General features: G+C 37.2%; 1 protein-coding gene and 2 long non-coding RNA genes across 3 annotated transcripts; all 3 read left to right on the top strand.

Moving 5' to 3' along the window:
* Positions 1 to 18,369: 18,369 nt before the first annotated feature.
* On the top strand, positions 18,370 to 21,658 carry LOC119783823 (myelin-associated glycoprotein-like). Its single transcript, XM_038285514.1, has 8 exons — positions 18,370 to 18,479; positions 19,837 to 19,926; positions 20,011 to 20,406; positions 20,493 to 20,789; positions 20,927 to 21,026; positions 21,128 to 21,163; positions 21,273 to 21,305; positions 21,388 to 21,658. The coding sequence occupies exons 2-8, from the start codon at positions 19,881 to 19,883 to the stop codon at positions 21,407 to 21,409; spliced, it is 930 nt and encodes a 309-aa protein (XP_038141442.1). The 5' UTR covers positions 18,370 to 18,479; positions 19,837 to 19,880; the 3' UTR covers positions 21,410 to 21,658.
* Positions 21,659 to 40,915: 19,257 nt separating this feature from the next.
* On the top strand, positions 40,916 to 50,493 carry LOC119783800. The gene is made up of 4 exons (XR_005280861.1): positions 40,916 to 41,069; positions 49,717 to 49,768; positions 49,871 to 50,248; positions 50,331 to 50,493. It is a non-coding gene; the product is annotated as an uncharacterized LOC119783800 (long non-coding RNA).
* A 61-nt stretch (positions 50,494 to 50,554) lies between these two features.
* Positions 50,555 to 55,444, top strand: LOC119783799. Its single transcript, XR_005280860.1, has 5 exons — positions 50,555 to 50,618; positions 50,703 to 50,996; positions 54,141 to 54,521; positions 54,766 to 55,051; positions 55,157 to 55,444. It is a non-coding gene; the product is annotated as an uncharacterized LOC119783799 (long non-coding RNA).
* Positions 55,445 to 72,089: the final 16,645 nt, after the last annotated feature.

Below are 72,089 nucleotides of genomic sequence, written 5' to 3'. Positions count from 1 at the left end.
TTTCGATATAAAAAAAAGTATTTCCTCTTCTGACTGTAGATAAATATCTATTTACATAGTTTCTGTTCTTCTTTATTTTTTCCAGAAAGTCTATTTGGTGTTAATTTTCCAAGTAAAGAACTTCTTAAGACTTTCTGTTAACCTTATTTTTAAATGAAAAAGAATATCTTTCATCCGTGAATCATATTGGTTGTTCCTCAGGCAAAACCGTAGTCTGTTGATTTGCAACATTAACAAAAGTATTGTTCCCTTTGTCCTCCGAAAAATTTGTATGATTAGAGGTCCATATTTAACATTGAACAAGCTTTAAATAGTTGAAGGTTGGGTATTTTTTTATTATACAATATTTTATTCAAATCACTAGCCCCAATATGCAAACTGGTGGAAAGAAAGTCAGCAAATTTTGCTTCCCACCTCCAAATAGGTACTAATTTTAAACTAAAACAAATCGTTAATAATCTATTTGAGCAGTTTAAGGCACACTTGTACACTAATCCTGGTGTCTAATATTGATATGGCACACCTGTGAGGTTGGATGGATTATCTCAGCAAAGGGATAAGTGCTCACTAGCACAAATTTAGACTGGTTTGTGAGCAGTATTTTAGGGAAATGGTGAGATTGGGAATGTGGAAAAAGTTTTAGATCTTTGAGTTCATCTCATAAAAAATGGGACTAAAACCAAAAATGTTGCATATATGTTTTTGTTGAGTCTATATCAGTTGTTCATCTATGTATGTTATCAAATCATGAGCCTTACATTTACTTACAGCTTTAACTAATTTTAAGCTTTTTAAGCTTGTTTCAAGTGTTTCATAACATCTTTCAAACTTTATGTAGATTACCAATTTATCATACTAAACATGTTTAAAAAAAATCTAAATTTTTCAAAAAGCATTGGGTGTAAAATAAATGTTTCAAACTGTTCAGCTGAGGATTATTTACATAATGTATGGAGGACATCAGTCTTTTAAGCAGCTGTTACAGGTTCTTTTTTTGGATTCTAGTTCATAAACTGCATCTTTTTTTGTTAGAAATATTTGCATCTAAAATGTACTTTGGAGAACTAAATTATTCAGATTAGCAATTAAAAAAAAGACTTCCTTAAGATAACTTAGCCAGGAAACGAAGTAAAATTACAACACAGCTGCACATTTATTACTCAGTTCTAATTATGGATAATTATTGTTATTAATGGTTAATTATCCAACATGAATCAAAATTCATTTGCCACATCCAGACCTGTTTACTATGAAATTGATAATATTAGAATATTATTTAATATAACCGGTCTGAGAAAACAGAGGATATTAAGGACCAAAAAATGTAACACATAAAGCATGAATCCTAATCCAAAGTGTGTAGTACTCTCACTGGTTCATGTGTTAAAATATATCTCATAACAAATGGACAGGCAGGTTCACAGGTCTATCATATGGCAGTATAACTCTGAACTATTGCATTATTGCTGATGAAGAGTCTCAGTCATCCAGTTCATAGTTGTTTAAAAAACAATCCATAGGACTTGGTTTCCAAGATTTGAAGATGTTTCGCTTCCCCTCCAAGAAGCTTTCTCAATTCAAATGTCAAAAGATAAAAGATAAAATTGTCGTGTTCGCAAATTAAAACCAAACGTAACAAAAACAAGCCACATTAATCAATAACAGTTTGGCCCCTTTGAAAAGAGAATTACTTTTAAAATGTATCTTAAATAGACTGGTAGGATGAGAATAAATATCTTATGCAAAGGAAATTTGAAGTCAACTGCATACTGAATTAAAAATATGCACACTTTAAGAAACCTTATTTAAATGTGTCAAAGGCCTCAAAACAGGCATATAAAGAGCAATCCTCTCTGATTGATCAGCTAAAAGTGTAAAGGATGATCATGTTTACAGCTCAGCCAGCCAGCTTTTAATGTCGAAATTGGTCTTTTTACAATAAGAAGCATTTCACAGTCAAACAGCTAAAAATGCTCATGGGAGAGTGCAAAATAAAAAGAATAAAAAAAAAATAACACTCACACACAAGACTAAGCTCTATCAAAATAACACATTCTAAGGTTAAACTGTAGAAATTAAGACAAACCGCTTGTGAGATTAAAAGATCCTGCGCAGTTATAAATTTGAAAATGCATTTTTAGGTAATAGAAAATAGAAAAAAAAAACATGATTAAAAAAAAAAACTCTCCAAGAGGTGATACAATACAATAGTTATTATTTTGGAATTGTTGCTCAGATTCCATATAATTTGATCAGAACAGGGCAAACAAATACTTAGTCAGATAAAAAACAGACAAAGAAGATTCATTGTGTTTGTGAGAATAAATGTTTAAAGAAATTGTGACAGATAACGGAAAGTACAACATCATGAATACGTGATTTTAGATTGGGTATTTCAGTAAATGTGTTGTTTATATCTATGACTGAATAACATCAGAAAAGCAGAACTGCAAGAAGAACTGAAACTCTATCGCATCATCCTTGCGCTGAACTTAATAACACCAGCTCTAATAATACACATGCCATTTCTAGGGGAAAGGGGTTGGTTAAATGTGGGGGAAGTACAGTGTGGCATTAGTGTGAAAGGCTGTTCAAACTTGTTGAAGATAAGAAAAAGTATAGGGAAGCAAGTCACTACCAAAAAAGGAGAAACTTTATGAGGACCAGGGTAAGAAGCCCTGTCTGAAAGGCCACTCACAACTACTTCATTGTTTTTCTTTTCTTTCCTCTTATCTTATTATTTTTTCTAATCTGAGAAATAAAGATGGGTGGTCTCAAAACCAAAAAAATTAGGATCAACAAAAATGCACTTATTGACACAGTCAGTTGTTCCAAAGCTCTGCAGCGAAATCCTCACCTAAAACAAACACAGGGTTTCACAATACTTACAACATGATATGCTTATTTACAAAATAAATTTGAAACTACCGGTTTTAATTTAAGGGCCCTAAATAACACATACATATTTACATATTATATTAGTGAACAGGTATAAAACTAGAAAGATTTTAGGGCATAGTACCCGAGTTGTAGACTTTTCTGTTTTCCTTTAGACGCCAAACTACTGCAAACAGGAAGCCTGGGTTCGTGTCCCACCTGGTGGGAATGAGATGCCAGTGTGGGTCCTTAGGCAAGACCCTTCACCTGCTTTGGAGAGTGGCGGCCTAGTGGTTAGGAGAAGGGCATTGTGCTTGGAATTTCAAACTTCACTCCCACAGATTGTCACTCTGGGTCCCTGAGCCAGACCCTTAACAACACTGCTCCTGCACAATGGCAGAGTGCTGCCATTGTGCAGGAGCAGTGAGTTAATTTCCTTGCTCTGTACTTGTGACAGTGTAACGCTGAAAAAAAAAACAATGTTCCTTCAAATCGGTATGTTGTATGAAACACAATAATAACATAGCAAATGTTAATTTAATCAGATTATACCAAATCTTAATTTAACCTGTGCAACCAGTAGCATGTTTGTTAAGAACACCTATTGTGTTTACTGGTAGAAGTCTTAAAGTGGAAAATTGTAGCAGGAAACTAAAAGAAAGACATTATTAGTATGAAAACTTAGATTGGGTTCTTCAATAAACCTGTTGTTAGTAGCTGCGGCCTCAGAAAAGTAAACCTGAAAATATATGTTCATTAGGCCCAAAAAGGAAGAATTTTGGCTAGTCCCCCCTAAAATGAACATGGTATGTTTTCATAAGACATTGATCTTAGACATATGTGACACTGCAACAGAATCACATCCATAACACTGACAAAAACACTGCGCATCTGCAGACACTACTTCATCTTCACCTGCTGGCAGGTGCGCTTCTCTCCTATGAGATTTCACCTAAATGTAACACATTGATAAACTACCATTCAAACATTGAACTAGATTCCCCAGTAATGTTATCGTGATTAGAAACAGTTCTTGGCAGTCATTTAGGTATTTATTAGCGTGTGGTAATATGTTTTTTTTTTTTTGTGATATTTTAAATTCTTTTTTCCTTCTCAAAAAGAAGTTGTTAAACGAAACGACATTCATCATATTTAGACCATTTTGGATGTCTAGAAATGAATTTTAGATCTCTATATTCATATTGTTTCTGATCACAATTTGTATCATTTTGATCAGAAAGAAGCATTCCATATATCAGGAATACATATTCAGTCAGGCCGATAAATTTCCTAACGGCCACTTAAAATGCATACATTTCTAGGTAGATACAACTTAGATCTTACTAGAACAATTTTTTTTCTTTCATTTTCTGAAATTCAGTTTCTGCAGGCAAAATGTAATTTAGAAAAGCTGTTATTACAGTTCCGTCTAGGAGTGTGATTTTTACCAGGAAAAATCCTATATTAGTGATCTACAAATTGAACAACAGAGAGGAGTATGCTTTTTAACAATGTTAAAGCACATTTCATATTGACCTAAACATTAACTCGAGCAGCAATCTTCTCCTATGCCATCTTCCTCTCCTTTGCAGCTGTAGCGCTGTTGCTCTGCTTTTAAACCCTTTCTCTAATTTTTCTTCTTTTTTTTTGCACTCTCTAATGAAAGTGCAGAAAAGATAAGTACCTATGTCACACCACTTCCAGTACTTCCTGTTGCCTTTTGTTATAGTGACTCATCAAATCGGTGCTCCATTATTAATAGCCTTTCCTTTCTGTTACGCACATGCACTTACTTATTATGGTTTTAACTATGTTTCCCCCCATCTTTGTCCAGAGTAGCTTAGTTTAGTTGGGTTTTCCTAGAGTCAAGAGTTTTAAACTCAAATATGTTTGACTTGGAGCTGAAAGATTTGTGTTAATAAAGTTTTATATTTTCAATGGAATTTGCGGTGACTTTATTCCATATATGTGCAGAGTTATCTGTTAATATGCATTGTCAAACTTCATAAATGTTGTCATTAAAATTAATTAAATGTGCTCTAAAATGCATTTGATTTTATAAGTATGCTGCAGTATGCTGCAATAAGTATGCTCCCTGGTGAGGACATGGCACACTGCTATATTATTAAGCCTTGCTTCGACATTCCAATTCCTTACATCTATTTTTTATGGCCTAAGCCAGACCCTTACCCTAACCATTACCAACACATAAATAACCCTAAACTGAACTGAATTTACAACTTAATCCTAAACCTAACCCCAGTTCAAAGAAGTCCCAACAATATAGGATATTTAAAAAAACATTCAAACTATACATATATATATTCATATATGCAACATTTTGAAAAATGAAAAGTACAATACTAATACAGTACTATAAAATTATGATATCAACACATCCAGACTGTTGAGCTGGCATGATTGTGGATGGATGGATGGATGGATGGATGGATGGATTGATGGATGGATGGATGGATGGATGGATGGATGGATGGATGGATGGATGGATGGATGGATGGATGGATGGATGGATGGATGGATGGATGGATGGATGGATGGATGGATGGAGCTTATTAAAGCCTATTAAAAGCTGTTTCAGCTTGCAATCAGACATGATATCCCCTCTGTTCTGGAGCTGTCTGTCATTCTCTATGAAGCATACCTGTTGAGAGTTGAGCCTCCATGATTTAAGGCAAACAGCCAGAGGGTAGGACTCTGACTGGCTAAAACGTATAAATCTGATTTTCTTCACCTTTGCATCCATCCGCACTTCCATTAAATGCTTAAAGTTCTTTTACCCTATAAGAAGGCACGATCAGCATTGACTGGTGGTAGGCCTTCATCTTTTACTTCTCTTCTCTACATTGTACTTATTTTCTGCTTTTCTCCACACCTGTAAGCTCTCAGTTGAGCTCAGATCAGGGTCAACCAGTTAATTCTGCATATACATGGAATAAATTCACCACAACTTCTGTTTAAAAATATAAGAGTTTATTAACAAAAATCATTCAGCTCCAAGTCAAACATATTTCAGTTTAAAACTCTTAACTAAAACTACAAAAACCTGAAAGGGGAAACATGGTTAAAAACGCTATTACAGGTTAAGATGGATCTTATGTTTGAAAACCAAAGTTTTCAAACATAAGATCCATCTGGAATAATTTGGGATGTGATCAAATTAGCTTTTCAATAATTTAGAAAAATTGGAATGTTTCAGACCAATTCACAATGCAAATCCATGAGGTGAATAAAACATTATTTTGCCATATAATGTTTTATTAAATTATTTGGTTAAGTGGGAACCAATACTCTTTAGTTCAGGGGTGGGCAATTCCAGCTCCTGAGGGCCGGTATCCTGCAACTTTCAGAAACACCCTTGGTCCAAGACACCAGATTCGGGTGTGTCTTTTGTCTCCTCAGTATTCAGTCAGTTCCTCCAGAGTCCTCTCAATTATCTAATTACATGATTCAGGTGTGTTGAACCGAATGCACATCTAAAAGTTGCAGGATACTGGCCCTCAGGAACTGGAATTGCCCACCCCTGCTTTTAGTTAATGATTCTTTACCCTCTTTGAAATAGCCAGCAGCAAATAGACATGAGGATTCCATTAAATGACTCTCTGTCATACTTGGTAATCGAAATGTAATGAGCATATGAGGAACACATGAACACTAATGTCATATCGAACCCTTATTGAAATAAAGCTTGTCCAAGCTTCAACAACAGCTAAAAACATATGTAAAACTCTGCAGTGAGAATTCTGACTCGTACAAATAGGATGACTCACATATTTGCAAATCTAAAATAATTTCATTGGCTGCCAGTGTCTTATAGGATCACGTTTAAAATTTGAGTTTTGTCTTTCAGAGCCTTACATGGTACGGCTCCTCGTTACATCAGTGATCTGATCTAGTCTTACACCCCTAGGTGGGCTCTGTGGATCAGAATCTTTCGAAGGTTCCACACACTGGTTTTCATTACAGAGTTCTTTCCTGCTGTAGCTCCCAGGCTTTGGAATGATCTTCCACCCGCATTGCGCTCTATTGATTCTGTTATCGTCTTCAAGAGCTTACTTAAGACCCATTTATTTGTACAGGCTTTTAATTATCTACCTTTTGGGCTGCTATGATTTCTTATTGTCTTGGCTTTTTAGATTGTATGTTTTCTGATCTTTTTAAATTGTGTTGTAAACAGAGGTGTCAAGTAACGAAGTACAAATACTTCGTTACTGTTCTTAAGTACACTTTTTAGGTATCTATACTTCACTCCATTACTTATTTTACCTCCAACTTCTGACTTCTCATTACATTTTCACAAAAGCATCTGTACTTTCTATTCCTTAAATTTTTAAAACAAATGTTACTTGTTACTCTTCGCTTCGGTTTAATGCAGAGGTCACAGCTTAGCGTACAGCGGTCCGGTGTTATGCCGAAAAGTGCATCCCTGCCGAGATGTGCACTCCCAGTACAGGTGTTATGAACAACATTAAATCCAAAAATTTTGTCCAAGGTACGGCTGATTTATTTGTTGTAGTCTCTTGTTATTCACACACAACAATAAACAGTGATGCCGATGTGAGTTTTGAAACTGCAAAGCTTTGTCTTAAGCGGAAAATTATACACACATCTACACAGCACAGCTTTCACAGACCAACGTGATGCATTCACTAGAGTCAGATAGCTATAGTTAGACATTTCACACTTACAAGGAAAGTGACATAAAAGGAAAAGAACTTAACTCATACAATAATGTATTTATTCAGAAACAGTGTTGAAACATAATTGTATTTCTGTTATTTTTTTATTATGCACATCTGCTAGCTTTTTATTCTAAAAAATCTATAATATTACAGCAGCATATTATCAAAGTTTTTCAAAAGCCTGTTTAAAAGCTCCAAATGGGGCTTCAGATCAGACAGTGACAATTTCCATTGTTTTACAGGGCAGAATTGGCATTTTCTGACCCTTGTCCTTTAGATATACCTTGTCCTTTGGATATACCAGGAATACAGTCATACCAGTCTAATTTTATTTCAGTGTTAAATTTTGTTTTAAGTAACAGATTATAATAAAAAATGTCTCCGGACCCTTACTGATTGATGATTTTCTTTATTTGTACACAACTGATTTTTAACTGGTTACCCCTGGTTTAATGTTTATATATATTTATTTCACGCCATGTGCTCCATCCAATGCAGATCATTGGTGCCAGCCAGTGAAAACTAGTGTGATTGGATGAGTCATATAACACAAACACACATTGATTAACTAAAGGAAATCATCAGAGGCAAGCAGGTGTTCTTCAAACTGCAAATGTGAATTATCTATGCCATGCTACAGTGTTGGATTCAGAATAATATGTCAAAGTGTCTGAAAGGTCGGACACAGGCAAGAGCATATCAGGAGATGGAGACTGTAAAGGAAGAAAATATTCTAACATAGTTAACTTTGGAAAAAGATTGGCTTCTGATTCTTCCCTTCCCCAGGTCCACTCGGCGAGCTGCGTTTGGTAATAAAACCAACATTGCGTGTTGACGTCACAGAATTACAGAGTTTAATCCAATATAAGACAATGCATACACTTTAGAAATAAGACAATGCACAAACCTACACCAGAAACTGCAGAACAACAGAGACATACATTCCATTACCTGACATAGGAGGAAAGAAAGCAAAGAGTACAGAGACATCTTTGGAGAGTTGCAAGGGCAAATCTGATCTTTTTCTTCTATTTAGAAAGCTTTATCCTCTTGTATCTAATCCATTCAAAAAGGGGCTGGCCCTCGGTCCTCCAACCAAACGCCATCTCTGACACTGCTAGGGCTTCCCCTTATCCCCTTATTTACTGCAAACATCTGGGGTCATTTGCTTCTTTGTTTTAACAAGAAAAGGCGGAAAGCTTGTCCTGGCATCTAGAATTCCTAAAGTCATAAAACACAAGATAAGCTCTCACAGACAGCTTGTGGAATGCGGGGGGCCTCACCATCCCTAGTTGTTTATTCTGGAAGACTTTTGACCTTCTGTAAATCAAGCAGAAATCTCTCCTGCAGGCTTAACTGTTATTCACCCCCCAGGAGATACTCATTCTATGGGCTGGTGGTCTAAATACTTACCCATTAGTAGTTTTAAATCATTAACACAGCCTTGTTCAAAATTAAGAAATATGTTCAAGTGAGAGTGTTTACACATGCCATAAGATTAACTGTAATAAAGTCTAAAAAATAATCATTTTTCTTTAACAGTCCCCGTTTTGAGGTCTGAGACATACAGACCTCACAAATAAAATGATTAAGCCTTCTAATAGAGGAACCAAAAAATTATTTAGTATACTAAAAAACTAAAACATTAGCCCAATTTTATAACAGTCCCCTTTTTTAAACAGCACCTCCTAGGTCCCCTGCCAGGCCATGTGTCTAAAGCTGAACTCCATAATCTAAACTTATCAAATGTATCTTGCGCTGTCCAACAATTTAATACTCACCTGATGAACCACAAAATTTTAACCAGTAAAAACTAAACTCAAAATACATTTCACTTATCAAATATGAAAAATCATAAAACTCAGTTATCTGAAAGAGAAGCAAACACACAATAGGAATATCAGCCCAGAATATGAAATAAAAAATAAAAAATAAAAGTAAGATATCTCAAAATTACTAAAAAATGCTCAGCAGACTTAAAAGACAATATTCACCACAAAAACTACAATTTGTCAATAAAAAACAATAACAACATCAAGAAATACATCATAAACACATAAAAATTACAAAATAGCATAAACACATAAAAATTACAAAATAGTTTTTTTTTTTTTTTTTTTCACAATTCAATAATAAGAAGTTAGAGTTCGTCTCTATGCTCCTTCGATAGTCTTTCAAAAATGAATATGAATTCTTCGTCAGGAAACGATCCAAAAATACGCGCAAAAAGAAACGAATGTTCTTGAAGAGTTCGCAAAAACGAAAACACGCAATAAAAAGAAGATAAGTTAATGATGATCTTGTAGCTGGATCCTTCACGTGTTCCTCCTCGGTTGTAAACCTCAGGTTTTCCACCTGAGTGTCCGCTGCTCACTGAAAATTGGAGTATTATGCCAATTTAACAGTGAGTTTAAGGAGAGGGTGCAATCTCCTTTTCTCAATGGAAGGACACCGGAACAGGATTATTGTGCCTGTCTGGGCCTTTTAAGCCTTGTAATTCAGGAAAATGAAGTGGTTTTGGCAGACTTCTGCCCGGAAATGCAGATCCACCTCCGCGCTGTGATGGCCCTCAGACACTCCTCGACCGCAGGTTGAGACTGTAGATTCTCCTGTATGCCCTGCAGCGTGCGTTGTGGCTCCTCAGCTGACTCCAATGGAACCACGTGTCTCCTTCTCTCTTGTAGACGGACAGCCTGAGATGTACTCTCCACGACTCGGTATGGTCTGGCGAAGCGAGGTTCAGACCACTTTCTTTTGATGACCATCAGGCGCACCCAGTCGATTCCCCGAACTGATCCCGAGCCTGGACGTTCCTGTGACGTCTGGTATTTTGTAAATTCTGCTGCCAGGACCTGTAACTCATTGAAGAAATCTTTATGAGATAAATGTGCAAGCTTACCTTTCCATCCTGGGATGCGGGTAGCAGGTCCTGGAAACATCCGTCCTGTCTGGAGCTCATATGGAGAGAACCCTGTTGATTGGTTAATGATTGATCCTACACTTTATGACAGCTTCACTGTCTTCCTTTTGTATTATAAATCTGCTACTTTGGAGTTGTATTTTATCAATCCTTTGACCCTCTTTTTATATAAGGCCTACATGAGAAATGAAAGTTTCCTATCATGTTAAACCCAAAACTTAACTGTATTTTAGAAGCAGTTCCATAACTGTTAATTTGTAAATTTCCAATTTAGACCAATTTAATTTCAATCATCATATTTTCTATTTTTTAAAGCCTTAAAGAATGATCAGCCTGCTTTACATGAGTCACTAAATATCAAAAATGACCTACTTTATTCCAATCTTATTTTAAATCCCAAAAATTTCAACCATTTTTACCTTTGATCCATTTATTCATTTGAAAACCTATTTATAAAATATTTAATTGAATAATGTATTACCCTTTTTATATTGTTTATCAATTATCAATGCCTTTTCAGTTTTGGAGAGAGATTCAATACAGCTAAATTTATTAAATGATGTAAATCTTTAGTTTAGACCTTCCTGGATGTCTTAGTTAAACAACTTATTTTAAAACATATGAATAGAGATACAACAATCCAATGATCACCTTCCTTAGTTTAAGAACACTATTTTATGTAAATTATTTGATAGTCAATATTTTGTTTAGTATATTCAATTTATACATTTTACTTATTTCATATCCAAATAGTTAGCTCATCTTTAATGCTGGTAATACACCGTAAAACATTTAATGTATTTTGATTTAACTTCAATAACCTCTTTTTCCGAAAAGTAAAATGCAGAGATCCAAACTAAAAATTTGCCTATCAGATCAATTCCATTCATGTCCCCCTGTTTCTATAACAGAACAAATGTTCTGTCATAGAATACAATAAAAACCCTATACAACTCATTGAGATGAAATCCGCTATCACCACTAACTTTAGCCTCATGTAACACAGTTGGATGCAATTCAAACACGGTGTCCCAGATGCTGTTACAATCTGCACACCTCAAGCAAAGAATTTAATGTTTGATTAAATTTATGAAATCAACACAGAACTTGGTGTCATTTGCTCAGTAAGTCAGTCTATAGACACCCATCAATCCACTTTAACACCTTAATTTCAAATTCCATTTAAATTTAAATTTAGTTTTACTGAATGGTAGCCACTGTACTATGTAAATAAAATTTAGATCATCTTCCCTAGTAGATGAAGCGTAACACACAATGCAATTCAGCTATAGTTAAAAAAAATGTAATTGCAATCATTAGTCCCTGCCCATTCTTTTCAGGCAGGAAGGGAAAAAAAACACATTAGCATTTTGTGAGACAAACAGAGTGAATCATGGAGGAATGCAGTGTCGTAACAGTTGGTGCACACCAACCCCTAACTGCATCGTAAAACCTCTGACCCCAGGAGATGGGGTTGTCCTCAGCACCTAGAATTACACTGCAGGGCTGCAGGACGTGAAGAAAACAGGGCGCCTCAGTGCTATATCTAAAATAAGAAGAGAACAATGGCATCACACACTACAAAAATTTAAAGAAAAGAACTTATTCACCACTACCAAGTTGTGTTGGCAACCATTTCGTCTCCAACCTGCAGACTGAAGGGAACCCCAGGAGTGGGCCTTGGCGCCCAGGTCACATGATCAGAGGTGAGAATCCAGGATCAAACATGAGAACACACAACAGGACCACCGCTGAGCGACTTGCCATGCCCCAATTCTGTATCTGCTGAATCAGAACGTGTCTAGAGAAGCAGTCATTCCAGCAGTGCAGAAACATCTGGATACAGTCCCGCTTTGATGAACTTTGGTCAGCCTTTCGTGGTCGACAGAGCAGGACATAGAAACCAGCAGACCAGTCATCTACTGAAGCCCCCGTCCGGGTTTGTCTATGATCTTTGTGGTCCCGACTCACTGCTGATTTCCAGCCATAGAAGACTCCCACAGATAACGCCTGAGTCCCTTTTGTTTTCAGCCAGGCATGAAAAGCAACAGTCAAAGGAGACATCTGTTGCCAGGTAACAGTTCACCTTCACTGACCTTCGTAATCGCTCAACAGCGTTTGGCTTTCATACAGCAGTCCAGCAGAAGATGGGCACAGTTCAGCATCATCATGTCTTTGTTCAGCAACAACAGCGGCCTGATGCGGTAATCAAGAAGATCCCTTCAAATACATCTTCCCATGATCTCTGAGCTCAAAAGACCCTTCCCCCAAGATTGCCATCAAGTCAGAAGGAAGGAGAACTGCCAGAGAAAAAATAATACAAAGTAATTAAAAAGCAAAACTTATATTTGCCACATTTTGTTACTTTCACTACTATAAATAAAATTTATCTTGTGATGCCTCCTCCCGTGTGGCGCTAGATTTGTTGTTGTTATAGCACAAACGGCCAACTGCCCCAAATCCTGAACTGCAAAAAGAATAGATAGAAATTTGTTAAAATAGTCCACGATCGGATGTGCCAGAATTAAGAAAATAATGACACTTACTGTTCAAAATCAATAAACGTCAATACCTCGATGACATTCACTCTGCTTGTGCCAAATATCAACTACAAATTCTAAAATCACAACCTCACAAACTCATTAAAGAATTAGAACAAACTCTAGAATGTCCAAGTACTGATACTTATAAAAGTTGTGATGGAATTGCCCTTGGTCAAATAATTATGAATTGCATATTGTTCTACTAAATACCAAACATCCTTATCATTGTCCCACGCTTCAAGACAAAGTCCTATTTCAAAATTTCAGAAATCCTTTACATTTTATCTGAATTTCATAGCAGTTTTAACCAAAATTTTCCTCAAAATTAACAATTTACACCCAACTGTATATAATCAAAGTCAGCAGTGATTCAGAAATCTATCAACAATTTTAAATGTAAATAGACATGGCATAGATGTTATTTGAAGCCGTTCAATTTGAGATGATCAAATCTAATTTAGTAGAAGCTTCTATATCACATACACCATATTGTAGTAAAGCAGGAAGGCCATATGACTCTACATTAAAGAAATCCATAATTCACTATTGTTGAATCGAAAAAAATCTAAATTATTGATTAACTAATTTACCATTAACCATATCCAAAAATTTACCAGGAATTAGGGTCTACTTCTGCTTCTCCCCCTGTTGATATAATAAAATTACCATTTTGAAAACAATTTGGAATCTATGTCACTTTTATATAATAATTTGCTGAAAAACCAAAATATCATAAGATGTTCCACCATTTCTCCAAATCTTCCATCTAGTATTCAAACTAGACTGAGATTATGTAAATTTCAAAGTTCCATCTGTAATGTCTTATCTTTATAACATCCCCCTGTGTTTTCTTATTTCCAAAAGAAAAACAATTTAGAGGTGGAAAAACAAAAATGGAAGAACTTACCCCCATTATGCTAAAATTTCAACATGTCCAATCAGTCACCCATATGAAATATAAACCAAGTTTATTTAGTTAGAATTTAGGTTAGTTTGTTAGTGTTGTTAGTCAAAGTGGATAACACAATTTCCTAATAACTACATCTATCTGCTTTAAGCCAAGGCTGAATTCTCGTTTCATATTAATTTCACTGCACAAGCAGAAGATTCAGCTTCAACCAGATTGTGACACCAAAATATGAAATCGTCATTACCTTAAAATTGTCCCTTAAAGCAGTAATAAAAACATATTTATGAAACAAAACCTTCAGTGTACCTAAATAGTTTAAAATAAGAAAAATATCACACAGCTACACACTAAACTGAGGTCATGTTTACATAGAGCATCCTAAAACCCATCAAAGGCCATCAGCCTACACATTCACTCTCATTCACACTCAAGCACTCATCAACACCCCATTGTAAGAAAGATGCAGGATGTTACCCCAGATTTCAAACCAAAATTCATCCTGTAAAAGTCTTAAACACAAATATTATAACACCATGGTTGAAAAAAATAATAAAAAGACATTATTATCCAATAGTTCTAATATTGTTCAGTTTTGAGTGAACCTTTTTAAAAACTCCAAATTATACACACAACCGTATTTCATGATAGCCCACTGTTATTAAATGGCTACCTATACCCCCTGTAGGAAAACCCAAAAACCGTTCATGTGGTCATGTAATATGCGAAATGGGCTGCACACGAAGATCGTCCTACAAGAAACAAAGTCATTCATTAGCGTTTCAACATGTCCCACATTAACAGTGTAGAAAACACTGTTACGCAGAAAAACATCCATATGTTCTCATTTTTGTTCTCTTACAATCAGTGAGGGTGTTCCATCCTGTCAGGAAACCTAGAAATTTAAGTGATTGTCAATGTTACAGTATTATAATAAACAATTGGATCATTCCAGTGCTCAAGCCTGGAACTGATGCAACACATTTCACCCGCTGAGAAAGTAAAAACATTTGTAAATCTGTTATTTTGTACTTTTCATTTCAACACAAAACACAGTCCTAAAGCAATTCACATCAAAATCCAAGAATCCTGAAAGCGTGAGCTGGAAATAGCACAGAACTGAAGCACTCCCAAAATGCAAATAAGGGGGGTCAATCAGTCCCCCCGCTGTGAAACAAAACTTGCATCCAAAACGGGGACACCGCTGTCCCACAGAAGCACATTTTAACAGAAAGTTAGTAATACAACATCCAGCAAAAATATTTAACAATATTTCAGAACACAATCTTGAAACACAAATCACTTCCGCACAATCTCAGCACAATTCAGACACAGACAGACGAATAGACAGCAGCGCGTGGTGGGACATAGGCTACAGTATAACGGGGGAAGACAGACACACAGCCACAAACACAAAGAAACATACAAAACACAGAAACACAGACAACGTTGTAGTTCAGTCAAGAAAAGACAGAAAAAAAAAGAAAAGAAAACGTCAGGAGCCGGCTAAAAGAATGTATGACGCATCTTTTAATTGTCCAATTTCAATTTTACAAATCCCTTTTATTCTCATTTCAACTTCTCAGTCCTACACTTCAGAGCTGGGTCAAGCTCGAGGCGAAAATAAGCCTCAATTTAGTTTATTCGATCACTCAATCCGCCCAGTGACAAAAGGTTTTTTCTTTTTCAGCTGGGGAGAGCGATTGAACCTGTATTAAATCAAATAATTTATTTTAGTCCTTTATACTATAAGCAACCCGCTTAAGGGTGCCAAAGAAAGGTGATCCAACCTGCTATTAGTCCTTTATTTTCCACGAGTGATACAACTCGGTCCAATTAACCTGCTATTAGTCCTTTTCCATGAGTGATACAACTCGATCCAATTAACCCAAATAATTATAAGTCCACTGGAGATGAGTCGAAATCTCCGGCTGATACAAGCCAAAACTAACCAATACACAAATTTCCAAAATACTTTTTTAGAGGCCCAGGCATTGCTCCTCAGGGTAAAAAGAATATACATTTTTTAAAACCCAGCTTAAGTTAGAGTTAACGTAAAGGCTCTGTTTTGAACTAGCCACAGTTCCCTGTAATGTGTATTTATTCAAATCCTTAAACAACTGACTCTTTTAGGAGGGATCCTATCTACCTCTGCAGCATCTGAATTCTGTGAGGCCGCACACAGCAAATCAGCCCCGGTCCGACCACACGGCGCTTCAGACAACTGAAAAATAATCAAATACTGTCTTACCACACCGAAGCGTCGGGCCGAAACGGATCAATCAGGACCAAACAGCCGCGCGCCGAGACTCCAGAACCGGCACGAGCCCCCAATTGTAAAGGAAGAAAATATTCTAACATAGTTAACTTTGGAAAAAGATTGGCTTCTGATTCTTCCCTTCCCCAGGTCCACTCGGCGAGCTGCGTTTGGTAATAAAACCAACATTGCGTGTTGACGTCACAGAATTACAGAGTTTAATCCAATATAAGACAATGCATACACTTTAGAAATAAGACAATGCACAAACCTACACCAGAAACTGCAGAACAACAGAGACATACATTCCATTACCTGACATAGGAGGAAAGAAAGCAAAGAGTACAGAGACATCTTTGGAGAGTTGCAAGGGCAAATCTGATCTTTTTCTTCTATTTAGAAAGCTTTATCCTCTTGTATCTAATCCATTCAAAAAGGGGCTGGCCCTCGGTCCTCCAACCAAACGCCATCTCTGACACTGCTAGGGCTTCCCCTTATCCCCTTATTTACTGCAAACATCTGGGGTCATTTGCTTCTTTGTTTTAACAAGAAAAGGCGGAAAGCTTGTCCTGGCATCTAGAATTCCTAAAGTCATAAAACACAAGATAAGCTCTCACAGACAGCTTGTGGAATGCGGGGAGCCTCACCATCCCTGGTTGTTTATTCTGGAAGACTTTTGACCTTCTGTAAATCAAGCAGAAATCTCTCCTGCAGGCTTAACTGTTATTCACCCCCCAGGAGATACTCATTCTATGGGCTGGTGGTCTAAATACTTACCCATTAGTAGTTTTAAATCATTAACACAGCCTTGTTCAAAATTAAGAAATATGTTCAAGTGAGAGCGTTTACACATGCCATAAGATTAACTGTAATAAAGTCTAAAAAATAATCATTTTTCTTTAACAAGACCAACAAGACCTCCCTCATCCTTCGCTCTATCTCAAAGAACTTTTCAAAATATTTGAAAAATTGAGCTTTCAATTCATATAGTGGCATCTGACTGTTTTTTTTTTTTTTTTAAGGTTACTTTATACTTTTATACTTTTAGTAGTTTTTGGAGCACATAATTTTTCACTTTTACTTGAGTAAGGAGGTCAAGTTGATACTTCAACTTTTACCAGTGTTTTTAAACTGCAGTATCTATACTTCTACTTAAGTCAAAACTGTGTGTACTTTTGAAACCACTGGTTGTAAAGCACTTTTTGGCTTTGGTCTGTGAAAGGTGCTATATAAATAAAGCTTACTTACTTACTTACTTAAACAGCAGTTAAACATGAGGTTCAAAGCAGTGAGGAATGCTCTGATCTTTATATTGGAGAAACCAAACAACCTCTCCACAGACACAGAACACACACAGAAGAGCGATCAATTTGAATTTTTTCTAAACAAAAACACTGCCTTATTGGGCTATTGTATATAGCCTCAAACTTAACTCTGTTCCTGACATTTTTAATTGAAAAAGCTTTCTGGATGGGAACCGAAATGTCTTTGTTTTTTAATTGTTTTTTTAACTTTTTTGGAATTACTTACTTATAGCAACTCACAGAGTAAAACAATCCAGACCACCTCCTTTAAATCCAATGTCTCAAATGGAAAGAAAGTCGAGGCCCCATCTCACAAGAAGCATTTTTAAAAGAAATCCCTTTCTGTAAAGTTACTTATAAAGACAGTCTTGTAGGAGAGTATTTCAATTAGTTAGATCAGTAATCATGTCACAAGAGACAAACATTCTTATTTGTTATTGTTCTTATGTTTTTAGGCCCTGCTGCTTTGGTGTTTTTCATGCTTTGCACAAAGTGATGTGCAAAGTGTTCCGTTCCGCTTTACTGTACCTACTTTTCTATGTTAAAAGTAGTGAAGGATCTAGATCATTTTCACACTGTGTAAACATATTTCAGTATAAGGCCTTATACATACTTAGTAGCACAAACAGAGAATACAGTGGACATGGTGTTTGAACCCTAGTACACAGAAACAAGGAAAAGCTGAGGTCACCTACAAATCTTGGCAATTACAAGATTCTTGGCAATAACATCTTTTTCCTATTCAGATAAAACGAGCTCAGTGCACATAACACAGATTTCCACAGTAGAAAGACATAAACATGTAGAAACATCCCAAAGCTTTGTGTCAAGTATGCAAAAACATCTGTTTCATTTACTGCACAGCAAAGAGTGAACTGAAACCATTCTCCCCCTCTGTATATAAACAGTGTCATTGTGATTTTTTACTTTTTCATTTGCATCTCTGACCAGCAAAGCAGCATTATTATCAGGTAAGACAAAAGAAATCATGCTATATCAAATTAAAGAATGTTATACCAGATGATCATACCATCAAACCTGGTAGAGTAGTGTAAATTCAAGAGTGTTTTTTTTTAAGCATGGCTATTGAAATCTTCTAGTATATATTTTTTTATGCTTGTATTTATTAATTTTGTATACTTCAGTGTACGTTTTATTTGTTTGTTAGTCTTCAGCCTAAACTTATTTAAGGTCTTTTTTTTTTAACCAAAAATAATTGAAATATAAGAGATACCCTTGTTGACAAAACTGTAAAGTACCAATGATCTAATATGAAGTTTTGATTGACTTTACATTATTGTAAAAGGTAATTATAATATATTTATTTTTATCAATATGAAAAATAATATTTCCTTTTTCCTTTTTTGTTTCAGAACAAATACTTTCTAGTTTACCATCACTTTGTTGTTTGTACATTGTGTTTTGTTTTGGGGGAATATTGCAGGCTAATTAAAACTTCATAAATAATAACTAAATTTCCTTCAATTTTAACATGAAATTTCAAGAAGTTATCAAAGATTTTTGCCCTGATATTTTACCAACTAACAACTTCTCATTTCACTTTGTTCATTCCTTCAAGAAGAGAGAAACATTTTTTTAATCAATATTAAAAAAAAATCATTGGTGTCATAAGGCTTTTACATGCATTCTGTGACATTCTGAGAGCTCCGTCCATACTAATGTTAATATATTTTTTTCTGAACTATTTGGTAAAAATACATTGCAGACTTGTCAGTGTCCACTCAGGACCTCTAGTATAAATCTACTTATGCAGAACCATTCTTCAATTATCTGGAATAAACTTAAAGACTAAATGTGCTAAAACACAGAGTAAGTTTAACCAAAGGTTAAAAGACATAATTTGTTCATAGTTGGTTTTCATTGTTACATTTTGCAATGTTAACTAAAGCATCATTGTTTTTGGTTTGAAGTCCACCTTGTCTTTACATGCCTCTATTATGCCAGTGTGTCATACTTTTTATCCATGTTTTCAATTTCTTGTTCTCTGCTCATGTACAGCATTTTTTCTTGCTCTTGATGTGCTTTTCAAAAAATACACTTACCGTCCCTAGATATTGCGGAATATTTTTCTCACATTAAGAAACATAATTTAAGGATTACCTGAGCTGTGTTACCTGAGGATTACCTGAGCTTTTTGTTGGCATGGTTTAGTGTAAAACCATGGTCCTTCTTTTCCATAGAAAAGACTGAAGAAATATATCTAAGTAACAGTTTTATTTTTTATATGATGAATGATGATCCACTGATGTTACATTTGATTTGTGTTAATTGTACTAAAAAATTCTTTTGTATGTGTTTTTTACCTAGATTTTAACATTAAGGATCAGTCTATACCACTAAACACCAGAAGAATGGAACCAGACAAAAAGTCAGTCATTGTCTTTCTGCTTTTGGCTGGTAAATTTCTCATATGTTTATCTCCAGTTTCTTGATACTTGTCAGGATTATTAGTCTGAACCTATCGAATTACTTATCTTGCAGTTATTTACAGCCCTGTGTTTGGAGAAGCATGGAAGGCCTCTGTTGTCAAAAATATTGACGCGCTAGTTGATTCCTGTGTTGTGTTACCCTGCTCCTTCAGCCACCCTGGTGGACTACTCCCTAGCTCCAGACTGAGGGGACTCTGGCTTCGGGGTAGCAAAAAAGATTCCTTTATCTACAGTGAGGATGAGACAATGGTCATGGATGCATTTAAGGGCAGAACAAAGATGCTCGGGGTACTGGGAGAGAGTAACTGCACCTTAGAAATAAATGCAGTTAAAGATCATGACAATGGCCCGTTGTGTTTTCGCATTGAACTTGTAAAACAGCCCAACAGCCCACCTACACCAGAAAAGTTCTCCTTTGTCGAGGATTGTGCTGAATTAAAGATGCTCAGTATGTCACCATCTATGTGAACCATTATTATTAGCAATAGATAACACTTTTACATCAGTTTATTTTTTCTTATCTTCTTTTTACAGTTGAAACCCCAAAGCCTGAACTGCATCATTCAAACACAGCTGTTTCAGGAACATCTTACACAGTCATCTGCTCTGTCCGCCATACCTGCCCCTCACGTGTACCTGTATTTACATGGAATCGTGGAAGTAAAGATGACATTGTTGAGATTCAAAAAGACATTCACTCTGGGATCTGGGAGACTCAGTCCATCCTGACCTTTATTCCCAACGAAAATGATGACCACACTGACATCATTTGCACAGCAACATTTAGTGGGGGCAAATCCTCAAAAAGTTCCATTAAATTCAATGTAAAACGTGAGGTTTGATTTTCATTACCAACATTGTTAAATATTATCAAAATCTATCATTGAACAATGTAGAAAAATACAGGGTGTTGCACCCTTGTATATTTTCATCACATAACTTACATTTGATTTCATTTCTGTTTACAGGTAAAGAAAGCTATTATCACATCATCATTCCAGTTGCAGTGGCCATTGGCACAGCTGTAACTTTTGGGGTCATCTGTGTGTTTATGTTGAAAAAATACAAGTGTGTTTCTTTTATATTATTGGTTTATTAAGTAGAGCAGATTGTTTAAAAGAAAAGATCTCTCAGTAATGTCCTCTACTTTTATTTTTTTCTTGTTTAAGGAATCGCATTGCTGAGCTTCAAAGCCGTGAAGGAAGGTAAAATGCTTTTAGCCAATTTAATGCATAGTCTCAAAAAGCAGTGAGAAAACATTATGGCTCTGAAAAGATTAAATACACTAAATACTTAAATGTCTGTGACATTTAGCATGTTTAACCGGCTGTCGAGGATGTCTCGGAGGTGAGATTTTACTTGTTACAATTTGACTTTTTCCTTAGTTTTACTGAAATAAGTGTTAAACCAAAGCTTTGAACTTTTTCAGGTTCCATTCAAGTGGCCAGTGACCATTTGGACAAAATCGGGTACAAGACAAACTATGACTAGAAAGCAGTTGTTCTCACTCCTATTCAAACTTATATGCACAAGGTTTGTTTTATTATTCACGCTATGTTTGCTTATTAATTTTATTATTGCGCTTCAAAAAAGCAGATATACATTTGTTGAGCTATTATTATGAAATGTGGAATAAAATGTATGAAAAGCAACCTATTCATGATGTTGACTATGTTGGAAATTGAGACTGAATTTTCTCATTTGGTAATTATTTTCATTCTATCAAACCCAGCCAGTAAACAAACTTCAGAGCATTTGTAGAGGATCAATGTATAATTTGACTATGACATATAATTATTCTTGGTCATTTTTGTATATGGTTGTTAAACCTTCATATTATCTTCCTGTCAAGTGTTAAGGTTAATGTTCTCCTTCGCCGTGTTACGTTTTGGTGAGGTCTGAGAACCCAAATACAGAGGCAGGGAGGCAGAGGTGAGTTCTTGTAGATTTAATCAGAGGAAACAGTTTAACAAAGGGAGGAATCCAAAATTTAACTTAATATGTAACACAAATCAGAACCATGGAGACATCAGGGGAATATAATCTCAAGGAGCCAGGGTGAGACGAGGTAGGACAGAGTAAGACGAGGTATGATGAGGTATGACCACAACAGCGACGACAGGACCAGCAACAACAGAAGCAGCAACAACAGAGGAACCAACAAGGAGTGACAGCAGAGGGAGAGTATCTATGGCTCTGTTTGAAAACCTAGGACGTGTCCTCCAAGGACGCGGTCTACCTAGACTGGATCCTTCGAAGTCCTTGAAAATAAGGAGACCGGAAGAGTTTAGGCTGTGAATTCGACCAGGTCTACCCTTCGGCGGGTTTTACCGCCGTATGCTCTGTTGCTTAGCAACCGTAAACGTTGACACACAAAGCAGGAAAAGAATGAATACAGAAGTTTTCAAAACTGTTTATTTATTTCTTTTTTATTGTGAAGTGAACAAAGACTACACTCACAAGAATCCAGAGTGGAATAAATGTTCCAACCACCGGGAGCATGAACCAATCAAAATAAATGTAATGATAGAAACCTTAGTCAGTTAAATAACCTGCTGCTGTCATTCTGCACATCTCTGATGTTGCTGCTATTTTCAAATATCAATTACTGTAAAAATGTCCATAGCTGCATATTGGTTATTTATTCCCCAGTTTTATATTGTTAAAACACTTTACAGTATTGTATTTTTTATATTTTAACTCTTCCCTATTATGTTATTCTCATACATTTTTCTAAGGTCCACATTTGTGTGACCATTTTCAATAATCTTTCTGCATAAGAAAGATTATTGAACATAAGAGGGCAACAGAGGACAACAACAGAAAAACCTGAGAACTAAAATAAATCTAGAAACACAAAGTAGGAAATAAACCAATGAAACACACGGATCAAAGTTAAACAGAAAGTAAGACCGTGACACGGCATTTATCTAATTGCAACAATTATTTTGTCAAGATAAAAAATAATCATCTTCATTATGTATGTAACACAGATTTATAAATTAAATGGGAAGATACAGACAAGAGTAGGATTTTTTTCTACAGAGATAGCTCTCGTAGTGTCAATTTGGATTGTCCTTTTTTTTAGAACACTGTATTATCTCAATTATAATATGGTCTAATGATGTGATGATATGGCATGGTAGGACTCTAAAAAAGCCTCTTTTAACTGTTATTCACGGCCCTTCTCCCTGACAAAACAAGCCACAATGTTAAAGCTCCTATGTGGTGTGTCACACAAACCACAAACAGCCAAGAAGCTGGCTAAGCTGCCTCAGTGTTATGCACCTAATAACAACTTCTAAGGGAGCATTATAAAAGTGATAGTATAAATATCATGTTCAAGTTTAAGTGTCCCATCATATGATGATGTAAAGAAGTATACATAATATTTTTTTACTAATGCAATGAGTTACAAGGATATCCTCCAAGTGTTTTGTACAAGGATACTGCTAATAATTACAGTGGTCTACTGGTATAAATTCCATGAAGAATAACATGGTAACTGATACAGTAGCAGCCATTCAAAATGGCCCTTTCCAGTTAAACACCAGCTGCAGGGCAGCCCACTTCCCTCCAACTCCCAGCGAAATTGCCTCCAACTTCCAGCCACTCTTGCATATTTTTTTTACTCTGACTCCACCCTTTTACTGAATTACAGGGACTGACCAGGACATGACGTTTCTCTTTAGATCTTAATGTCCACAAATCATGACAGAAAGAATATTTTAGTACAAATATTGATGTTAAAAAGAAATTGTAGGGGACCAGCCCATGACCAGCCAATGGCCAGTCAAGGAAAGTGGGGAAATGTTTGATGGTTGCTACTGTAACTGTTGCAATGGAGCTCAACCAGTGTAGCCTAACAGACCAACTGCTAGAAGGAAGGAAGAGTAGCTGAACTACACTGGCCTGTTTCTAACACCTCCAAAATGTTTTGAATAAACATATTGAATGACTATTGAATAAACTTTCCTGTCTATCATAAAGCTTGTAACCTCGCATCTATTTTGAAGCCCTGGCCCAACATGAAATATCTCCACCTAATAAAACCTAAACCAGGGGCTTTTCCTGGGCAAGGAACATTTGTGGCATAGCTCACACCTTCATAAGGAATCTGGGGGAACCTAAGCAGGAAAAAGACTATACTTCAAATTTCTGGAGTATTTTGGCACCCTGTTTAAGGCCAAATACTACGCCATGTGCTCCATATTGTATCTATTTAAAGAAAGTGATGTTGACTGTGAAGTTAGGGAGCTGACAATATTAAGAACATCTCTAAAATGGCAGACAGGGTTCGGGGGGGGGGAGAAACTAAATCCTATCTTAATTTGTCAGAGCACACGAGGCAGATATTTATTTTCTATTACCAGTTTTAATTAACTACTTACCTTTCCACATATAGTTCACCGATGATGTAGACGACGAACACGTTCCCCCCCCCCCCACACGTCTCCTCGGATGATCAAAGAAAATTACTCCTCTGCCATGGCGTAGTACTATAACCAACCAGAGGGTGTCGCAATTCAGTATTATCAGCCGTAGAGTTATCAATGCTGTTTTAAGGTCTGGGCCTGGCAATGAATTAAAACTTCGTTTTTTTGTTTTTTTTTTATGTTGGCGAGGCGGTAGCGTGAGTTTGCTGCGGTAGTGCTGCGGGAAACACTGCAATACTAACATTACATTATCACACCGTACTCTCAGTCACTATGACTTACCCTTCATGTGACTCGAGAGCGCAGACTCGCCCATTGTGAAAAGCTGCACATCTTTTTTGCAGACTTTACAAGAGGCAACTCGTGGGGTTTGTCCCCGTTTAATCCATAATTTGTATTTTTCATCTTCCAGCCAACTTTCATTGAAACGACAACCTCCCGGCATGGTGCAGTAGTGGTTTCATGGGGGCGGAGTCACACATGGAAAAAGACTGGCAGATCACAGTCACACATAAGCGAGCAGGTTTCATTTTCAGGCTCTTCAACATTTTATTTCTCCATTTAATAAACACACGATTCAGTTAGATAGGTATTTGTTGCGAAAGAAATAGTAACAATTTCAAGCATTTTCAAGCATTTCATCCTAAATATAAGCACTTTTCAAACCTTGAAAATACAACGTCAAATTTCAAGTATTTTCAAGGATTTCCAGCAGCCGTACGAACCCTGTGTTATAGTACTAAGACGAGCTCTAAAACCTGAATGAAACTCTCCAAAAAAGGCAATTAAGTCGTAAGTGTCAGGATTCTGTGTTCTGTGTTCTGCTGATTCTCTTTCACAGGTGGCTGTTGTTGACAGGTGGGCGTGGCTTGTTGGAGCTGCTCTGGCTGGAGCTTAAGAGGAGCTTTCAGTCAGCTGAAGGACTCCAGAGTATTAGATCGTTGTGGTACGGCTAGGCCACTGTCCTGCTGACAGATCTTCGTTTCTGAGAGTTCGATGTTTTGGATTCCTAGTTCTAACTTTTTCTCCTGTCTCCCTTAGCTCGTTTTGCTCTGGAATTCTCACCAGTCTTGTCTCCATGCACTGAAGACTGGTTTCTGAATCCCAGCTGCTCAGATTCTGCTCTGGCGTTCCCCTCTAGCCCCCTCGGTGTTACCGACCCGGACAAGAGAACCCCCTTCCTGGATTCACTCTGGTTCCTACAGCTGCTCCTGTAGTGCTGCTCGGGCTCCCGCCTAAGTTCCATCTGCTAGGATACCTGTCGCTCAGCCATCTCCTCCCATCAGAAAGCATTTGCAGAATCCTTTCTTCCACTCACCGTCCCCGGGTATGATATCCGTACCTGTTGGTAAAAGAAGCAGCAACAGTGCAGATCTACGGAGCCCCCTGGGTGTCAGGGTAAAAAAAAAAAAAAAAGCCTGTGGAAATCCCTCGGCACGGATTGATAAATTGATTGATTTAATTGGTTTTCCAATCCATGCGCGCAGATTAAGAAACTGTGCTCTCGGTTTATTATTCTGTGCCCACGGATTAAGAAAATGTGCTCTCAGTTTATTAATCCGTGCCCGCGGATTAAGAAACTGCTCTCGGTTTAGAAATCCGTACCCGCGGATTAAGAAACTGTGCTCTCTGTTTATTAATCCGTACCCGCGGATTAAGAAAATGTGCTCTCGGTTTATTAATCCGTGCCCACGGATTGAGAAACTACCCAGGATGTTGAGACGACGGAAATGGTGCTCTCTCACAGTCTGGCACGTGCTCTGACTGTGTGCAAAGCGCACTGACTCAAACAAAAACAAATTAGCTGCAGGTCATGAATATATATATAAATATTGTACGTGTATTTATTTTATTTGTATGTGTATTTATTTCAGGTTAAGTCAAACTTGATGTCTCAAAATCCAAAAACAATGAGTTACACAATCAAATCAATAATTTTATCCAGTTTACAGGGACAGTCATCAGTTTGAATGAACAGCTACATGTTACACATTTTTCAGTGTATAAGGAAATTAAACTTTATCTTTCCCAAAAATGTACATTACATTAAAAATAAGGTTTCTTTTTACTTCAGAAACTCTAGTAGTCTCTAATAGTTTACTGCACAAAAAAGTCACTTTTTTCAGCTTTTATTAAAAAGAAAAGTTTTAAGCCTACCCTTAAAAGTAAACAGGGTGTCCTCCTCACAAACTAAAACTGGTAGTTGGTTCCACAGGAGAGGAGTCTGATAACTAAAAGATGTGCCGCCCATTTTTTTTTTTTCTACAATTACAAATTCTAGGAACCACTATTATAGCTGTAGATTGAGAGCAGGGTGCTCTTTTAGGAACATAAGGAAAAATCATATCTCTGATGGAGCTTGGCCATTTAAAGCTATATTCATCTTTTTATCTGAAATGTCATTATGACTAGTAGTAACTAGATTATGGAGATTATCATATTAGAGTCATAAAAATTCAGTTTTAGATATCCAGAATGTTTATTTAAGATTGTAAATGTATGCAAGAATTATATTAGTTATAATTATTATATAAGTATAAGCACAATACACATGCTTGGAAACAAAATCTGAATTAATAAGAATTCAATTGAAGATATCAGAAGTGTTCATTTTGAATAAGAAGAAAAGCATCTGAGACATCTGAAAAACATATTTACTCAAGCTAATAAATGGTCATTGGCCTACCATAGCAAACTGAGCTGCCTCTCTTCCCTTGGCTCAGGGAAGAGCAGAGCAGCTGTTGCTCAGCCCTGTACTTGATCAAAAATTTTCCTACAAATTGATGCATAGACCCAGACCATTCAGTTACTATTTACTTGGGAGAAACAGGGAGAATGAAAAGGTAATAAAAAGGGATCTACGAGCAGGAGTGGACAAATAGTGAGACTGTTTTTTCATCTCCTTACTTAAAATAAACTAAAATAACTTCTCTAACGAAAAATTTGCAAAGAAATAAGATGCTGATTTTCTTTCCTCCTTTTGAATCTCTTGTCCTAATGCATGCATGCATGCAGAGGGGGCCTCAGTCACGTTTAAAACTGTGGTCCTCACTGGTCATGATTATTAATTATGACCATAATTGTTGTCAGTCAGGGTATAGCTCACTGCCCTCATGGGTGTTTGTGGGTCTGTTGTTTGTTAAGGCGTCTTTGGTTGCCATTTGGTTGGTTTCACACCAAGGACTACATATGTTGATTTTAAGGACCTCAATAAACATATACAGCCAGGTGGTCTGCATTTGGAAGCGCGGTCTGTTTCAAAGTTTTGTTAAAAATGTTCATATTGTTTTTAAGCCAGTAAACAGAATTTATTATTCTTTTTTTTCAGCAGTATCTTTACAGGAGATCTAAACACTTTAGAGTTCTGCATTACTATTTCTTTGGTCCTTAATAATATGAATAGTGCCCACGTTGAAAGTTATCAAACTGACTAACTGGACCATCATCAAATAGTTGGTTAATTCATCCATCCCTGTGGATGAAAGGAATTAGTGCAACAATGAAAGGATAAAGCGTGCAGATTTATTTGATTTGGATGTTGCCATATGTTTGAAGTTGATACATATCTGTGTTGTGTTATATGCTGGGTGTGTTTGGCATGTGATGAGAGCGTGTATTTAGTTTGAAATAAAATTTGTGAATACTTGAGATAAAACAGAACAGCAGAGCAATTTTTTGTCCTCCTCAGTGCCCACCTAAAATAAAAACTCCTACATCTGTTGTCAAATCTGTTTAAAATACATAAGGTTTAACATATGGTGTCAAGTACTCTTAGTGTACAGGACACTCAAGAGTTAAACTTTGAGAAAATGACTTTACAAGATGAGAATTTGATGAAAAAAAGAGAAACTGTTAAAATTTCCGATCTGTGTGCCAGAACTGATGCATTCACACACAAAAATAGAAGAGCTTATTTCTGAACAGAGAAAGGTCATACAGTTCTACTTCTCTTGACTGTTCATTAAGACAATTTGACTATTTAAAAAAGTTTAAAAATAAAAGAAGCCTGAATATATTTGCCTGATGTTTGTTTAAGGTCTATCTAAATCTGGCTCCTGTTTGTCATATGACTGTTAATGTGCGAACATCTGTCGGTTTGGGGGAAAATCTTCTCTATATTTTGTCAAGCATAATGATGTTATAAAGTAGAACCAGTGGGATGCTATTCAAATGCTAAATGGACACCAATATGTCTTTTATTACTCACCAAGTCCGGACTAATGACTGCAATGGTATGCAGAAAGCATACTTACTTATGAGTAAGTTGAATTTCTGCAGCTTATTATCATAGTTTAATATTTAGGTGCATGCAAAGTTGCCACTCATTTGTGGATCCAAACTGTTTCTGTAACTAACTCTGAGACAAAAACTTTTAAAGAAAATTCATAAGAATGTCCAAAAGTAAAGTAATTAGGTTGTAATTACTGTAGGAGTGGATTTACTTGTTTGATATATGTCAGATTTTAAATGTCAGAAATATATTGATTATAATTTTGATGTTTTAGATGTCTGAAATTGACAGTGCCTTTGGGTACTATATTTAAGAAACAGAATGCTGTGTATGTGTGACTAGATCAGACACACACACTCACTCGGCACAGCTGGTCTTTTTTGCTCTGAGTCATTTAGAGAAAACATACAAAAGGAGGCCAGAGAAGAAAGGAACAGGTCTGGTCCCAACAAGAATCTAGCCCAGTGTTTAATGTCTGTCCATTGAGTTAATGCAAAGAAAACATAAGAAAAGGAAAACACTGATTATAGTGGCGGCCTAGTGGTTAGGGCATAAGGCTTTGAATCCTGAGATTGGGAGTTCGATCCCCTACTCCCACAGACTGCCACTCTGGCTCCCTGAGCAAGACCCTTAACCCCACACTGCACCCCGGGCGCTGCACAATGGCAGCCCACTGCTCCCCTAGGGGATGGGTTAAATGCAGAGAAGTAATTTCCCTATGGGATTATTTTTATTTTTTATAAAATAAAAAAAATAAAAAATATATATACACATATATACACACATATATATATATATATATATATATATATATATATATATATATATATATATATATATATATATATATATATATATATATATATCTCATGAAAGTTAAGAATACTTAAATATAAATGTGTTTATATTTAAGTATTTACAAAAACACTTTTCAACGTTATCCAATGAAAAGTGTTGTTATCAACTGATAGCAAATGTCAGCTGTGTGTGTCGCTCATTATTCTCAGAGTGAATGTCACTCCTGTTCATGTTCATTACTTCAAAACTGATCCGTTCAGTTCACCATGTGACTGTAGACAGAGAGTATGAGTATTTACATGATTATCTCTCTCAATATGAAACAGAATTGTCACATATGCATATACTCATTTTCTAACAGTGCATTAAGAACCAAAGAGGGTTTACAACTGAAAAGCCCTTGTGTAGTTAATATAGGAATGTGGCATAAATCTGTGTTGTGGACATATAAACATTTGGTGAATATAGATAGTGTCAGGACTCAGAACTATGGACCCAAAATTTCAGGCAGAAGGACTGATGTGATTTACAATAGTGTTTATTTATAACACGTCAAATTATGAGCAGAAGCAAGCAGACGAGGGAAAGCAGGAGTGTTCAGGAAGCAAAGCCAATGCCGGTGTCGATGAGGTGAACAGGAGTCCAGGCCAGACGAACAGAGATCTGAAGAGGTACCAAAGGGAAATCCAAGTCGGGTTCAGGGGATAGATCCAGGATTATAAACGGGCAGAATCCAGCAGGAGTCCAAGGACAGATCAGGCAAACAGATCAGCGCAGGGGCAGGCAGGCTTGGAAGTCCAAAGGCAGAAACATGTCAGGATTAGGCAATCAGAACAACACACAGGGAATGCTATAGAACTTTCACTAATGGCTCAAATAATCTGTCACATATTCCAATCATGTCAAAATAGTTAAAAAGCAAACTACTGGACTTGGTTTTTCAAGTTTGAAGACATTTTGCTTCCCATCCAGGAAGCTTTCTCAATTCAAAAATCTTTTTTAACATGGTTGGAATGACTATGACGTTGATGACTGAGAATGTGGCCTATAAAAAAACCCTATGCACTTTCCCCTTCCCCTCAAACAGATTTCACAGCTGTTGCTAGCGTAAACATGCAGTTGAAAATTAGGTTGGTTGAAGAGGGAAAAGTTATCAGTTTACTCCACGATAAACTGATTATGTAAAACTGCACATGAGTGCCCATGACAACAAAAGTGTATGACTACATACACCTGACAATATAATAAGCTCTCAGTCTAGTCACTAGTACCAGATTATTACGAGTCATCAGTTAGGTCTAGCCAGAATTCCTGAAAACCTGTCAACCTGATTCTTACTCGATTCTGCTTTCTGATTCTCAGTGCCTGTCTGAACCATGTAGCATCTGTCATTGTGTGGTTTGGATCTGATCAGTTTTCTGTGCTCTAAACTCGCTCTTGGATTCTCCCCTGGATTGTCTCTAGATGTCGGATCACCTGGCTTTTCCTCTGGACCTGCTTTGGGACCCCAAACTCTGGTTTGTACCCTTGATCATTCTGCCTGTTTTAGCTCTCACGGTTCTGACCCTGTGTCATTACATTAAAGAGAACAGACATTTTTGGTATTGTAGCTCTGTGTATGTTTTAGCTCTTTGCGAAATAAACATTATTTTAGAAGGAAAATAAGATTATTATATTGTGTCCCACTACACTTCATACTGACCTGCAGGCTGTACTTGAGCTCATAAATTCAGAAGTTAATGTTTTCAATAATGTTTTCAATAAACACACAAAAGGCTCCAACTTCTGTATTTAGATGCTGGATGCTTTACCAGCTGTAGCATTGCTATTTAAATCTAGTGCCTGTGTGTTTTTACTTTAGGCTTTATGCAGCCACTCATTTTTAAATGCTCTTCTGTAGAAGGGAAATCTAATTAGCAAAATGCACTAAGTGTAGAGGGAAGAGGGAAACAATCAGGTATGGAGCCACTTCATGAAGGATCTAACAGGTGTTCGATGCAGCATCTATGGTGTTGAAGTTAGTCAGGGCTCAAGCACCATTAAGGCAAAAACACCACTAATTTGAGACATCTAAATCAGCACCACGAAAATGGAATGTATTTGTTGTGTTATGTTGATACTGTTCAAATTAATTAGCATATTTTAATTAGGTAACTTGTTTCTTTTGCTTTTTATTTGAGCCTTTTGTGTCGATAACAGGAACTACAACTCAGCGGATTTAAAGAAATTTGACTTTTTTTTTAGTTTTTACCAGCTGTCTGCCCGGTGATATATATTTAACAGAAAACGCTCAAAATATGAGATTTAGCCAGGAAACCTGTTAACCATAACGAGAGAGCTGTCAAGCATATCACACCCACACAGCTGTGTGTGTGTAATAAAACTCAGAAAGGTATTATTAGCTCATTTACCTTAATTGTTGAAGGAATTACATCATTTCATTTTTTACAAGGAGTTCATAAGCTTCTACATGTTTTTTTAACCCAAGTTTAAATTTAAATTAATCTGACAATAAAAAAACATAGAAATAAACCATCATGTTGGTACCAATTTACTGCCACAGAAGCATAACTTCCCTTCTTTCATTTCCTTATTTTCTTACTTCATATGCAGAGGTGTGGTTTTTAGCGTCTTTTATAAAAAGCAATACCTTCTAGTTTTCTGGCTTCCACCAGCCACCCATCCCCAAAAATTGTGGATGGGTTTGAGTAATTCTGTGCTTTTTAATCAATTTAGAGAGCACCTTTGAAGCACTCATATCTGGAGGTAAGTTGCTATTGATTTGAAAAGTTTTGGTAAATAATATTTCAGAAGCATTTTCTACAACGTTAACCTTCTGCTCATTAAAGAATACAAAAGAGTTAAATAGATATTCATTTAGATTTTAAATAAATTGAGATACACTATATTGCCAAAAGTATTTGCTCACCTGCCTTGACTCACATATGAGCTTAAGTGACATCCCGTTCCTAATCCATAGGGTTCAATATGACGTCGGTCCACCCTTTGCAGCTAGAACAGCTTCAACTCTTCTGGGAAGGCTGTCCACAAGGTTTAGGAGTGTGTTTATGGGAATTTTTGACCATTCTTCCAGAAGCGCATTTGTGAGGTCGCACACTGATGTTGGACGAGAAGGCCTGGCTCTCAGTCTCCGCTCTAATTCATCCCAAAGGTGTTCTATCGGGTTGAGGTCAGGACTCTGTGCAGGCCAGTCAAGTTCATCCACACCAGACTCTGTCATCCATGTCTTTATGGACCTTGCTTTGTGCACTGGTGCACAGTCATGTTGGAAGAGGAAGGGGCCAGCTCCAAACTGTTCCCAATAAGTTGGGAGCATGGAATTGTCCAAAATGTCTTGGTATGCTGAAGCATTCAGAGTTCCTTTCACTGGAACTAAGGGGCCAAGCCCAGCTCCTGAAAAACAACCCCACACCATAATCCCCCCTCCACCAAACTTTACACTTGGCACAATGCAGTCAGACAAGTACCGTTCTCCTGGCAACCGCCAAACCCAGACCCGTCCATCAGATTGCCAGATGGAGAAGCGCGATTCGTCACTCCAGAGAACGCGTCTCCACTGCTCTAGAGTCCAGTGGCGGCGTGCTTTACACCACCGCATCCGACGCTTTGCATTGCACTTGGTGATGTATGGCTTGGATGCAGCTGCTCGACCATGGAAACCCATTCCATGAAGCTCTCTGCGCACTGTTCTTGAGCTAATCTGAAGGCCACATGAAGTTTGGAGGTCTGTAGTGATTGACTCTGCAGAAAGTTGGCGACCTCTTCGCACTATGCGCGTCAGCATCCGCTGACCCCGCTCCGTCAGTTTACGTGGCCTACCACTTCGTGGCTGAGTTGCTGTCGTTCCCAAACACTTCCATTTTCTTATAATACAGCTGACAGTTGACTGTGGAATATTTAGGAGCGAGGAAATTTCACGACTGGATTTGTTGCACAGGTGGCATCCTATCACAGTTCCACGCTGGAATTCACTGAGCTCCTGAGAGCGACCCATTCTTTCACAAATGTTTGTAAAAACAGTCTGCATGCCTAGGTGCTTGAATTTATACACCTGTGGCCATGGAAGTGATTGGAACACCTGATTCCAATAATTTGGATGGGTGAGCAAATACTTTTGGCAATATAGTGTATTTTCCCCACTAAATGTGTATTTATATTTTTATGTTCTTAGTTAAACTGCTAAAGAGCTTCAGAAAGTACAGTTCAGTTTAAAATTTTATGAATTTGATTTATCTATTTCAATTCATCTCATGTACATAAATGAAACAGTCTCCTTTTTTGTCTTTACCGCTTTCCCCAAATTTGTACTATTGTCTTGTCATGATGACAGCTGTTTAAAGTATATGTAGACTTGTGTCTTATGTAACCATTATTATGCGTTTTATGTTGATTTGTTATGCTTGAAATACCATGTGTTCCTTAAAACCACAAGGCTTGGGCACACCCACACAACTTTTCACACATCTATGTTTTTATGTATTTAGGCTTAAAATGAAATGCAAGAAAGGTTCTGGTAATACTCTGACTTTGACTCTGTTATTTCAAAGAAAACAAGCAACAACCAATATATACATTTCCCAGTTTTGGGTCTTAACCTTTAAGATGATTGGTATTTCTTTTACAGAATTACTAATCTGGAATGGTAGTATTTGGATAATACTCATAAATGCACTGTTTAATATTGTGGTTACTGAGCTTTGTCTGTATGTCAGATTTTAATTTTGTTAAGACAATATGAAAAAACTATCAAGATAAACTGTATAAATATGAAAATTTTTCACTTTGTATGGATGTGGTTTGCCTGCTTGGGCTAACGGATGAACTAACATATCTGACTTTGTTAATTTAGTCAGGGTCCCTAAAAGTGATGCACGTATATGCATACAGGTCTGGATTCGACCTCTTCGATTCCATCCTAAGTCATCTGAGGTTAAAGGAAATTATTCATGTTATTCCACCTGTACTCAGTAGCTTTAAAGTGCAGAAAATAGCATATTATGATATTCACTGATGTAAACAAAGTAATTACATTCTAGAGACCATAGCATTTGCTTTTAATGACACAAAAATTATTTTGTCCATTGAAGAGATCCTGTAATACAACATCTTGTCCTAAAAAATATATCTGACTTAAAACAAGCATAGATTTCTAATTAACATACTAATTAGAACAGTGTGCTAAATTGTCAGGGACAAGCAAGCTTTCATTTCTCATATACAGCTCACTGAAAATTTTGCTCTTTTAAAAATGTAATAACACATCCAAAATTTATAATTTAGTGTACTTTTTCTAGGTGTTTGTTAACCTCTTAAAATCAATCTCATTTTGGGTAATCCTCACCTATTTTGCATACCCAAATGGAAAAGCAAATAACTTAGGAACTTTAAGCCCAAATTACATGTGCAGGACATTATTTGAAAGCCTTTGGTTTCACAAATATATAAATTAAGATTGGATGAGTAGAGCACAGACCAAGCTGCATCAGTTCAAACATCACTCAAAGTTGTTTTTTTTTATTCTCGGAAATGATGGCTCTTTTATTCAGACCTGTGAACAGCAGTAATAAAGACTTTCTTGAGAAAAGGCAGGTCTCACTGTTTTACTTTTTTCTGCATCATGTCAACCACAAATGCAGAAAATATCAGTCCTCTATAACAGTTCCAGAGTTGTGGGGTTTTGGATTTTTAGTGTCAGCTTGGAGCTGCCCGCAATGGCTCCAACCGCTAGTGTTTGTGTTTCTCTCTAACACAAGCCTGTAATGCGGTACCCCTTTAAATACATTAAACACATTTGGGCTCATTTGAAACCTTATTTCATTGGCTACAAAACCCAACACCCCACGTGCTCTTAACCAATAACACCAGAGAAAATAACGTCAATAATATTGTCACTGGAAGACAGGAATTGAACCGGAAGAGACTCTTCGAAAACCTAGGACGTGTCCTCCAAGGACGCAGTCTACCTAGACTGGATCCTTCGAAGTCCTTGAAAATAAGGAGACCGGAAGAGTTTGGGCTGTGAATAGGGGGTTTGTCAGGTGACGTCATGCTCACGTGACTACTCAGCGCGTCCGCCATATTGGGTGGCAGCCTTAGGCAGTATTGACATTGAAAAATGGTGAAAACGTGTGTAATTGTTGGTTGCACGGCCCGTGGAGGTGGAGATCAACGCTCTTTCTATCGCATACCAGCCGTAATCGTGAATCAATGTGAAAAAACAAAACAGCTATCTGAACAACGCCATCACCTATGGCTGACACGGATATCCAGGTCCGATTTGGACGGTGTTAAGCTGGAATACGCCAGAGTCTGCAGTGCTCACTTTGTCACAGGTAATTAACTGTCAAGCATTTAAAACATGTAAGAATATATTAATAATAGGGCTTGGGCGTCATGATGTACTACTTTCCGTGGCCGCAATGTTGACTGCCTCCGCCGCCGCTACTCAGACTACTGCCTATGACTACCGCGTACTGGACTCCCTCTCTCAGCCGTGTTTTAATTTGATTAATTTCACCTTAACTTGATTTCAACCAGCGGGAAAAAGCTCAAATATGTGAGAAACTCGGAGGGTTTAGGGAGGTTTGGCAGTTAACGTTACTAACCAAACCTTTGAAACACATAGCAGCTAGTTAAAAGTACATTACATGCCTGAGTGGTTGTTAGCACTAACGGTTAGTACTGTTTGCTGGCTTTATGAGCTGCAGCTCCTGAACCCATCCATTCGTAAACTGCACATGAGACTCCAAGGACTTGTAACTTTGGAACTGTTCGCGCATCGCCGGCCGTTAGCCACCTAGCATAGCGAGCCCTGCGTCGGATTGTTTACATTTTTACCATCTTATTAAAACTCACCCTTCCACGTATGATGGCGATTTCCTTCATGTACATCACTTCGACATCTCGTACCCAACCAGATGTGAACTGGTTTTGAGCTTCTAGACCCTTGTACGCTCTCATTTCCTCAAGAGTGTGCAGAGGGTTTTCACTGAACACCAGGTAATGAACTATGTCGCCATGCTCTACATTTGGCCAATCATCTGGATTAGTGCTAAACAAGGCACCGTGGAGGGCATAGGGGTCCATATGGTTGATCACGGAACATTTCCTCAGATATGTTCCATGATCTGGTGGCTCTAGCGTGCTGGTGTACTTATCCATTCGCGACATGATATATATGATATACGATAATATGCCACCCAAGATGGCGGACCGGAAGCTGGCCAATGATATCACTGAAAACCCCCTATTCGACCAGGTCTACCCTTCGGCGGGTTTTACAGCCGTATGCTCTGTTGCTTAGCAACCGTAAACGTTGACGCACAAAGCAGGAAAAGAATGAATACTGAAGTTTTCAAAACTGTTTATTTCTTTTTTATTGTGAGGTGAACAAAGACTACACTCACAAGAATCCAGAATGGAATAAATGTTCCAACAGCCGGGAGCAGGAACAAATAAAATCAAATGTAATGATAGAAACCTTAGTCAGTTAAATAACATGCTGCTGTCATTTTGCACATCTCTGATGTTGCTATTTTCAAATATCAATTACTGTAAAAATGTCCATAGCTGCATATTGGTTATTTATTCCCCAGTTTTATATTCTTAAAACACTTTACAGTATTGTATTGTTTATATTTTAACTCTTCCCTATTATGTTATTCTCATACATTTTTCTAAGGTCCACATTTGTGTGACCGTTTTCAATAATCTTTCTGCTGCTGTAAATTTGCCCATTGTGGGACAATAAAGGGATTTTCTATTCTATTCTATAAAAGGGGTAGAAAGATATAAGTAAATCTAAACAATGTATTTATAAAAAATATATCTGCAAAATCTCTAATATTCAACAACAAAAAATATGTAGTTAAGCATATTGTGCAAAACAGCAATAAAAAGATAAAAATCCTATCAGATTTATAGTCCCCACCCTTCAGATATATTAGAATCTGTCCTTTAATTACAGCCAAACCCATTTACACAGTAACAGATTAAAACCTTTAGATAAACCAAACATTACCGCCACATATCTGACTCAATAACCATTAAAACAACAATTTTTCATTAATCTCAGACGGAACTATTAAATGACTTGTATTATATTAAACTGAACTTCCAATTTTCATCACTGTTCGGCGCCAAGTAACCTTTACTCTGATCACAGCTTGCCTCGTCTCGCAATGAATCCTGGGATATCCAAGAATACCGAGGATACATCAGACCCGTCCTTCAAATCAGGCATAAAGAAGGACGCATTTTAAGGCCTCATAACGAGGACTCTTGGAATCCGACCAGACCTCGGCGCCGCGCTATAACGTAATCGGCCTTCGAATCCGGTCTTCTAAGGATGCGTCCTAGGTTTTCGAACAGAGCCATTATCTCGCTCAAATTGCATCATAAAAATATGCAGACACTTGTGTCTTGTAGATAAGAAGATGATGTAAAGAATCATACCAAACATCATGGGCTAACAACGGTATTAGAAGTAAATATTAGCAAGATGCTAAGCATTAGTTTTGAACATCTAACCTTTCTGATGTCAACAACCGGATGTTATGGGCGATTTTCTCATCATGGAATATTTTTATTACTAATATGCTGGATCACTTAATCTGTGGACCCCTATGGATGAATGGAGTATAAACAATTGAAGATTGGATTTATAAAACAGCTTCTGGAGGGAGCAACTTTGTGATAAAAGTTGGTGGGGATGCTATAAAAATAGTGTCTGATGGACCTACAGCTACTCAACCCGATTTCAATAGGGTTTATATTTTCCAAAAATGAGCTCAAACATTTATTTATTAAATGCTTTACTATTGTTGAGAGGACAAGAGTACCACAATACATTTGTGGTATTTATAGTTATAGACAGATGCCTTCCTTTAGTGCATTATTTTATAAAGGGCTCAAAAATATTAATGTATAAAAAATTACGAATAACAGCCGACACCAATGCCAACAGAAATATATCATGCATCCCTATGGACACAACTTCACTTCCATCAATCCATCCATGCATGGCTTCCCTTTAAGCTGCATCAGTGATTATCCTCCTTCACAAGCAGCAAAATCAAATTTAGAAATTTGTCCCATATGTAATTGGCAGCCAAAGTCTATATATTGAACCTTATATTTCAAAAATAATTTATACTGAATTATATTATTTGCCCTTTAATTCTAGCAGGTTTATAAATTTTTTATTTTAAGTCTGTGTCCTGTGTGGCTTGTTGAACTACAAAATATAGTTATAACATTGCATTTTTTTTTTTTGTAAACTTGGGGATATATTTTATTGCATATCCCAGTAAATCTGTTTCACCTTCAAATCAGCATCTGTCCCTAATTGTGTCCCTGCTCTGCTTAAAAACAGATTTTTGAACCTGTCTACCAATATAATGATGCCAAAGAAAATAATTTTTAAGATATCTAGAAGCTCTGCAGTCTGATTCTCTGTTCAATAAGAAAACAGCATATATGTTTATTTTAATCTGTAACTCGGAGTAATGTTCCTCTGGGAAGCCCAGCTTTTTTAACTTATATAAATGTAAACTTTATTGCCATTTTAAGCTGAAAAAGCTCTGCATGTGCAAAGAGCGGATTTTTCGGTGGCATAATTTTTTTAACCAGCCAAACTTTTACTGAAACATCGAAGTAGCAGCCGGTTAAAATTCACTGAGTGCAGCTATGTCTCTCCTCCTCCACGTAGGGACTCTGTAAGCAGTTAAATGCGACTAATAATATTATATCCCAAAGAGACAGATCCGGATATTTCACCGAGAGGTGGGATTCGAGAGCAGCGCGAGAGCGAGGGAAAAAACACGGACTGATAACGCTCTGAACACAGACAGCTGCACCTACAGGTGCTGGTCATAAAATTAGAATATCATGAAAAAGTAGATTGATTTCAGTAATTCCATTTAAAAAGTGAAACTTGTATATTATATTCATACATTACATACAAACTCATATATTTCAGATGTTTATTTTGTTTAATTTTGATGATTACAAATGACAACAAATGAAAATCTCAAATTCATCATATCAGAAAATTAGAATATTGTGAAAAGGTTCAAAATTGATGGCCCCTGGTGCCACACTCTAATCAGCTAATTAACTCAAACCACCTGCAAAAGCCTTTAAATTGTCTTTCAGTCTAGTTCTATAGGCTACACAATCATGGGGAAGACTGCTGACTTGACAGTTGTCCAAAAGACGACCATCGACACCTTGCACAAGGAGGGCAAGACACAAAAGGTCATCGCTAAAGAGGCTGGCTGTTCACAGAGCTCAGTGTCCAAGCACATTAATAGAGAGGCGAAGGGAAGGAAAAGATGTGGTCGAAAAAAGTGTACAAGCAAGAGAGATAACCGCACCCTGGAGAGGATTGTGAAACAAAACCCCTTCAAAAATGTGGGGGAGATTCACAAAGAGTGGACTGCAGCTGGAGTGAGTGCTTCAAGAACCACCACACACAGACGTATGAAAGACATGGGTTTCTGCTGTCGCATTCCTTGTGTCAAGCCACTCTTGAACCACAGACAGCGTCAGAAGCGTCTTGCCTGGGCTAAAGAGAAACAGGACTGGACTGCTGGTGAGTGGTCCAAAGTCATGTTCTCTGATGAAAGTAAATTTTTCATTTCCTTTGGAAATCAAGGTCCCAGAGTCTGGAGGAAAAGAAGAGAGGCACTTCATCCACGTTGCTTGAAGTCCAGTGTAAAGTTTCCACAGTCAGTGATGGTTTGGGGTGCCATGTCATCTGCTGGTGTTGGTCCATTGTGTTTTCTGAGGTCCAGGGTCAACGCAGCCACATACCAGGAAGTTTTAGAGCACTTCATGCTTCCTGCAGCTGACCAACTTTTTGGAGATGCAGATTTCATTTTCCAACAGGACTTGGCACCTGCACACAGTGCCAAAGCTACCAGTACCTGGTTGAAGGACCATGGTATCCCTGTTCTTAATTGGCCAGCAAACTCTCCTGACCTTAACCCCATAGAAAATCTATGGGGTATTGTGAAGAAGAAGATGCAATACACCAGACCCAACAATTCAGAAGAGCTAAAAGCCACTATTAGAGCAACCTGGGCTATCATAACACCTGAGCAGTGCCACAGACTGATCGACTCCATGCCACGCCGCATTGCTGCAGTAATACAGGCCAAAGGAGGCCCAACTAAATACTGAGTGCTGTACATGCTCATACTTTTCATGTTCATACTTTTCAGTTGGCCAACATTTCTATAAATCCTTTGTTTTTATTGGTCTTCAGTAATATTCTAATTTTCTGATATGATGAATTTGAGATTTTCATTTGTTGTCATTTGTAATCATCAAAATTAAACAAAATAAACATCTGAAATATATGAGTTTGTATGTAATGTATGAATATAATATACAAGTTTCACTTTTTAAATGGAATTACTGAAATCAATCTACTTTTTCATGATATTCTAATTTTATGACCAGCACCTGTAACCCCAGTTACCAAAGTAAATCAGCAGAAAGGGGGGGGGGCTAAAATTATTGGTGGAGACTGTCCCCTCAATACCCAAAGTTGGTGGGGACATGACCACACCCCACACCAGTCCTTCAGAAAGTTACGCCATTGTCTGGATGCCTTCAAAAGTAGGTGTGGCTGCTTTGTTTCTTTACATTTTGATATGCTGCTATATCTGTTTTAATTGTGCTTTGGTTCTCGCGGTGTCCATAAAATGATATTGGTGGTTGAATTGTAGAAAGTCTAAGCTTTCCAATGATGTTTAACATGTCTATATTGGTAGAAAGTTTACGGGTGGAATTTGATGCATTCTGAGTTATTACCCCCACTTAACATCCACCTGGTCGCATAGGTGTGACAGATTAATATGGGGCCAAAATGGTAGCTTTAGTATTTGCAAATGTGTGTGGAGAGTTGTGTGTCTGTATCTCGATTTGTGTGTGTGCAGTGGGATTTGAAAATGTGTAAATAAATCTGTAAATGTGTGAGGAGATTTGTGTGTCTGTACAACAATCTGCAAATGTGTAAAACTACTTGTGTGTAATCCATTTTGCAAATGTGTAAAAAATCCACAAATCTGTATTCAGATCTGCAAATGTGTACTGAGACTTGCAAATGTGTAGATCAATCTGTAAGCACACACAGAGACACTTGCGTCTGAAGTATTTTCGCTTCAAGACCCAGAAATACTGACAAATCATTGGTTACAAGTCAAGCGGTTTTTCGGTTGGCTCTCTTTACACACGTGATTTTTGCTACTCTTCTGCCGCGTGAGATGCACAAATGTGTAGAAGGATTTGTATGTGTATTTTCGCGATTTGTAACCCCTTGCGCAGGCTCACATGCTGCCCTGACCGCAGGCTCGCAGGCTCTTTTTACACATTTGCAAGTCTCAGTACACATTTGCAGATCTGAATACAGATTTGTGGATTTTTTACACATTTGCAAAACGGATTACACACAAGTAGTTTTACACATTTGCAGATTGTTGTACAGACACACAAATCTCCTCACACATTTACAGATTTATTTACACATTTTCAAATCCCACTTCACACACACAAATCGAGATACAGACACACAACTCTCCACACACATTTGCAAATATTAAAGCTACCATTTTGGCCCCATAGATTAAGTGTTGATGAGATCTACTGGTGGAAGCAGCTGGAGAACCGCAGATTTTTGCAGATGTGTCTGTGGGCGTGGCTTTTCAGAACCCATCTCCCCAAACACGAAATAAACTGCGTGTAGACTCCAAGAATTACACAATATTGTGTAATCTGATCTATGATCTTAAGAAGTCACCATCACAAAGGTACTCCATTGCATTAAGAAAGCATGTAGCGTGTTTTAAGGATTTCTCAAAACCCGCACACAGAGATTTGAAGAATTTGTCCTGCTGTTGTTTATCTGTTGTTTCAGAACCTCAGCGATGAGACAAAGAACCGAGTAGCAAAATCACGGAAAAGCTGTATGAGAAGTAAAAACAGCCAGTGCATTAAAGGCAAGGCAAGACGAGGCAAATTTATTTGTATAGCACAATTACAGTACAAAAGAAATGCAAAGTGCTTTACATGATTAAAATATAGGAAAATAAAACAGAATCAAAGCAAGTAGGAAAAAATAAAAAAATAAAATAAAATAAAAAAATGCAGAAACAAAAAAGAACATAAAAACAAAGGGTCAATTGGCACAACTAATAATGCATTTTTTTCAATTTCTCTGTCATCCTGTATGTCTTTAAAATAAAAACTAATTAATGTCCTTTTTCTGTTCTTAAAAGCACTGACTGTTTATATTGAGAGCAACAAATTTCTTTACAGTCCAACTCGTTTCCAGAGGAGTTAGGAATGTCTTTAAAGTTGAAAGTGTGTCGCAGGAACAAAGCAAAACAACAACGAAAAAAATGCTACAGGGAAGAGTGAAACCATGAGTGACCCCACTCTGTTCTAAGAGTAATCAAGGAAAAAATCGTAACATCTGCGGTGCGCAGAGATTCTAAACAGTTAATCCTGTCACAAGTTAATCTGTCACACCTGTGAGGATAATTTGCATAGTTTCTCTTAAATAGACACATTTTCAGAACACAATAGCAATAGAAATAAAGTTGTTTCTTTCCTCATACCACTGTTTATGTGACCTGATACAGTTCATCATACAGGACAGAGTTTTGGGGTCTCTGAGAAAAACCACAAAAAAATAAAAAATTACCGTAGAGACTTGTATTTGTGTCCAAACAGGAAAATCAAGGAAACGTGAAGAGCATGGATTCTAATAACAAGAACATACGTTTTTGTCACAATTTAAAAAATAAAGTGGGAATAGTTGGAAGGAAGGATGAGAAGCTCAATTGTTCTGTTTGCTGTCAGTTTTTCTTGAAAAGGTGCGTTCTGAATGACAAGCTACTTTAATGGATTTTTATTTGCATTCAGGAATTTACATATCTGGTGGACTTGCTCGTCCAAGCTGCAAGTTTTGATTTATAGTTTATGGTTGAGCAGGAGAAATGACACTCCATTGTGAGACAGACTTTTATTTATATATTTTCTGTACACTTGTGAACGACGCTGTTCTTTGTTTGAAATTCTTTGCACTAACTGCTTTTCTGTAGATACAAGTTCTTTGCCACATCATTCTAATCTGAAATTTTTTTTTTTTTAATTTATTCATTTTATAAGTTGGTCGATTTTTTTACGAACAGCTTTGTTACGTTAGGAATATTTTTTTGTCAGGCATAGACACAGCCACCTACACTTCAGTAACATCTGCAGTCCGCATAGATTCTAACCAGTTAATTCCGCCACCAGTTAATCGGTCACACCGGCGACCCATGGGTTTTGAGAGGTTAATTTGGTTTCTCTTAAAAAGACACATTTTCAAAAAAATAGGTTATATTTATACGTATATACATATAAAAATATAAAGCTGACTGATAGCTTCTCTATTATTAAACTACTAAATTATTTTTTTAGGTGTGTGACACCATATTGGACCATGCAAAACAGAGATTTGCCTTCACAAAGCCTCAAAAGGGCAAAATCTATTAACAAAAAGTAGACCTGTACATGATATGTTTTTGTTGTTTTTTGTCAAATGAGAAGACAGAAAAGCAGAGTCTGATCCCCTGCTGGAAAGCAGCGTGGCTACATTTCCCCCACCACTGCTTGTCTTATGATGCAATCACTCTGGGTGAGCGTTGATGATGTCGACAGTGTGACGGAAATCAGGGAAGTAAATAATGGAGAGCAACATAGACGGGAGTCAGAGCGTAGACAGTATTCTTTATTATTTCGCTCTTTTATCTGTCCTTATCCTTCTTACCAGTGCTGCATCATGCTTATTGAATGAAAATAGAGTTATTTTGGCTTGTTAGATCAGAAGTGACTGGCACGGTGCTTTGACATCCGTGTGTTGTGTTCAATGGTGTCACGTAATTCGGTTTATTAAAATAGCGCCAATTCACAACACATGTCATCTCAAGACAATTCAACCAGATCAACCAGTCAAACTGATTCAAAGTTTTCTATCTAAGGAAAACCAGTTGATTGCATTGACTCTTTGACTCAAAGGCAATCCCTCACACCAAGAATAAGATCATGAGACCAATCATAGAATGAGACTGGTGCTGTGTCAGATAAATATCTGCTCCTCATTGGTTAAAAAAAGTACACAAGGATCAGGGTGATGCTGGGTTATACATTGACAGAAAGTTACCATCATGTCAACACACAATACCTCATTTAACTTAGAATGGACAAAAGAGCATGAATTTAAAACAAAAAGTGGATGACACTCGAGTCCATGGCTTCTGCACACGTTGTTGATGTGATGTGGACGTAAACAGTCAAGGAAAAACAGCATCCAAGTACGAATAACATCAAAGTAATAAATGTGCGTTAGGTACCTCATCAAGTTTTGTTGCCCCTGGATGCCAAAATAACTGCTGATTCATCTCAGTGGTCAATTTTTTAGAGCACCATGATGTACTGAATAAATACAAATATTGTGAACCACTATGTTTTGACTTTTCATAAATACTTTTTTCTTTTCAGCTCATAACCATCATCTTTAAACTGCTCGAAATTGTACCATAAATGAGAGTATACCAGATTCTATACTTTTTAGTAATTTATTCATATGCCGCATAATGTCCTCCTTTTTGGTGCTATAGAAACGGTTACCCTACTTGTGATCTGAATCCATCCCTCATTAATGCAGTAAACAAACCCCAATAAAGGACTGGTGCCCAATTTTGAAGTATGGTCTTCGCTATGTTATTCCATGCCTCAACGCAAGAGGGGCAATCATCAACTAGCTGTGGGTCTAGAAACGGCAGAGACGGAGGAAGTGGAAAAATGCAAAGGGCAAGTTTGTGCGACAATAGAGGGACATGAGGGAGAAAAAGAGCCGGGATCAAGATGGAAAAATGGTCCTAGCGTTCTCGTGCAACTTGCTCTTCTAGCTGGTCCATCTTCACGAGTTGTTTTCTGGTTTCTGAGTATAATTCAGCCTTAAGTGTGGTGCTGTTTAATCTACTCACATGGTATACCAGTAAACTGACATGATCTGGAATAGATAATGCAGTAATTCATGTATACCGTAAATCCTCTAAAATAGGCCCGGGCCTTTATTTCACTCAAGTGCATCGCGGTCCAGGCCTTTATTGGAAAGAGGCCAGAATTAGAGACAGGCCTCTATTGCTATTTGAGCAAAACAGACTACCAGTGGAATGAATAAAAATGAGATTTTTTGTCTATTTGAACCTATAAAACACTAGGTTCATTTATTGAAAAAGTACAGTTACCATGTCTCGCTTGGTTTGAAGTAAAAAAGAAAAAAAAAATCCTCCAATTCTGTTTAATCCTCCTCCTCAGTTTCCTCCTCCTCTTCATCTCTCCCTTTAATCTCCTCATCACTCGCGCTCCTCCTCATGTTCTGCTGCGTGTCTGTTCTCTTCCTCGCGCAGACGGGCAGCAGTCAGGGCCTGTCGTCCAGCTGCGCAGGGCTGTGGTACTTGTATGTTACTACCACAAGTATAATGTTGAGGTATGCCCAGAAAAAACGTTTATAGCCCCGGCCTGTATTAGAGACCGGCCATTATTTACCTCCTCTGACAGCGAGACCGGCCAATGTTAGAGTCCCGGCCGCTAATGGAATACAGGCCAATATTAGAGAATTTACGGTATATATTAATTTATTTAGTGTTTCTTAGATGTAATCTGGAAACGGATCTGTTTCATAACTAACAGATTTTTTTATGTAAAACTTAACTCAGAATCTTTTTTTATCTGAGCCAACTTTTTGTCTGGAGACCATCCTGCCTGATGCACTGTGTCTGGTGATGCAGTTAGGAGACCATCCTGCCTTGTCATTCTGATGGAGCATCTTGTCTTTATGAACTGATCAATTGTTCTGTCAGAACAATACTCTGTTTGTAACCATGCGTCATGTTCTGTTAATAAACGCTCTGCAGAGGAGGTCCAGTGGGAGACAGTCTGTTTGAGTCTGGGGTTCAACTGTCTCTCCTTCCTGTAGGAATTGTATCCAGAAATTCTGTATTTCAGTTCTTCTTTTGCAAAAGTTTTATGAACCCGACAATCATGCTATTCCATAGCCCAGAACATTATTAAAAAATTTATTCTAAATCTCAAAAGAATTCTTTCCTGGTAAGATAAAAGATGAAAAAGAAACATAAGTGTGAGGAGATGGTGGTGTGAAGGACTGATGCTTGGGATTCTGTTTTCATTTGTGTCTGTAGTGTTTCTCTCCATCTGATTCCTGTCATATGAATGATTTACTGTTTGTTGCTGTAAACTCTCTCCAAGAGCCTGTTAAATTTTATAATTTTCCTCCTCCTCATTCTGACTGACACTTCTCAGCAAGGGATTTGCTTGTACCCAATTACATCTGTATCTTTTAAAGGTATTTTTCTCTGGGGAAGTTGTGGAGTATTGAGTATAAACATGGATGATGGAGAGCAGTGTAGGAAAATTAAGTCCGTATAAGGAGTTGATGCGAAGCTGAGAGGGTCTTATTTATTTCTGATGGTGGTCAGAGGGCCCGGTGGCGCCAGTGTACGGCAGCCCCGCTTCTGTCAGTGAGCCCCAGGGCAGCTGTTGCTACAATGTAGCTTGCCACTATCAGTGTGTGAGTGTGTGTGTGAATGGGTGAATGAATGTAGTGTAAAGCTCTTTGGTCAAGTCTCCTAACTTGAATAAAGGCGCTATATACCGTATTTTCAGGATTATAAGGTGCACACAAACTTCTTTTTTTCCCCTCAAAATGTGCGGTGCGCCCTTTGGTGCAGTGAGCCCTATCTGTGTTGTAACTGCGACTTTTGAGACCACCTCATTGAGGAGATGATAAAAGAGTGGCTGAGGGAGGTGAATGTAAAGAGACCAGGTGTTTTTTTTCCACTCATCACCATCGCTGTTAATCTGTGACTCCATGCGTGCCCATCTCACAGCTGATGTGAAAAACATGGTGAAACAAATGAATGCTGTGAATGCTGTTATTCAACCGCTCCACATCGGTTTGAACCGGACCCAGCAGGTGCAGCAGAAGCAGCGAGTTTACATGCAAAGTCAATGGTTGACGCGCGTATAGGCGCAGCAAAAGGTCCCGCAGCGCATTTTGAGCAGCAGGCGCAGCGCGTCGGGAGCGTTTAAGCATCTGACGCGCCGCCAACGCGCTGCTGCTCGAGATGGAAAAATTGAAGTTTTGCTGCTGGAAGCGCCGCATCAACCAATCAGAGAAGCTGATCTGGGAGCTGACAGCGAGACAGACACAGCGCTCTGATGACATATGAAAAGGGCTGGATGGATGAGGAGATGATGAAAGAGTGGCTGAGGCAGGTGTATGTAAGGAGACCAGGTGTTTTTTTTCCACGCATCACCATCGCTGTTGATCTGTGACTCCATGCGTGCCCATCTCACAGCCGATGTGAAAAACATGGTGAAACAAATAAACGCTGTGCTTGCTGTTATCCCGGGAGGTCTGACAAAGGAACTTCAACCGCTCGACATCGGTGTGAACTGGCCGTTCAAAGTAAGGCTGTGAGCGGTGTGGGAGCGATGGATGACAGACGGAGAGCACAGTTTCACGAAAAGAGGAAGGCAGCGCCGGGCAAGTTACGCCACCGTTTGCGGATGGATTGTAGATGCTTGGATTAACGTGTCTGCTGGCTCTGTTGTTCAAGCTTTCACAAAAGCCGGCATCATTTCCGAGGAGCCACACGGCACGGAAAGTGACTCTGACAGCGAAGAAGGGGAAATTGGCATGTCTGATTTAGGTGTTTTTCATCTAAATAATTTAAACTGCAGGCACCAGGATACCGGTAATAAAAGCGAACATATTCCGTCAGCATGTTTCAGGATTTTAAGTTAATTTAGGAGTGATCACAGCGCTCTGTCATCTGCGATGTGTCTGTCTCACGGCCAGCTCGCAGGTTTGATTAATACTTTGTAATAAATACATGAATAAAGCACAATCATACTCAGTTTTGCTCCCGCTGTATTTTTAAATACGCAGTAGAGGTATTTAAAGGTAGTAGAGGACATGTACCTGCATATAAAAAACGCGCCCTATAGTCCGGTGCGCCTTATGTGTGTGTTAAATACAGAAATGGCACAGATAACAGACTGCGCCTTTTAGTACGGTGCGCCTTATGGTCGTGAAAATACGGTAAGTACATGCCATTTACCATTTATTTAGAACCCACCAGGACAATTTAGCTGACTTTAGCACATCCTGATAATTTAGTGTTGATGTGAGTTTGACATAGGTGTATTGGACATTTATGAAAATATGGGAGAAATAGTTTCCCTTATAGATTCAACGTTTAGCTTCCAAATAAAAGGGGAGCCTGTATTTTAAGGGATGGGTGGTGCCACTAGTACCAATGCCTGCTTTGTGGCAAAAATGACAGTGGATATTTTTTTTCTGTTAGTTGGCACCTGACTTTCAGAAGTAGTACAAAAGACTGAGGCTACAGTTGACTTTCTGATTTGGAAACGCACTTTCACTGCCCTGCATAAGCTTAGTTTGGTCATTAGAACATGATCTGCATATTGATGAAGGCAAACACAAATCAGTTTGCACCTTCTTTGAAGATCACCACTGCATGTACAAAAATGTTTGCACCTGTGTTAAGACACAAGAACCTAAAGATCAGGCCCTTAGTTTGTTTATTAAGGTGACACATACTGCCTGCTATGATGCAAGCTATGATAAGCTTTTTGCGGTGACCCAACACTGTTATGGTCCCCCTCAAGAAATAGATTTGCATACTCAACCTGAAGTTTCCTTCAACGGGAAAGCCGTTTTTTGGGGGGTTTTTTTTACATTGGGACCTTGATTTTACGTTATTACATCATGTTCTACTCCACCCTTTTGATTTTTGTGTCAGTTGGAGCTGTTCTGAAGATATTCCTTTAGGCTATATCCAAGTATCGTCTTCCTATGGGCAACGACTTGAAGGCACAAACTAAACTGTTTATAATTTATGGTACGCCAGCATTCATAACATGTAGGCGAATCACTGTCCCCCAGACATCCGTGGTTACAATTTTTATATTAATGTCTTTTAAAAACAAAGCGGAGTGTGTATATCATTTATGGGATGGGTGGCATCCCATAAATGATTGGAATAACGGGGATAACCTGGGCCAGACTGTGACAGTGAGGTGAAACAGAAACCGGCTTTAGATACACATCTTTATTCTATCTTTGTTTTTTTTTCATTAATTTACTAATATTCTTCCTTTCTTACAGATACATCATCTCAAGATGAGTAGCCACTTTGTCTTGCACCTCTGTATTTTGGGTACTTTAACATTTTAATATTCATTATGTGCGATATGAATTGAAAATAAGTAATGCATGTTTGCTTCGTTAATGTTTACTTCGGAGTATTTATCTCTTGCAGGTTCTATTTACTGCACATCCCAGGCTTGAGAGATTAAAATGCCAAGACATATCAAGGGATTGTTGGGCTCCTGCCTCACCATCCCTTGCAGATTTGATTATTATCGGTATCCACCTAAAAGAGCCGATCGAGTGGTTTGGTACCAGTATGTAAGCAGGGGATATCCTTTGGTCTGTGACAAATGGTACCCAAATGATATCATACCCTTATATAAAGGAAGAACCAGCGTATTAGGAAATTGGAAATATTGCACCCTTAAGATTGAAACTGTGAAATGGAATGACCACAGACAGAAGCTTTATCCTTGGGTGGATCCAGAAAATGTTGGCAGTAGCACGTATGCATTCTATGAGACAACTGTGACGATTGAAGTAGTTGGTATGCTCTCAGTTAAAACCTTGAACACAATTACATAATAAGTTGTAAGATATATTTTCAAGTCTCTACATTTCTTCCATAGACTCACCAAAGGCACCAGAGATTACGATCACCGGTGAAAGAAAAGCTGGAAATACTGTAACAGTAAAATGTTCTGCTGAACACACATGCTCCACCAATCGCCCAAATCTTTACTTGAACATCCCACTGAGAAATTAATATTTAACTCACAATGCGATGTCTGATGGCACTATTATAACCTCTTTAACAACATATTTAGTCTTAGATAGAAACTACCAAGTTGTGGAGTGCATTGTCAGGCATCCAGGTGGTAAAACAGCAGAAAAATCTGAAACCCTTTATGCAGAATGTTAGTGATAACTCTTAATATCTAAATCATCAACCAAATGTCTGTAAATGTGTTTCAGTCATGATTCTCCTCTTTTTATTTCAGGTTCTTTTTCATCATTGACTATCAGCTCCTCATCAAGTGAATATCTTGAAGGAGTTGCAAGCACGATAACGTGTTCTGTTTCATACAGTTGCTCTAACAATGAACCAAAGTTGACTTGGAACTATGCTAACATGCCAGCTACCAGTAATACTTACAAAGATGGGACTTGGTGGAAAATTACTTCTACACTGACATTCACACCATCAGCCAAAGACCATGGAAATCATCTGAGATGTTCTGCACATTTTCCTGGACGATCAACCCAGGATAGGAGTATCCCCATATTGGTAAAAAGTAGGCACCAATCACTGTTTTAAAGGGACACTATGCAACATTTTTCAGTTAATTAATGTGTTCCATAACGTTTTGGATGATTAAATGAGTCATTTCAGGTTGAACAAAGGTATTCTCGGCCGCCCTGGTGGTCTGTGGGGGAAATACTGCACTTGCAACTGCAGGAGCACCGACCCGCACCCACAGGCTCAGAAGTCTCGTGAGAGTCAGTCTTGCTTTACGGCGAGAACTGCTACACGCCCCCAGTTAAAAGCATTCTCGTTGCTAGCACAGTGGCGATCTTTGTGCAGTTATGCTACGTTCACGCAGCAAAAGCAGCAAAATCGCGTCTGCTGCTTCCTTTTTGCTGCTTGTACCAGTTAGTTCTGACTCGTGGCTGAAGCAGCTTTGCTGCTCCGGCTGTGTCTGAGGCGCTTTGGGCGGAGCTTCACTATCCTTTCTCTGCCTTGCAGCTATATTTGCTGTGATCAGTGGGAATAAAGTAGTTTTAATATGTGTTTAAGTGAGAAAATACACCTGAAAACGTAATCAGTGCAGTCAGCTATTCAGATTATTATCCTGCCTTCAATATTTTTTCTGTCGGAGCCGCTCAGACCCCCACATACCAGCGGGGCGCCAACAGTATGGATCCCTTCATCAGCAGCGGTTCACCGCGGCAGCTGGTAGGTGTTTTTCATCTAAATAATCCAAACTGCATATTCTGCCGGCAGATTTCTACATTTTAAGTTAATTTAGGCGTCAATAAACTGTTTAAGAGGAGAGATCATCAGCGCTGTGTCTCTCTGCCTGCGTTAAACGCACCCGACGCGCTGCTTCAGCTGCTCAGACGTGCTGCGCCTGGTGCTCAAAACGCGCCGTGGGACCTTTTGTTGCGCCTTGACGCGCGTCAACCATTGACTTTGCATGTAAACTCGCTGCTTCTGTCGCGCCAGCTACGTCCAGTGTGAAGGCAGCGTTAGTCATTCGCTGCTAAGCTCAAAACAACCGCGCCTGGCTTGACGGAGAAACCAGGAGAACAGCTGTGCATATTTACGACAGTGCACTTTTACTTTCGCCCTCTGGAGGGAGCCTTACTGGAAAATCAACACCGGTTGCATAGTGTACCTTTAATTTAAAATATTAAAGTATTTAGATTTTTTATTAAAGCTAGACTCTAAATGAAGCTCCTGATTTTAAAATGTATAGAATTTTTTTATAAAGTGTATAGAAAGTTTTTTCAATTGTTATCTGTAAGGAATGTGTGATCTTCATATTATCTTACATAGTTGCCTCCTTTGAAACAATGAATTATTGTATGAAGAAAATTGACATATCTTGCATAACTTTTCATGGAAAGTGAAAAAAATACTGTCATCTAATATAAATTTGTTTTTTGGTATTCTTAAATTTAGTGATCTCACAGAGACTTTTCATGAGCCTTTTGTTTATTGACACTAATTCATCATCAACCCATGACTTTACAGAGTCAAAGCTTTTGTACCACCTTTAATGCTTTATAAAATATTAAGGACGTGATTTTAAGATGGGAGATTATCCCACATCTAATGCATTGCCTTATGCCTAGTTATAGTTTGGTTTTGTAGTATAATTATCTATAATAATGCATATCCCGTTTGTAGAAAGATGTTATGGTCAGTTGAATTCATAAAAACGTTATCCCTAGAGCAATGGAAGGAAAATGAAAGTCAAAAAGATCCCCTGTTTTAGCTGACACTAGTTCTAGTTCATCCCCCCAAAAAAATTCACATCACTTAAGCCTCTTTCCCACTGAAATTAGCAGGTTGGCATGGGTTTTTCAAACACGAGTGGACCCGCTAATAGTCAGCATTTGGCTCCCTTCCAAAAAAAAAAAAGCTGGGTCTGACCCCTAGTAGAGAGCTATTTGGCCTCTGCCCCGCACTGCTGCGTGTCTCGTGATGCCATATTGTTGGGTTAGCATTGATATCACCAGTGCAACAGTACTCAGGAAAGTAAATAATGGAAAAGAAACATGGAAGGAAGGTAGCGAGTACTCAGTGTGCTTTATTGTTTCATTCTTTTGTCCTTCCTGATCTCTCTCATCATTCCTGCGGCATGCTTATCGAAGGTAAGCAGAGTTGTTGTGGATAAGATGAGACTGTTGTAATGTTTTGACATCTGTGCACTGTGCTCAATGATATCATGTGAATCGGAGATGAGTCGTTTAACTTGCTGAGCCATTAGTGAGGGGTTACCACTGCCACTAAAAGGCGATTGTTCCCTGGGATAATTTTCATACCACTTAGAGACCTGGAATATAAAACAATATTTAATGTTACAGCATAGTAACAAAATTATTGCAAATAGGAGCATTTTCTCCACTTTATACAGACAAAAAGTTCAAATCGATCAGGAAGATTGATAAAGCTAAAAGCCTCTGCTAAAACAATTTTAGGATTGTTATTAAGATGTTCTTTAGCTGACCTGTGTCAATTTTATATACAAGTTGACAAAAATCTTCAGCTTTAAGCTACAGCTTTTTATCCCACATATATGACAATTTCTGCATTGATTTATTTCATATTTTTTATTACATAAAAGACCAGGTAATGAGATCCAAAGTCTGGACATGTAGTTCTTTATTTCTATACTCGACAGGATCCACTTTGCTCTTTATCAAATGTCTTGCCTGAACAATCCACGCTGATTGTGAATGACATGGATTTGAAGCAGCAAGAGGTTAAAATAGAAGAGCCTGTTTTAAAGAAGCGGACAGCTTCCAGCACCTCTATGATGCTCCGCAATGCATTCAATGAAACCACTCTGATTGACTAGAACTGCAATGATCAACCCATGGCAGCCCTGAGGAGCTCCACCACAGCAGGAACATAGTGCTTCCACTTCCAAGTGGCTGTTGCTTTAAGTCATAAATTCCATATAAATCTCGTAAGACAAAATTCAAGAGTCAAGATAGCTATTGTAAACAACTTTTGTAAACAGCAGCTTGTTCATTTGTCAGCCACAAGAGTACAAATAATAAAGACAGACAAGAGACAGAAGTAGCAACATAAAGTTTAGAATATAGATGTAGGCTTACAGTTTCTCCTTGGCAAATCTGTTAATTTGTATCAACATTACTAATAAGTCCAAACAAAAATTTTATTCGTTGGTTTTTGCTTTTTTCAGGAAACATGCTCAATCTGGGATGGTCTTTCACTACTCCAAGAAGCTTGACAGGATTAAAAGGGTCATGTATCATCATTCCTTGCAAGTTTACCTACAGTAATTCCCAGCCAGGTGGCCTCCAAGTTTTATGGTACTTGTACCAGAGTAATGGCTATCCAGCTGTATTCAACCAAAAAGGAGGAAATATTTTGAACAGATATGATGGGAAAACAAGTTTAACAGGCTCTGTGACAGACAGGAATTGTAGCCTTAAAATAGAAAGGCTGGAGATGTACCACAATCAGGATCGACTTTACCCATGGATCGATGAGCACCCAATTACTTCCTACCATTCACAGGGACACTCATTTTTGGATAAAAGCACTCAGATTATGGTTTCCGGTATGTACAGTATATACATGCATAATTAGATATATACCTATGCCTAAAATTATTTATACCCTTTGCTAATATATTTTTTTATTTATTTTCATTCTAGCAAGGCACCTTTTATCTCTCACTATTTTTTCAACAAAGAAAATAAACATTTATGCTAAATTCTGGGCCATTTTTCCCTTTCCTCTTTTTCTGGGATCTACCTACGTGTCATAATCGATTAACTTAAAATCTTTCTTTGACCTTATAGACCATGCACAAGCTCCACAACTGAGCATAATGGATCTCCCTAGGGTGGGGGAAAAAAGCAGAGTTGCCTGTATAGTGCAGCATACATGTTCTGCTGCACCCCCTGTCCTGTCTCTGGATGGGATACCTGGGACAGACCACATTTCCGACACCCCAGTGTCAGATGGGATTTGGGAAAGAAATTGAAAGAACATGGACTGTTCAGGAAGACCACAGCAGGGTGGAGTGCACTGTGAGATATGCTGGTGGACAGAGTGCCAAAAACGAGCTTCAAATACATGTTGAATGTAAGTATAAATATAGATATTAGTATTTAAAATCTGTTGAGAATTTTAATATTCCTTAGAAGGTAAAATAAAAAATAAAAAAACTCTCAATTTCCTTTGTTACAGGTCCTAATGAAGAAATCAAAATGAATGAATCACCAGGAGAGTTGACAGAGGGTGTGGCAAAGAGCGTGATTTGTTCTGTGTCCTACAAGTGCAAAAAAAATAGACCGACAATTGAATGGAACTATTCAGACATGCAGAGTGTAGTAACAAACTACCAACAAGCTAGTTATAACTTAATCACTGAGTCCAATCTAACATTTATTGGATCTTTAGAAGACAACGGAAAACGTTTGACCTTTACTGCACAGTTTGCCACTGGAGAAACATCATACTCCACAGATCTCAGTGTAAAAAGTGAGTCTTTAAACATAACAATGTTCAATAATGTATTCAGTTAAATCCAAGAGACTAGAAAGATTTTAGAAAGTATGGGTTTTATTTAATTTCATTGTTTTCATTTAAATTAAAAACAGATGGGTTTTTATTTAATCCAAAATTCTGGTCTGAACCATTGTGATCAGCACTAAAAAGAAAATGCAGCTCCAACTGCAGTTAATTGCTTCAATTAGTAACAAGTTATTAAATTAAATCTGACCTTTTCTTTTTTTTTACCTTATAAACCTAAATTCAGTTGGATCAATTTTATTCCATTACATTTTGTTTGTTTTTTTATCAATTAAGAGAATTTGTTTAAGTTGGATCTGTATTTTCCTTTTAGAGTGAAGGAACATATTTTTCAAACCTCTCGCTAATAGAGCTAATTACAGGGTAACCCTTGGAGAAAACCGTTTAGTTGTACGATTAGGGCTCATGTATACCTTCTAGCATGGCAACAAATCTTGAAATGCATCCAGAAAATAAATTGTCTACATCAAAGCTCATGCTTAAATGGGTCATAGAATGATTATATAGTTTATTTGGTGCTGGTTCTTAAGGTCTCAGAATAGGGTGTGTAACATTGGTTGGGCTGAAAATGGCATACTTGCTGTTCTATGAGCCCTAATGCAAGCCTGGTTATAACAACGAAACAACAGGTTATCTTCCTTTTATGCAGAGATGGCAAAAATACTCACTTTCCGTACTTGAGTAAAAGTACAGATACTTGTGTTAAAAAATACTCTGGTAAAAGTGGAAGTACTGATTAAACTTCTTTACTCAAGTAAAAGTAACAAAGTACAGGCTTGTAAATTTACTTAAAGTATAAAAGTAAAAGTAGAAACCACTTTTTTCGTTGCCTACATTTTAAATGGATGTCTGCCAATAGGACTAGATCTCCGTTGTGTTCATTTTCAATCATCTCGTCGTCCATACTACTATGCTAACGCCACCGCCACCAAGCTGCAATGATTTGCCGCGAATTAATACCGCCGAATCTGTCGATTCATCTTGTAGTGGTGCATCAAATGCAATGTAGATTCCCATCCAATTAGACTGAATTTGGTATTTGTGAGAAAACGGCTCACCAGCTCCCGTCTCACGTCAGAGGAGGAGTAAGCAGATGACTTGCAAAAAGGTGGTAAGAACCAGCGGACAACAAAATTCCAGTTCAAAAGCGTGTAGCGGTTTACTGGTGCAACGGTGAAGACAAAAAAAAAACAAAACAAACAAAATACTTTCAAATAAAGAAAACAAAACCGGCCATTGCAGGCAATACAAAACACTGACAGCCTCACAGCAAGCTGACTTTAAATATAGTCTCTCTAAGCAGACCTTCAAGAGCAGTTTCTCCAACCAGTCTCTCCAAGCAGCCCCCCTAAGCCATTGGGAGTGTGCCCCTTAAATAGACCCACCAATAATCAGCCAATTGGGACAGCCCAACTAAACAGGAAGGGAAATCCCCAATAAAGCACAGTTAACATTGTAGAAAAAATGGAAAATGATATATGTTCATAACTACTCGCCACACTCCTCTATCATATGGAATAATAGATTTATTCTACATCGCAATAAGTCATTATTCTACAAAGATTGGATGGAGAAGAATATTTGGTCTATTATACACTTAATGGACACTAATGGTTACATATTAAATTACGAACAATTCTGTACAAAATATCAGTTCCTTCCTCCAAAAGATGAATTTACAAGATTACTTAACGCCTTGCCAGAACAATTTATTACTCAGATTCAAAATATAATAATATATCATCCAATTACCCCCAAACTACCCGATTTATCTATTAATGGAATATCAATCACTGATCAAAAATTCAATAACCACACAATTAGAAACTATCTAAATGAAACTTTGTTCCCTGGGAAAATAAATAAAAATAACATTCTTTGCAAATTTGAACAAAAATCAATTGAAATACCAAGAACTTTTTTTTTTTTAAACTTCCTATACAACCAAAAGCTAAAGAAACTGCCATCTACCCATCAAAAGAACTACTAAGAATCCGTTTTAATATTGATGACAATAAATGCTCATTCTGTGAAAGTGATGTAGAAACTATAGACCATGTCTTCCATGAATGCAGTAAGACTAAAACATTTTGGAATTGTTTAGAAAGATGGATCAAATCAAAAATTGCACTCCCTAATTCTATTTCTAGAGATATGGTAGTTTTTGGAATACTATTGAAAGACAAAACAATAGAACTCTGTTGTAATCTAATTTTTTGTTTAGCAAAATTTTTATTCATAAACAGAGAGTCTTGAGATCCTCCCCTATCTTTAGTATTTTTTTTATCTGAATTTAATTTATATTTGACATCTCTTGAATGTATCGAATCTTACAAATACCTGACTGAAATACTAATGGAACTGCCCACTGATGTACATTAATCCTAACATATGAATCCCCTTGTCTTTATGTTATTTTATTGTATTATTAGCATTACTCACGCTTTTTTTATTTTCCTCATCAGTTACTTTGTATTTTCATTCTGAAATCTGCCTCTACTATGCCTTCTATAGAATTTGAATTCTAATGTTCTTATTGCCTAACTTGTTTCTACCCACCTTGTTTAAATAAAGTTCATTTAAAAAAAAAAAACATTGTAGAAAAATAAATACAGGTGCTGGTCATAAAATTAGAATATCATGAAAAAGTAGATTGATTTCAGTAATTCCATTTAAAAAGTGAAACTTGTATATTATATTCATACATTACATACAAACTCATATATTTCAGATGTTTATTTTGTTTAATTTTGATGATTACAAATGACAACAAATGAAAATCTCAAATTCATCATATCAGAAAATTAGAATATTGTGAAAAGGTTCAAAATTGATGGCCCCTGGTGCCACACTCTAATCAGCTAATTAACTCAAACCACCTGCAAAAGCCTTTAAATTGTCTTTCAGTCTAGTTCTATAGGCTACACAATCATGGGGAAGACTGCTGACTTGACAGTTGTCCAAAAGACGACCATCGACACCTTGCACAAGGAGGGCAAGACACAAAAGGTCATCGCTAAAGAGGCTGGCTGTTCACAGAGCTCAGTGTCCAAGCACATTAATAGAGAGGCGAAGGGAAGGAAAAGATGTGGTCGAAAAAAGTGTACAAGCAAGAGAGATAACCGCACCCTGGAGAGGATTGTGAAACAAAACCCCTTCAAAAATGTGGGGGAGATTCACAAAGAGTGGACTGCAGCTGGAGTGAGTGCTTCAAGAACCACCACACACAGACGTATGAAAGACATGGGTTTCTGCTGTCGCATTCCTTGTGTCAAGCCACTCTTGAACCACAGACAGCGTCAGAAGCGTCTTGCCTGGGCTAAAGAGAAACAGGACTGGACTGCTGGTGAGTGGTCCAAAGTCATGTTCTCTGATGAAAGTAAATTTTTCATTTCCTTTGGAAATCAAGGTCCCAGAGTCTGGAGGAAAAGAAGAGAGGCACTTCATCCACGTTGCTTGAAGTCCAGTGTAAAGTTTCCACAGTCAGTGATGGTTTGGGGTGCCATGTCATCTGCTGGTGTTGGTCCATTGTGTTTTCTGAGGTCCAGGGTCAACGCAGCCACATACCAGGAAGTTTTAGAGCACTTCATGCTTCCTGCAGCTGACCAACTTTTTGGAGATGCAGATTTCATTTTCCAACAGGACTTGGCACCTGCACACAGTGCCAAAGCTACCAGTACCTGGTTGAAGGACCATGGTATCCCTGTTCTTAATTGGCCAGCAAACTCTCCTGACCTTAACCCCATAGAAAATCTATGGGGTATTGTGAAGAAGAAGATGCAATACACCAGACCCAACAATTCAGAAGAGCTAAAAGCCACTATTAGAGCAACCTGGGCTATCATAACACCTGAGCAGTGCCACAGACTGATCGACTCCATGCCACGCCGCATTGCTGCAGTAATACAGGCCAAAGGAGGCCCAACTAAATACTGAGTGCTGTACATGCTCATACTTTTCATGTTCATACTTTTCAGTTGGCCAACATTTCTATAAATCCTTTGTTTTTATTGGTCTTCAGTAATATTCTAATTTTCTGATATGATGAATTTGAGATTTTCATTTGTTGTCATTTGTAATCATCAAAATTAAACAAAATAAACATCTGAAATATATGAGTTTATATGTAATGTATGAATATAATATACAAGTTTCACTTTTTAAATGGAATTACTGAAATCAATCTACTTTTTCATGATATTCTAATTTTATGACCAGCACCTGTAATTATTCTGGATACCTTTGTGATGATTTTTTTTCCTTTTTAATCAGCAGTTTAAATCTACTCAAAAAAGTGCATCTGGCATCAACAACTAGCCTGACAGTGTGTTCAGAGAGTTTTCAGCCAGTGTTTGCGTTTTGGTATTCCGCTGCTCCTGAGTCCCGCATACTGATGTAACATCATTGGATCCTATGTCTGACACTTTATGATAAAATATGATTTGCGGTCGCTATTCACTGTGTACACAGTAGCTGCGTTTGGAGGAGACACGACACACAGTAGCATTCATTTAAAATTAACCAGCAGCTACATCATGTTTTATTTCGAATTGAAAATTAGTAGAAGGGTTGGTTAAAAATAAAGATGTCAAAAGAGCCATTAGACATACCAACCTTTTTAACCAAAACAAAAGCAACGGAGTGTAAATAGCCTATTTACCTGGCAATTAGTATTGTAATGCAATACATTTGACAAAACCAGGTGTTTAAATGGTGTGCTCTTTTCTAATTTGTTAAAAAAAAAAAAAAAATCATCCAAGCTCCTCACAGGATCATGACTCGGGGTTAAAGTCTGATAAATTTATCAGACTGCAGAGGTTCTAGATATCCCAATTGGAAATCTTGCTGTAATTTTAAAGTCATGAAGAGGTGAATTGAAAATATGTTTCTCTGGAATCATATTAATGGACATCTTCATGTTATGTGTTTTTCAAGAGTGCTCAGAGACAGATTAAGGAAGAGCTGCAGATTTAAAAATGAAAAAGATTTACTGGGATATGCAACATGCAATAAAATCCTGCTAAGAAAGTATTTTACATTTCTCAGTCTTTTGTAATTCAGAATGATAGCTGTTCCACTCAGAGGCAGCTGCAGTCAGCACAATAGATTGCAAATCAGTTAATCAATGATTTGAAATTAGAATTTCAATATTTAGACTTTCGCTGTTAGAGCTATAAACTGTAGGACAGCAGTGTGCCATGTCCACCAGACAAGCCTAGACAGGGTAGACATCATTCAGTTATATGAGCAGTTTGTGTCAATAAATGTCAGGAGAAAGCAGGTGTTTGGCGCATATAAATGAATGTGTGCTTTCCAATGTTTTTCTGTTATGTAAGTTTGTAGTCTATACATCCGATGTCAAAATACCTCATATAGGGGGGGGGTTTGTTACCTGTCAAATATTAACAGTGAAATAGTTTGTTATGATTTTTTTTTTAAATCTTATAATATACCTGGTTGTTACACAAGGGACTAAAACATTCTTTTTTTTAAAGTACTGAAAAATAGATTTTAATTTGCAACTATTCATAGAACTTGCACAGAAGTTTTTTCTTTATTTTTTTTTATTTATTTATTATTACCGGTAATGTTGCTGATGTTTTTGAGTCATAACAAAAGCATAATGACTGAAAGGTACCTATCTATAAATATCTATTTATAAATATAAATATTTTGTTTTGCTACTGATGCATTCTCACAATATAAAAGCACTTAATAAATGTATGGCACATACGTTTGTGTTTGGGCTCATTTTTAGCAAAATATAAAAACCTAACACAAGCTTTTGGATCCTGTAACTGCAGGTTCATCATCCCCAACCTTTATAGAGTGTTCCCACCAACTTTCATTAAAGTTACAGCCTTGAGGAGCTAACTGAGCACAGAGTGATCTCGGCTTTCGGCTTAAATAAAACTATAAGGTTCTGTAACATAATACATTTTTTATCTGAACACAATGACTAAGCTTTGCCTTCTTACTTCAATCCTGTTTCCATTGGGCTTCATTTCTAATAACTAATCTTTCTCTTACAGACAAATTCACATTGTAAATTATTTCTAAGCATTATATGCATGTGACATGTAACAATTTAGGAGATCTTATCGGCTTGGTAAAGGTGCACCGGGGAGACTCAGAGTGGAGATCTGGGTGGTATGAGAAGGCTGCACAGTTCTTATGGTTGAAATTAATGAAATTATTTTACCCCTCATTACTGCTTTCCCTGCTTCCCATAGTATAGATGCTGATGTGCCTGCTAGAACATTGCGCTCCCAAGTATGAAGCCCATTATTCCTTGAAAGATTTTATGAATTCTTCATCTTTAAGCAGTGATGTATTAAATCTCCATTATTTTTTATTTATTAGGGTTAAAGTAACAGGAGCAGGATCACCGTGATCATCATGACCATCCGAAACGTCAGACAGCAAAGAGCTTCTGATTAAGAAATAGTTCAAATGAGAGCAGGAATGATAGACATTAGAAAAAAAAAGTGTATTCCTTACTGTTAGGATGGAGAGATTGCCATGCATGACAAAGACTACATTTAATGATTTCCAACTGAGCCCTGTGGTATTCAAGTCCCTGTTGTATTCAACCTGTCTATTTCTCCATTTAGACCCGTGTTTGGACAAGTTTGTGGAAGAATGAGGGGTCATCAACATTTGCACCATTTTTTTATATATATATATATATACACCTTTTGGTTATGAACATGGGTTGAAAACATGAACATGGTTTCAGCTGGGATAAAAAAAATTGCAACAAATGTATTTATGTTGTCAAATATCTATGTTGTCTCCACTTCTCCTTTCTCCAGAGTGGAAAGCCTCTAAACATAAATAGATTCAGTGAATGAAGGAACAACCGCTGTCTTCTTCCTCAAGCTCCGTCTCTTTACTGCAAATTGTTAAAATCATGAAATTATACCATGAACATTCCTTTTCCGATCATGTCCTTTTCGTTGTTGCAAAAAAAACAGATACCATCCAATTCAGGAAACAGGGTCAACTAACACCAGCTGTGACAGCATCAAAGGGCCAAATCAAAACGATTCAAGAATAAATTGAAATCTCACAGACTCATACAAAAAAAACACCAATTTCCTAAGTGAAATAGGATTTTAAGTCTACTAATTTCTTTGAATTGTAATAATTCTGAAAGATTTAATCATGTTATTAGATATATAATTTAATATAGACATATTTAGATGACCAAATCTACTTTAAGCTCTCATAAGCATTGAATATCTATATGTCAGTGGGATTACAAATTAGAGGAAAGATGTAAGAGCTATAATGAGTATTTGAAACTCTGATAAAAACTGATTACATGTAACTAGGAGTAACCTTAGCACTTCTACATATCAAACATTCTTCAATTTAACAGATAACACAACACATCTCAGGATACTACCATAAACTTAATAAAGTTGGGGTGGGGGTGGAAAAGAGCTTATTGATAAACATAGTCTCTCTAAAAGGGCTTCTATATGACCGTTATAGCTAAATTATTGATTACTGCAATTATGACAAAAATCACACTTTTTGTGAATGCCTAAGCATGTGATTGCCAAATCAGTACCGAATTAACTTCTTACTTTACATTTTAGGGGAGATAGTTCTCACCAGCTTCACATTACTAACCTGTAAACATAAACAGCTTCAATGAATGAAGGAACAACAGCCGTCTTCTTCCCCAAGAAGAAGGAGCTTAGGGCGGTGCTCCTCACTCTAGGTCCCCTGGTGAAACACTGTTTATATTTTGGATTCTTTTTTTTTTCATTTTGATTTGACATGGTATTTCGGTCACTTTCTGTCTAAAAAAAAACAAAGAAAAAACAAATATATACACACACACTCATATATATATATATATTAAAAAAGAAACTGTTTTAATAGTATAATGCGTTGCCATACTATTAATTTATGTGCTGGCTTAAAAGTGATGATAAAAATGTCCCACTTTATGGTGTATCAAAAATAGATATTTTAATTATGATGAATCTGCCATCAGAATCTATAATTTTGTCTAATATTGTAAAACTGATGTTTTTGTGGATTAAAATTGCTAATCCTCTGTCTAGAGTTATAGCAGGCCGCAAACAACAAATTAAACTCATTAACCAACATAATAATTTCCAATTAGGCTGCACAGTGAGATGATAGTGAATAGATAGTGCTGTTGCCTTGCAGCAAGAAGGTTTCCAGGTCTGGTTCGACAAACTCCTGTTCTTAAATACCCCTGGTAGCGTCTCCCAAGGTAAAAAGGGTCTGGGTGATGGTTCAGACAAAGAGCATTTCAAAAAGAGCTTTTTAAGACTATAAAATCGATGCAAGTGATGTAGACTGTTATGGTGGAGCTGGGACCTCACTCTGAAACCACGCCTAGGGGTTAGGGTTTGCCTTGTGCCCGGTGTGCATGCTTGTATGTCTTTGCTGGCCTGTGATAGACTGGCAACCTATCCACGGTGTACCCTGCCATTCATTCACTGAATTTTTATTTTAGTTGATCTATGTTTTCTTAATACTCATTTTACGATAGCAACCTTTTGCAGACATCCCAGGGAATGCCCTTTTGCAGGGAGGGGGGGTTGGATGATAATGTCCCGGAAATTAGTTTTTGAAACTTGGGATGTCTGCTTTTGATTGGCTTCCATTGTACCCCTTTCAGGCGTTTGCAACCAGTGTTGGAATGTCTCTTTTCTAAAAAACAAAAAGAAAAAAGAAAAAAACATTGAGACTTGAGCAGGCTCCTGTGTTCTCATAACTTTTTTTTCACTGATATTTAGCAGGTTGAACAGATTGTCTATTAGTTTTGGACAATTCGGAATGTGATGTTTTCAGGCTCCATTCTGATGACTAAGGACGACTCTTTCTAAACAAAGGCATGAGATTTCATTATTAAATACTCTGAATGCTATTTAGATTTATTGGAGATTTTACTTCTGTATTTTGTCACTTCATGGCTCGTAAATAGCTGTATAGGGTTGTTGTTTTTTCCAAGATAAAAAAGCAGTTCCTTTTTTGATGCTAGATAAAATATCTGCCATATTTACATAGTTTCTGTTCTTCTTTATTTTTCCCAGAAAGTCTATTTGAAGCTAATATTCCAAGTAAAGAACTTCTTGTGACTTTCTCCTTTAAATATATTTTTTTATTAAAAAAATTATAATATTTTTCCTCTTTGGATCGTTTTGGTTGTTTTTCAGGCAAACTGTAGTCTGTTATTTGCAATATTAACATAAATACTGTTCCCTTTGTCCTCCAAGAAATTAGTTTGAATAGAGGTGAGTAAGAAGCTTTAAATTGTTCAAGATTTGGTATTTTTTAATTATAAAATATTTCATTTAAATCAACAGCCCCAATATGCAAACTGGTGGACCGAAAGCTAGGAATCCTTGCTTCCCATTTTAAAAGAGGTATTTACCTAACTAACACAAATCTATAAGAAATGTAATACTAAGGTATTTTGCCAAAATCCCGCAATTACAAACATTTATGTGTCATTTTTCTGTTAATTCATCCACAAAGTCAAAGTTCTTTAATCTTTTTTAATTATGTTTAATAACTTTGGCAAAAAGTCTGATAGGCCCGCTACATAACACTTTTGATTATCCAGTGCTTTGTATCATTTGCCACTTAATCGTATCACCTTTGTAAAAGTGGAATATCTTTTACTATAAGGTTGTTAAAAACGGGAAATAATATAATTTTTGGATAGAATTTGATCAAATATTACTTTTTCTAAAAATCTGGCTTAAAGCAGGTTGTGAGAACATTGGCCAAAATTATGATCAGGTAAAGATATATTTATATTTTTACCTTTAGTATAATAAAACCTTTTTGTGAATGAGGCTGCTTTCTACTGCTGGCTAATGTTTGGCATATCGCCTATTGCATCAGCAGTGTAATCAGGTGCAATGTAGTATATTAGCTGTTCATCTATATTATCAAATCCTGGGGCTGTCAACGTGAGGGTGGAGGTTGGTTGAGGACCCAAATGCAGAGATAAGGGAGGCAGATATTAGTTCTTGTAGGTTTAATCAAAATCCCAAAGGCGACAGAAACAAAGTCTAAAACAAAATACTGAAAACAAAAAATTCACAGAAATGTCATGGAAAACACACATGGGAACAAAGAAACAACAAGGGACCAGCACTGAAGAACTGCACAGGGATATTATATATATGGGAGGCAGAACAAAGACTGGGGTAATCAGCTGATAAGGAGCAGGTGTTGATTGAAGTGACTAGAAGGGAGCTAGGGGGAAGGAGACTGGCACAAGGGGGCAACAGAGAGTAACTAAAGACTGCTTAAATATAATACAAAATGGAAAATAAATCACGAGACTGCAATCACGAGACTGTGGGGTGGAGCAAAGAAATTGACTTTTTTTGTGTTGCGCCAATGCCTTATTTTTGCCCCGATACCGATACCTGGCTGTGCAGCTTCGGCTGATACAGATGCCAAATTGATGTGTGCGTGTGTGTGTGTGTGTGTATGAAGAACTGCATACTACTTGGATGTAAAATACTTGCCATTATGGCTTTGTCAAGCTGCTGCCTACCGTTGTGAAGCAGGAAAATCTGTTCTCTGTTCCCTGGGTTCTGATTCACTAGGTCTCTCTTATTGTTAAAGGACCTAATGTAGCACTACGGTACCAAAATGGTGCTTACACACACACAGACACACACACACACACACACCCACACGCATACACTCACACAAAAACATTGATAATAGGGCACTTTGGCCATCAAGTGGCAAAGGGGTATGTGTTCAAGCGCCCTCTGCCCCCCTCTGCCCTCTGTAAAAGGAAACACAGGTTAGTGACCACAAGGTTGTCTGCATGTGTGTTGCAGATTAGATGAGCTTTATTGATCTCACAGTGGAGAAATTCACTGGTCACATATTGGCAAAGTAATTAAAGAAGGTGCAAGCAAGGAGGAAAAAGGTGCAATATAAACAATATACTGTATATACAGTATATCAAGGTGTATACAGTATATCAAGATAAATAGGGATTAAGGTGCAAGTGTACATGTATCACACACAATGAAAAACAAAATACAAATAAGAAATAAAAAAATAAAAAATACAAGGGAGTAACACAGAGATTTGAGGTGTAATATGTACAATCAGGATGGCTTATATACAGATGTATTGACTTTTACATTAAAGTGTAGTAGGTAAGGTTAGGCTAAGCTGTAGAAATTAAGACAAATCACTTATGAGATGAAAAAATACTGTGGTGTTATAAATTAGAAAATTCATTTTTAGGGAATAAAGATAAGAAAATAGAAAAACACCATGATTCTAAAAAACAAACTCCCCTAGAGCAGGCATCCCCAACCTCGATCCTCAAGGCCCGCTGTCCTGCAGGTTTTAGAGGTTTCCTTGCTCAAGCACAGCTGATTTTAATTGAAAGCTGATTAACAGTCATTTGGTCTACTGCAATCATTATAATCAGCTGTGATAAAGCAGGGAAACCTCTAAAATCTGCAGGACAACAGGCCTCGAGGACCGAGGTTGGGGATGCCTGTCCTAGAGGATATACAATTATATGTAATAGCTACTGTTTAACATTGCGAGTGCTCCTTAAGATTAGACATATAATCTGATCAAAACAGGGCAAATAAATAATAATAATGATAAGGCTTAGCAACCACTGCAACACAGGGACAGAAACAGTGTGGTGCTCAGTGATACTTGGTCAGATCAAAAACAGACCAAGAATATTTACTGTGTTTGAAATGTTAAAAGAAATTGTGACAGATAACAGAAAGGACGACATCATTAATATGTTATTGGGTATTTCAGTAAGTGTGTTTTTTATATCTGTGGCTGAATAACATCAGAAAAGCAGAACTGCAAGCAGAGCAGAAACTATTGCATCATCCTTGCACTGAACTTACTAAAACCAGCTCTAATAATACATATGCCATTTCTAGAGGAATGGGTGGGTTAAATGTGGGGGAAGAACAGTGTGCCATTAGTGTGAAAGGCTGTTATATCTTGTTGAAGATAAGAAACAGAATAGCTAAAGCAAGTCACTAGCATGAAGGAGAAACTTTATGAGGACCACGGTAACAAGCCCTGTATGAAAGGCCACTCGCAATTTAACTGTTTTCTTTTGTTTTCTTTCCTCTTTTCGTATTCCTTTTTCTTATCTGATAAAGATGAGTGGTCTCAAAATAAGAATGTGAGGATCAACAAAAATGCCCTTGTTCACAGAAGTTGGTCCAAAACGCTGCAGCAAAACCCTCACCTGAAACAAACACAGGATTTCACAATACTCCAATTTAAGGTGTTTACAAGGTGATCTGTTAATTTAGAAAATAAATTGGAAACCAAATGGAAAATTATGTAAATGTCATAATTGTATTTGTATTAACTTACAGGCATTTTGCCTGCTATGAATGTTCTGTTTTTTTTTTTTTATTATCAGCACCCGCAATAAAACTGCATAAGGAACTGTCATGCTTTATCATGTGTTAATTTACATAAGAAAAAACTCAATAAAAAGTTTCAAGAGTAATCTATATTTTTTTTTTATATAAACATGACTTTTGAAAGTGAAACTGCAGAAATTAAGACATATTAATTTCTCAAGTGAAAAATGCTGTGCAGGTATCAATTAGAATAGGCACATTCAGGTTATAAAATGAGGACAATACAAAAAAAAGCATGATTGCAAAAAATAAAACACACAAAGAGCAAATAAAATACTGTGTAAATAGTCATGACATCAGGAGTGGTGTCAAAAGTACAAACATTTGTTACTTAAGTAGAAGTATGTATACTGCAGTTTAAAAACACTCTGGTAAAAGTTGAAGTATCAACTTGACCTCTTTACTCAAGTAAAAGTGAAAAAGTATGTGCTCCAAAATCTACTTAAATTATAAATGTATAAAGTAACCTAAAAAAAAAAAAAACAGCCAGATGCCACTATTAGAACTGAAATCTCAATTTTTCGACTATTTCGAAAAATCCTTTGACATAAGACCAAGGATGAGGGAGATATTGTTTTTCTCCATCTCTCGATACGCTCTCACCTGTGTCCGACCTTTCAGACATTTAAACGTCTTTTTTCTGAATCTAACATGGTAGCATGGCATAGACAATTCACGTTTGCACATTAAAGAACGCCTGCTTGCTTCTGAAGATTTCCTTTAACTAACCAATGAGTGTTTGCTCATCCAATTACACTCGTTTTCACTAGATATGGATGGCACCAATGTTCTGCATTGGATGCCGCACAAGCCGTGAAATAAATATTTATAAACATTAAACCAGGGGTAACCAATTATAAATCAGTGGGGTCTGAATAAAGAAAATCATCAACCAGTAAAGGTCCGGAGACATTTTTAATTATTATCTGTTACTAAAATTTGGTATTTATGCTTTAATGTTATACATTGAATTTTTAAATAAAAAAATATAAAAAATATAAAATGTTTTTCCATTTTAAAATCTAAAGGGTTTTTTAAGTAGAGAACAACTATCGTTCAGTTTGGTATATAGACAATTTCCTGATTCACATATTGTATAAAACGCCTGAACTTACAGTTTGTTATATTTCTTTCTTTTTTCTGGCTTAATGAGAGCAGTGGGCTTTAGGCGGCCCTGCAAGGCTTTAAACCTGGGTTTGAATGGAAAAATCAGACATACATAAAGACATAATTCTTATAAAATTAAGAAAAACATTCCGGTTTATTTAAAAGATTGGATGCAAACTATTGGTACCTCCAGGGCCGGTTCTAGTTGCCCTAGGCGAGATTGAGTTTTGCCCCCCCCCTCCACTTTTGCCGTGCGAAATACCAGTACTGTTTTTAGCATCGAATTGTGCCTACAGTAGTGCAAAGTGTGTGTTACAAAATTGCAAATTGAGTGCAAAGCAGTGTTTGTTCTTTTAGTTTTGTGAACTCAGTGAGTGGAATTGCTATAAGTATTAATAGTTTTAGAAATTGTGCTATAAGAATCAAGGTTGTGTTTAAGCATTCAGAAAAAACTGTAACTTAGCATGGAGTGATGCATAGACAAATACCAGAATAGGTTTCAGTACCTTTTCTTTTTTATTATTTTAAATAATTTATTACACACTCAAAGTTAGGACTGTGCAAAAACACTTTTAACCATCTGTAAGGACACTTAGGTAAAGTATAACTAAAAAACTGGATTGAATCATTGAATGAACACACACACACATTAAACAAATATTAAATAAATCAATTTCAGAAATTACCAAATAACAATAAAAAATAATAAATTTAAGAAATTCTTCAACCAAGGACTACATAAAAAAGTAATTGATAAACATTAAATTAAATTTTCTGTTCCAGTTCAATTAAATCATTTGAACATAAATAGAAATGAGATAAACAAAATTTTCCTCTAAATAAAATATATCAGGTATATTTACCCTGATTTCTGACATTGATTAGTGATTAAAGAAAGGATTAACCCTCTACAAACAAAAGTGCTTTTATGAATACCATTACAAAATTAAAAGTTTGAAGTTGTTGTTTTTTTTTTTTGTTCACATATTCTATGATGAACAGCCATAACTTCATATATTTTGATGATTATTTGTACATCCCTTTTGAATACTCAATGCAGATAATCACTATAAAATATTTTATTTATATTAGTATCTTCTACCCATTCTCAAGCTAATAATATAGCACATAATTCTGCTGCATATATACTGAGAAAAAAATGATGTCAACATACAAAAAAAATGTTTGAACTGTTAAAAGAAAAAACTTGTCCTACCATTCATCTAATCTCCTGATGTCCAATCTCCACTCATTGTCCGACTCGCTGTTGTTCGTCCGCTAACTTCTCTTCATCTGAAACAACTGGGTCAAACATGTGAGGCTCCAGACACAAATATTCTTCCTCCAATACATCAGAATGGTCTCCTGGTAGGAATCGCTCGGTTGAAGTCGAAATTTTGCTTTCAGATTTCTCGTTTTGGCTATCGCATTTAGTGCAGTAGACCGCCATGAACGCTCCCGTTCTGACATCATGACTTCCTGGTTGGAGGGCGCTTGAAAAGTGATCAGAATCTTTTCCGATTTTCTCTTAAATGTGAAAAAATAAATAAAAAAACGGTGGTATATTTATTTGTTCATATTTTGCTATTTATATATACGTAAGGTTAAGTCAAACTGACGGACGCTTCATAACCGGTTTAATTCGCTTTTTTTTCTAATTCTATGATTAATGGGAAGTAAGCCTAAGGGCGACGCTAGAGGGCGCCCCCAACACATTTGTCGCCCTAGGCAATTGCCTAGCTCGCCTATAGCAATCGCCGGCCCTGGGTACCTCAACAGACCAGGAAGCAGATTTCTCATCTCCATCAGAAACCACACATATGCTGGATGCTGATGGGGATTTTTTAAATATGTCATATCGAATTAAGGGTTATTTCTGCATGTTTTGCTACGACTAATTTAATGATAATATCGGGAATGCTCTCCTCGAGCTCTGAGGATAAGTCGGAGCGCAGCAATACAGGAGGAACAGCAGAGGCTGTAGGCTTTGCTTTGCGCAGGAAGTCTGGAGCCCTGCGGGGCGAAGCAATGAGAGAGAATGTGGGATTTCTGGGTAACAGGAGAAGCGGCGCAAGTGGCTTTTAGACTCTGTCGTCAGAAAACATGTGGTAATTTAAGTGTTTTAAATCAGGTTGGGTCCAGATTAGCCAGCAGGTGGGTCAAGATCAAGACCGCGGTCCGCTAATCCGTGCCCTCTGCATTAAACCGAAGCCAAAAGTAACATTTGTTTTAAAAATGTAAGGAATAGAAAGTACAGATACATGTGTGAAAATGTAATGAGTAGAAGTCAGAAGTAGGAAGAAAACTAAGTAATGGAGTAAGGTATAGATACTTAAAAAGTGTATTTAAGCACAGTAACAAAGTATTTGTAATTTTTTTTGTAAAAAAAAAAAGTGTGAGAAAATCCGGTTTGTCAAATATGGTAACGACAGATTGGTAAATACAAATTAGAGCATAATTCTTATGCTACTTTCACACCGCAAGCAGGTGCAGCAGCAAAAATGCATTTGCTACTTCATTTTTGATGCTTGTAGTTTAGTTCTGATGCGTGGCTGAGGCATCTTTGCTGCTGCAGCTGGTCGGTCGAAAAGTGGGTCTGATGCATGTTGAGCGGAGCTAACCTATCCTTTCTTTGCCTGTAACAATGGCAGCTATATTTGCTGTGATCCCAAAATGTAGTTTTAATATGTTTTTAAGGAAAAAGTCCCCCTGAAAACTTCACCTGTGCAGTCAGTTCATCCTGATTACAATAGTGCCTTCAAATATTATTTCTCTGTCGGAGCGGCTCAGACCCCCATACACCAGCCGAGCTCTGTCACTAGGAACCCAGTTCAAGAGCAGCCTCTGGCCCAGTCGCCTCTTCGCGGTTTTCCACAACTGTTCACGGCGTCTGGAAGGTGTTTTTCAAGAATGTAATCCAAACTGCAGGCACCAGAATAATAAAATTGAACATATTTTACTGGTAGGTACTTTAATAAATGTTAAATGCTAGGCAGTAATAAATTGTTTCAGATGAGTGATCAAAGCGATCT

This window comes from Cyprinodon tularosa, unplaced genomic scaffold (genome assembly GCF_016077235.1).
Source record: "Cyprinodon tularosa strain WSP-4 unplaced genomic scaffold, ASM1607723v1 ctg210, whole genome shotgun sequence".
In the NCBI taxonomy this organism is placed as follows: domain Eukaryota; kingdom Metazoa; phylum Chordata; class Actinopteri; order Cyprinodontiformes; family Cyprinodontidae; genus Cyprinodon; species Cyprinodon tularosa.
Note: the sequence above shows the minus strand (reverse complement) of the source record. Positions and strands in the feature narration are given on the sequence as shown.

Excerpts from the sequence above, each read along its gene's own strand:
- LOC119783823 (XM_038285514.1), top strand. The coding sequence starts at position 19,881 with ATGGAACCAGACAAAAAGTCAGTCATTGTCTTTCTGCTTTTGGCTG. Across the intron at positions 20,407-20,492 it reads TGCTGAATTAAAGATGCTCA|TTGAAACCCCAAAGCCTGAA; the intron begins GTATGTCACCAT and ends TTCTTTTTACAG. Across the intron at positions 21,306-21,387 it reads CTGTCGAGGATGTCTCGGAG|GTTCCATTCAAGTGGCCAGT; the intron begins GTGAGATTTTAC and ends GAACTTTTTCAG.